The sequence below is a fragment of the Leptodactylus fuscus genome, unplaced genomic scaffold (genome assembly GCF_031893055.1).
Source record: "Leptodactylus fuscus isolate aLepFus1 unplaced genomic scaffold, aLepFus1.hap2 HAP2_SCAFFOLD_257, whole genome shotgun sequence".
NCBI lineage: Eukaryota > Metazoa > Chordata > Amphibia > Anura > Leptodactylidae > Leptodactylus > Leptodactylus fuscus.
Window position 1 is genome coordinate 85,871 of NW_027440280.1, and position 72,089 is coordinate 157,959.

A 72,089-nucleotide genomic window follows, 5' to 3' on the forward strand; every position below is an offset into this window, starting at 1 on the left:
GCCGGCCCTGCCCATAACCATCCAGCAATATATGTCACTCACTGTACAATATATAATGTTATCCAAACTGTCTTTCCTGTATTCCCAGTTTACTACGCATACTACAGTACTCATATCTGACATCGGCAAAAGCCCCGAACCTCACTATGACCTGCATCATACACGAGAAGTTACAGCATACATTACTGAAAGATCTGCTCCATGTGCCACCTAGTGGGCAACTATGAAAATACATGAAACACACCGTACCAAAAAACCTTCAAAAAAGCACAACATCCGTTGCAAAACCTGTGACAAGAGGCGTTTCCTATTGACGTCCGCTCAGCACAAAAGATTCCGGGTAGCCACATACAGTATATAAGGAGCAGAGGCCACAACATCCTCCGCTTTGAGCTGCAGTGCACTAGGCCACGTGAGGGCGGTAATAAGGTCGACAACTTTTGCTCCGCACGCCTCAGCAAATTTAGCTCCACCCACTTGTATGTTGACTCCGCCCATTCTCATTCATTTTTCATGTGCTCCCACACAGTATAACACTGTCAGGGCCCCCTAGGAACCTATCTATAAAACATAGTGTAGAATACTCTTAGGACTCCTAGGAACCTATCTATAAAACATAGTGTAGAATACTCTTAGGACTCCTAGGAACCTATCTATAAAACATAGTGTAGAATACTGTCAGGGCTCCTAGGAACCTATCTATAAAACATAGTGTAGAATACTGTCAGGACTCCTAGGAACCTATCTATAAAACATAGTGTAGAATACTCTTAGGACTCCTAGGAACCTATCTATAAAACATAGTGTAGCATACTCTTAGGACTCCCAGGAACCTATCTGTAAAACATAGTGTATAACACTGTCAGGGCCCCCTTGGAACCTATCTATAAAACATAGTGTAGAATACTCTTAGGGCTCCTAGGAACCTATCTATAAAACATAGTGTAGAACACTCTTAGGACTCCTAGGAACCTATCTATAAAACATAGTGTAGAATACTCTTAGGGCTCCTAGGAACCTATCTATAATACATAGTGTAGAATACTCTTAGGGCTCCTAGGAACCTATCTATAAAACATAGTGTAGAATACTCTTAGGACTCCTAGGAACCTATCTATAATACATAGTGTAGAATACTCTTAGGACTCCTAGGAACCTATCTATAAAACATAGTGTAGAATACTCTTAGGGCTCCTAGGAACCTATCTATAATACATAGTGTAGAAAGAAGTTTAAAAAGGGTAACCTGGCGCCCGTCTGGTGGAAATAGTAGACTCCAGTCAGGAGCCCACCAGGCCAATTGCCCAACAGGCCAATTGCAGCTCTAACCTGGACACCGTCCCACAAAGTGGGTGGTGAAAAAATTGAAAAGATATATAGAAAAACCGGGAACTGGCAGAGCGCTAAAGGCAGCAAAATCCGTAATAGACTTGAAAAATAAAAATGACGATATGCAAGATTAAGATGAATTGGTTCCGTTTTATTGCCCCAAGGACATGAACAACAGCTTAAAACGGCTACGCGTTTCGACACCGGGCGGGTGTCTTCTTCAGGCCACTAAAATATACAGTAACAGACAAATACTAGAATTAAAATCAATAATCAAAACATGATAAAACGTAATCATAAATAAATGAATAAATACATAGATAAATAGATAGAAAAAAACAGTGGTAGTAATCATAATAAAAAAAAAGTAACATAATAAAAATAATAGAATAGAATACTGTCAGGACTCCTAGGAACCTATCTATAAAACATAGTGTAGAATACTCTTAGGACTCCTAGGAACCTATCTATAAAACATAGTGTAGAACACTCTTAGGGCTCCTAGGAACCTATCTATAAAACATAGTGTACAATACTCTTAGGACTCCTAGGAACCTATCTATAAAACATAGTGTAGAACACTCTTAGAGCTCCTAGGAACCTATCTATAAAACATAGTGTAGAATACTCTTAGGACTCCTAGGAACCTATCTATAAAACATAGTGTAGAACACTCTTAGGACTCCTAGGAACCTATCTATAAAACATAGTGTAGAATACTCTTAGGACTCCTAGGAACCTATCTATAAAACATAGTGTAGAACACTCTTAGGGCTCCTAGGAACCTATCTATAAAACATAGTGTAGAATACTCTTAGGGCTCCTAGGAACCTATCTATAAAACATAGTGTAGAACACTCTTAGGACTCCTAGGAACCTATCTATAAAACATAGTGTAGAATACTCTTAGGGCTCCTAGGAACCTATCTATAATACATAGTGTAGAATACTCTTAGGGCTCCTAGGAACCTATCTATAAAACATAGTGTAGAATACTCTTAGGACTCCTAGGAACCTATCTATAATACATAGTGTAGAATACTCTTAGGACTCCTAGGAACCTATCTATAAAACATAGTGTAGAATACTCTTAGGGCTCCTAGGAACCTATCTATAATACATAGTGTAGAAAGAAGTTTAAAAAGGGTAACCTGGCGCCCGTCTGGTGGAAATAGTAGACTCCAGTCAGGAGCCCACCAGGCCAATTGCCCAACAGGCCAATTGCAGCTCTAACCTGGACACCGTCCCACAAAGTGGGTGGTGAAAAAATTGAAAAGATATATAGAAAAACCGGGAACTGGCAGAGCGCTAAAGGCAGCAAAATCCGTAATAGACTTGAAAAATAAAAATGACGATATGCAAGATTAAGATGAATTGGTTCCGTTTTATTGCCCCAAGGACATGAACAACAGCTTAAAACGGCTACGCGTTTCGACACCGGGCGGGTGTCTTCTTCAGGCCACTAAAATATACAGTAACAGACAAATACTAGAATTAAAATCAATAATCAAAACATGATAAAACGTAATCATAAATAAATGAATAAATACATAGATAAATAGATAGAAAAAAACAGTGGTAGTAATCATAATAAAAAAAAAGTAACATAATAAAAATAATAGAATAGAATACTGTCAGGACTCCTAGGAACCTATCTATAAAACATAGTGTAGAATACTCTTAGGACTCCTAGGAACCTATCTATAAAACATAGTGTAGAACACTCTTAGGGCTCCTAGGAACCTATCTATAAAACATAGTGTACAATACTCTTAGGACTCCTAGGAACCTATCTATAAAACATAGTGTAGAACACTCTTAGAGCTCCTAGGAACCTATCTATAAAACATAGTGTAGAATACTCTTAGGACTCCTAGGAACCTATCTATAAAACATAGTGTAGAACACTCTTAGGACTCCTAGGAACCTATCTATAAAACATAGTGTAGAATACTCTTAGGACTCCTAGGAACCTATCTATAAAACATAGTGTAGAACACTCTTAGGGCTCCTAGGAACCTATCTATAAAACATAGTGTAGAATACTCTTAGGGCTCCTAGGAACCTATCTATAAAACATAGTGTAGAACACTCTTAGGACTCCTAGGAACCTATCTATAAAACATAGTGTAGAATACTCTTAGGGCTCCTAGGAACCTATCTATAATACATAGTGTAGAATACTCTTAGGGCTCCTAGGAACCTATCTATAAAACATAGTGTAGAATACTCTTAGGACTCCTAGGAACCTATCTATAATACATAGTGTAGAATACTCTTAGGACTCCTAGGAACCTATCTATAAAACATAGTGTAGAATACTCTTAGGGCTCCTAGGAACCTATCTATAATACATAGTGTAGAAAGAAGTTTAAAAAGGGTAACCTGGCGCCCGTCTGGTGGAAATAGTAGACTCCAGTCAGGAGCCCACCAGGCCAATTGCCCAACAGGCCAATTGCAGCTCTAACCTGGACACCGTCCCACAAAGTGGGTGGTGAAAAAATTGAAAAGATATATAGAAAAACCGGGAACTGGCAGAGCGCTAAAGGCAGCAAAATCCGTAATAGACTTGAAAAATAAAAATGACGATATGCAAGATTAAGATGAATTGGTTCCGTTTTATTGCCCCAAGGACATGAACAACAGCTTAAAACGGCTACGCGTTTCGACACCGGGCGGGTGTCTTCTTCAGGCCACTAAAATATACAGTAACAGACAAATACTAGAATTAAAATCAATAATCAAAACATGATAAAACGTAATCATAAATAAATGAATAAATACATAGATAAATAGATAGAAAAAAACAGTGGTAGTAATCATAATAAAAAAAAGGTAACATAATAAAAATAATAGAATAGAATACTGTCAGGACTCCTAGGAACCTATCTATAAAACATAGTGTAGAATACTCTTAGGACTCCTAGGAACCTATCTATAAAACATAGTGTAGAACACTCTTAGGGCTCCTAGGAACCTATCTATAAAACATAGTGTACAATACTCTTAGGACTCCTAGGAACCTATCTATAAAACATAGTGTAGAACACTCTTAGAGCTCCTAGGAACCTATCTATAAAACATAGTGTAGAATACTCTTAGGACTCCTAGGAACCTATCTATAAAACATAGTGTAGAACACTCTTAGGGCTCCTAGGAACCTATCTATAAAACATAGTGTAGAATACTCTTAGGACTCCTAGGAACCTATCTATAAAACATAGTGTAGAACACTCTTAGGGCTCCTAGGAACCTATCTATAAAACATAGTGTAGAATACTCTTAGGACTCCTAGGAACCTATCTATAAAACATAGTATAGAATACTCTCAGGACTCCTAGGAACCTATCTATAAAACATAGTGTAGAATACTCTTAGGGCTCCTAGGAACCTATCTATAAAACATAGTGTAGAATACTCTTAGAGCTCCTAGGAACCTATCTATAAAACATAGTGTAGAACACTGTCAGGGCTCCTAGGAAACTATCTATAAAACATAGTGTAGAATACTCTTAGGGCTCCTAGGAACCTATCTATAATACATAGTGTAGAACACTGTCAGGGCCCCCTAGGAACCTATCTATAAAACATAGTGTAGAACACTCTTAGGACCCCTGGGAACCTATCTATAAAACATAGTGTAGAATACTCTTAGGGCTCCTAGGAACCTATCTATAAAGCATAGTGTAGAATACTCTTAGGGCTCCTAGGAACCTATCTATAAAACATAGTGTAGAACACTCTTAGGACTCCTAGGAACCTATCTATAAAACATAGTGTAGAACACTCTTAGGACTCCTAGGAACCTATCTATAAAACATAGTGTATAACACTGTCAGGGCCCCCTAGAAACCTATCTATAAAACATAGTGTAGAACACTCTGAGGACTCCTAGGAACCTATCTATAAAACATAGTGTAGAACACTCTTAGGGCTCCTAGGAACCTATCTATAAAACATAGTGTAGAACACTCTTAGGACCCCTGGGAACCTATCTATAAAACATAGTGTAGAATACTCTCAGGGCTCCTAGGAACCTATCTATAAAACATAGTGTAGAATACTCTTAGGACTCCTAGGAACCTATCTATAAAACATAGTGTAGAATACTCTCAGGGCTCCTAGGAACCTATCTATAAAACATAGTGTAGAACACTCTTAGGACTCCTAGGAACCTATCTATAAAACATAGTGTATAACACTGTCAGGGCCCCCTAGGAACCTATCTATAATACATAGTGTATAACACTGTCAGGGCCCCCTAGGAATCTATCTATAAAACATAGTGTAGAATACTCTTAGGACTCCTAGGAACCTATCTATAAAACATAGTGTAGAATACTCTTAGGACTCCTAGGAACCTATCTATAAAACATAGTGTAGAATACTCTTAGGGCTCCTAGGAACCTATCTATAACACACAGTGTAGAATACTCTTAGGGCTCCTAGGAACCTATCTATAATACATAGTGTAGAACACTGTCAGGGATCCTAGGAACCTATCTATAATACATAGTGTAGAATACTCTTAGGACTCCTAGGAACCTATCTATAAAACTATAAAACATAGTGTAGAATACTCTTAGAGCTCCTAGGAACCTATCTATAAAACATAGTGTAGAACACTCTTAGGACTCCTAGGAACCTATCTATAAAACATAGTGTAGAACACTGTCAGGACTCCTAGGAATCTGGAAGAGTTGAAAAACTTTGCGTAGAAAAACAGGAGTCAAAATTACTGGAGTTTCCCCAAGTACCAAGTGAATTTGTAGCACACAGAACTTTTCTAGACTCGGAGTAACAAATCCAGCAGAAAGTCCAGTGCCACATCACACAGGCAAAACACCAGGTCTAAATGGAATACACCCCCGAGTTCTACAGGAATTTTCTACCGTGATAGACAGACCCCTATTTCTATTGCTTAAAGGGATTTTGCAGGACTACGATATTGTTGGCCTATGTTTAGGATAGGAGTCCGCTGCCTGCCATCCCACTCATCAGCTGTTTAAAGGGGAGCTTTTTACTGTTTGCCAAGAACAGCGCCATACATTGTATAGTGGCTGTGCTGGGTATTGCAGCTCAGACTCATTCATCTGAATGGAAGGTAATGTGACCAACTGACAAGACGCCAGTGGTCAATGAAAAGGTAGCCTTTTCAATGGGCTGATCAGTGGGGGTGCCAGGTGTTAGATCTTTGCCGATCTGATATTGATGATCTATCCTAACCATAGATCTGTATTAAGGGATACTCAGCTCGGTCACATAGCTATAGCAGGTGTAACAGATGAACTGCAGGATCCACGATTATTTAGGACTAGCTTTCTCTTCTAGCCAAACAACCTTGAAGATGAGGATTTCATGCTTTAGGCAAAGACATTTGGAACATCCAGATTGTAATTACATATATTACACTAAACATAGCTTGAGGGTAACTTGGCACCTCCATGCACAGCAGCTTACTGACACTGTGCAGACACATAGTCCTGCTGTTCTACAGTTAATGTTAATGAGGATTATCTGATTTATTATGTTTTTTAATTTTGGGCCTTTAGTTATGGCCTACACTGTCTAATCCACATCTCTGCTACCATTAAAGTCAATTAGAGATGAGCTGCAGTAACTGCACCCGGCCACTATGTGGTGTACAGAGACAACTTTTTCTGGTTCCGTGCACTGTAAAGTACAAAAACTGGATATGTACAGGGGATGGCTGGAGCCCTGACCAAACAGAAGGGGGAAGGGGAGGAATATGCAGATTTGGTTATTTTACACCTCTGCAGTAAGCGTATTGGACTGACGAGGGTATCAGAGGATCCTCCTGGGGGCTCAGGCTCCATCACAATAATGGTCCAACAGAAGACGCCCAATGGTCTATTTCCTAGGGGTTGTTGGAGGATGGCCCCCAGAATGACTTTAGCGGCTGGACCCAAGGAACCTCAGTCAAACTTGCCTGCAGGGGTTAAAAAAAAGGATTTAGAATACCCCTTTAAGGGGACACTTAAGGCAACCTTATGCGAGCAATATTGCTTCAGAAGTTGAAGACAATATTACTTAGATAAGTCGTTGAACAGAATACTGACATACCGTACGCCAGTCTTTATAAAGGCCCTGACTGGTGCATTGAACCAGAGATTTATGGAGAGGCGCCGGCTCCTCTTCTCATTGTATTGATTTTATTCAGTCCCACCTCACGTTATACTGAGGGTCTCAAGCAGCCAGGTTCGGCCGCTTTTTCGTCCTCAGTCTTCTATGTTTCTGATTTTACAGTACAGTAGACAAAGCATCTAAGATGTGCTACCACGTTCTACCACTAGATGTCACCACCTGACAGTGACATTATCCACAGCCTGTGCTGGCAGCTTATCTATATGTGATATCAGGTTGTATAGTTACCTCCATACTATACAATACCCCTCTATACCAGGGGCGTAACTACCATACAGGCAGCGGAGGCGGCTGCCACAGGGCCCGGGACATTAGGGGGCCCGGCGACAGCCGCTACCGCTGCGGGGTTTTTTTTAATACGCCGTTACAGGCCCTATTTACTTACCCATCATAGCTGGGCCGGGATTGGTAACTGACACCGCGGTATACTATCATTATACTCGGGGGTCCCGGGAGAGGGAAGGGAACGTAAAAATCACTGTTACTTACCTCTCCACGATCCTGCCAGGCCTCCGTCCTACTTGTGTGACGTCTCTAACGTCACATGAACCCGGCCTGCTTCCCGGTTCATGTGACGTCCGACGTCATAGAAGAAGGCCGACAGCGGACAAGACAGCGTAGGAGCCGGGGACAGGTAAGTAACAGTAATTTTTTATGTTTTTATTCCCCCAGGTCTCCAATTATTATACTCTGGGGTCTGAAAAGATATATAGAGTATAATAATTGTTTTTGGGTGTCCACTATGGGGTATAATACTGTGTGCAGGGGCCACTATGGGGGATAATACTGTGTGTAGGGGCCACTATGGGGTATAATACTGTGTGCAGGGGCCACTATGGGACATAATACTGTGTGCAGGGGCCACTAATGGACATAATACTGTGTGCAGGGGCCACTATGGGACATAATACTGTGTGCAGGGGCCACTATGGGACATAATACTGTGTGCAGGGACCACTATGGGACATAATACTGTGTGCAGGGGCCACTATGGGGTATAACACTGTGTGCAGGGGCCACTATGGGACATAATACTGTGTGCAGGGGCCACTATGGGACATAATACTGTGTGCAGGGGCCACTATGGGACATAATACTGTGTGCAGGGGCCACTATGGGACATAATACTGTGTGCAGTTGCCACTATGGGGTATAATACTGTGTGCAGGGGCCACTATGGGGGATAATACTGTATGCAGGGGCCACTATGGGGCATAATACTGTGTGCAGTTGCCACTATGGGGGATAATACTGTGTGCAGGGGCCACTATGGGACATAATACTGTGTGCAGGGGCCAATATGGGACATAATACTGTGTGCAGGGGCCACTATGGGACATAATACTGTGTGCAGGGGCCACTATGGGACATAATACTGTGTGCAGTTGCCACTATGGGGTATAATACTGTGTCCAGGGGCCGCTATGGGGGATAATACTGTGTGCAGGGGCCAATATGGGACATAATACTGTGTGCAGGGGCCAATATGGGACATAATACTGTGTGCAGGGGCCACTATGGGACATAATACTGTGTGCAGGGGCCAATATGGGACATAATACTGTGTGCAGGGGCCACTATGGGACATAATACTGTGTGCAGGGGCCACTATGGGACATAATACTGTGTGCAGGTGCCACTATGGGGGATAATACTGTGTGCAGGGGCCACTATGGGGTATAATGCTGTGTGCAGGGGCCACTATGGGGCATAATACTGTGTGCAGGGGCCACTATGGGGGATAATACTGTGTGCAGGGGCCACTATGGGGGATAATACTGTGTGCAGGGGCCACTATGGGGTATAATACTGTGTGCAGGGGCCACTATGGGGAATTATCCTGTGTGCAGGGGCCACTATGGGGCATAAAACTGTGTGCAGGGGCCACTATGGGGCATAATACTGTGTGCAGGGGCCACTATGGGACATAATACTGTGTGCAGGGGCCACTATGGGACATAATACTGTGTGCAGGGGCCACTATGGGACATAATACTGTGTGCAGGGGCCACTATGGGGGATAATACTGTGTGCAGGGGCCACTATGGGGGATAATACTGTGTGCAGGGGCCACTATGGGGCATAATACTGTGTGCAGGGGCTACTATGGGGGATAATACTGTGTGCAGGGGCCACTATAGGACATAATACTGTGTGCAGGGGCCACTATGGGGCATAATAGTGTGTGCAGGGGCCACTATGGGATATAATACTGTGTACAGGGGCCACTATGGGGTATAATACTGTGTGCAGGGGCCACTATGGGGCATAATACTGTGTGCAGGAGCCACTATAGAACATAATACTGTGTGCAGGGGCCACTATGGGGCATAATACTGTGTGCAGGGGTCACTATGGGACATAATACTGTGTGCAGAGGCCACTATGGGACATAATACTGTGTGCAGGGGCCACTATGGGGCATAATACTGTGTGCAGGGGCCACTATGGGACATAATACTGTGTGCAGGGGCCACTATGGGACATAATACTGTGTGCAGGGGCCACTATGGGACATAATACTGTGTGCAGGGGCCACTATGGGGGATAATACTGTGTGCAGGGGCCACTATGGGGCATAATACTGTGTGCAGGGGCTACTATGGGGGATAATACTGTGTGCAGGGGCCACTATGGGGAATTATCCTGTGTGCAGGGGCCACTATGGGGCATAAAACTGTGTGCAGGGGCCACTATGGGGCATAATACTGTGTGCAGGGGCCACTATGGGGCATAATACTGTGTGCAGGGGCCACTATGGGACATAATACTGTGTGCAGGGGCCACTATGGGACATAATACTGTGTGCAGGGGCCACTATGGGGGATAATACTGTGTGCAGGGGCCACTATAGGACATAATACTGTGTGCAGGGGCCACTATGGGGGATAATACTGTGTGCAGGGGCCACTATAGGACATAATACTGTGTGCAGGGGCCACTATAGGACATAATACTGTGTGCAGGGGCCACTATGGGGGATAATACTGTGTGCAGGGGCCACTATAGGACATAATACTGTGTGCAGGGGCCACTATGGGGTATAATACTGTGTGCAGGGGCCACTATGGGGTATAATACTGTGTGCAGGGGCCACTATGGGGAATTATACTGTGTGCAGGGGCCACTATGGGGTATAATACTGTGTGCAGGGGCCACTATGGGGCATAATACTGTGTCCAGGGGCCACTATGGGGCATAATACTGTGTGCAGGGGCCACTATGGGGCATAATACTGTGTGCAGGGGCCACTATGGGGGATAATACTGTGTGCAGGGGCCACTATGGGACATAATACTGTGTCCAGGGGCCACTATGGGGCATAATAGTGTGTGCAGGGGCCACTATGGGATATAATACTGTGTACAGGGGCCACTATGGGGTATAATACTGTGTGCAGGGGCCACTATGGGGCATAATACTGTGTGCAGGAGCCACTATAGAACATAATACTGTGTGCAGGGGTCACTATGGGACATAATACTGTGTGCAGAGGCCACTATGGGACATAATACTGTGTGCAGGGGCCACTATGGGGCATAATACTGTGTGCAGGGGCCACTATGGGACATAATACTTTGTGCAGGGGTCACTATGGGACATAATACTGTGTGCAGGGGCCACTATGGGACATAATACTGTGTGCAGGGGTCACTATGAGACATAATACTGTGTGCAGGGGCCACTATGGGACATAATACTGTGTGCAAGGGACACTATGGAGCATAATACTGTGTGCAAGGGACACTATGGAGCATAATACTGTGTGCAGGGGCCACTATGGGGCATAATACTGTGTGCAGGGGCCACTATGGGGCATAATATTGTGTGCAGGGGTCACTATGGGACATAATACTGTGTGCAGGGACCACTATGGGGCATAATACTGTGTGCAGGGGTCACTATGGGACATAATACTGTGTGCAGGGGCCACTATGGGGGATAATACTGTGTGCAGGGGCCACTATGGGGGATAACACTGTGTGCAGGGGCCACTTTGGGGCATAATACTGAGTGCAGGGGCCACTATGGGGGATAATACTGTGTGCAGGGGTCACTATGGGGCATAATACTGTGTGCAGGGGCCACTATGGGACATAATACTGTGTGCAGGGGCCACTATGGGACATAATACTGTGTGCAGGGGCCACTATGGGACATAATACTGTGTGCAGGGGCCACTATGGGACATAATACTGTGTGCAGTTGCCACTATGGGGTATAATACTGTGTGCAGGGGCCACTATGGAGGATAATACTGTGTGCAGTTGCCACTATGGGGTATAATACTGTGTGCAGGGGCCACTATGGAGTATAATACTGTGTGCAGGGGCCACTATGGGGCATAATACTGTGTGCAGGGGCCACTATGGGGCATAATACTGTGTGCAGGGGCCACTATGGGACATAATACTGTGTGCAGGGGCCAATATGGGACATAATACTGTGTGCAGGGGCCACTATGGGACATAATACTGTGTGCAGGGGCCACTATGGGACATAATACTGTGTGCAGTTGCCACTATGGGGTATAATACTGTGTGCAGGGGCCACTATGGGGGATAATACTGTGTGCAGTTGCCACTATGGGGTATAATACTGTGTGCAGGGGCCACTATGGGACATAATACTGTGTGCAGGGGCCACTATGGGGTATAATACTGTGTGTAGGGGCCACTATTGGGGATAATACTGTGTGCAGGGGCTACTATGGGACATAATACTGTGTGCAGGGGCCACTATAGGACATAATACTGTGTGCAGGGGCCACTATGGGGGATAATACTGTGTGCAGGGGCCACTATGGGGCATAATACTGTGTGCAGGGGCCACTATGGGGCATAATACTGTGTGCAGGGGCCACTATGGGGGATAATACTGTGTGCAGGGGCCACTATGGGGGATAATACTGTGTGCAGGGGCCACTATGGGACATAATACTGTGTGCAGGGGCCACTATGGGACATAATACTGTGTGCAGGGGCCACTATGGGGGATAATACTGTGTGCAGGGGCCACTATGGGGGATAATACTGTGTGCAGGGGCCACTATGGGGCATAATACTGTGTGCAGGGGCCACTATGGGGGATAATACTGTGTGCAGGGGCCACTATGGGACATAATACTGTGTGCAGGGGCCACTATGGGGTATAATACTGTGTGCAGGGGCCACTATGGGGCATAATACTGTGTGGAGGGGCCACTATGGGGCATAATACTGTGTGCAGGGGCCACTATGGGGCATAATACTGTGTGCAGGGGCCACTATGGGGGATAATACTGTGTGCAGGGGCCACTATGGGACATAATACTGTGTCCAGGGGCCACTATGGGGCATAATAGTGTGTGCAGGGGCCACTATAGGATATAATACTGTGTACAGGGGCCACTATGGGGCATAATACTGTGTGCAGGGGCCACTATGGGGCATAATAGTGTGTGCAGGGGCCACTATAGGATATAATACTGTGTACAGGGGCCACTATGGGACATAATACTGTGTGCAGGGGTCACTATGGGACATAATACTGTGTGCAGAGGCCACTATGGGACATAATACTGTGTGCAGGGGTCACTATGGGACATAATACTGTGTGCAGGGGTCACTATGGGACATAATACTGTGTGCAGGGGCCACTATGGGACATAATACTGTGTGCAGGGGCCACTATGGGACATAATACTGTGTGCAGGGGCCACTATGGGACATAATACTGTGTGCAGGGGACACTATGGATCATAATACTGTGTGCAGGGGCCACTATGGGGCATAATACTGTGTGCAGGGGCCACTATGGGGCATAATATTGTGTGCAGGGGTCACTATGGGACATAATACTGTGTGCAGGGACCACTATGGGGCATAATACTGTGTGCAGGGGTCACTATGGGACATAATACTGTGTGCAGGGGCCACTATGGGGGATAACACTGTGTGCAGGGGCCACTTTGGGGCATAATACTGAGTGCAGGGGCCACTATGGGGGATAATACTGTGTGCAGGGGTCACTATGGGGCATAATACTGTATGCAGGGGTCACTATGGGACATAATACTGTGTGCAGGGGCCACTATGGGGGATAATACTGTGTGTAGGGGCCACTATGGGGCATAATACTGAGTGCAGGGGCCACTATGGGGGATAATACTGTGTGCAGGGGTCACTATGGGGCATAATACTGTATGCAGGGGTCACTATGGGACATAATACTGTGTGCAGGGGCCACTATGGGGGATAATACTGTGTGTAGGGGCCACTATGGGGACATAATACTGTGTGCAGGGGTCACTATGAGACATAATACTGTGTGCAGGGGTCACTATGGGACATAATACTGTGTGCAGGGGCCAATATGGGGCATAATACTGTGTGCAGGGGCCACTATGGGGCATAATACTGTGTGCAGGGGCCACTATGGGGCATAATACTGTGTGCAGGGGTCACTATGGGACATAATACTGTGTGCAGGGGCCACTATGGGGGATAATACTGTGTGCAGGGGCCACTATGGGGGATAATACTGTGTGCAGGGGCCACTATGGGGCATAATACTGAGTGCAGGGGCCAGTATGGGGGATAATACTGTGTGCAGAGGCCACTATGGAGCATAATACTGTGTGCAGGGGCCACTATGGGGCATAATACTGTGTGCAGGGGCCACTATGGGGCATAATACTGTGTGCAGGGGCCACTGAGGGATATAATACTGTGTGCAGGGGCCACTATGGGGGATAATACTGTGTGCAGGGGCCACTATGGGGCATAATAGTGTGTGCAGGGGCCACTATGGGGCATAATATTGTGTGCAGGGGTTACTATGGGACATAATACTGTGTGCAGGGGCCACTATGGGGCATAATACTGTGTGCAGGGGCCACTATGGGGGATAATACTGTGTGTAATGGCCACTATGGGGCATAATACTGTGTGCAGGGGCCACTGAGGGATATAATACTGTGTGCAGGGGCCACTATGGGGGATAATACTGTGTGCAGGGGCCACTATGGGGGATAATACTGTGTGCAGGGGCCACTATGGGACATAATACCGTGTGCAGGGGCCACTATGGGGCATAATACTGTGTGCAGGGGCCACTATAGGGCATAATACTGTGTGCAGGGGCCACTATGGGGCATAATACTGTGTGCAGGGGCCACTATGGGGCATAATACTGTGTGCAGGGGCCACTATGGGGGATAATACTGTGTGCAGGGGCCACTATGGGGCATAATAGTGTGTGCAGGGGCCACTATGGGGCATAATAGTGTGTGCAGGGGCCACTATGGGGCATAATATTGTGTGCAGGGGTCACTATGGGGGATAATACTGTGTGGAGGAGGGGGTCTATCTATCTATCTATCTATCTATCTATCTATCTCCTATCTATCTATCTATCTATCTATCTATCTATCTATCTATCTATCTATTATCTATCTATCTATCTATCACAGATTCTACGTCATCTCCCCCTGCTTCCAGTATCTGCCCCTCTGTATCTTCCCCCCTGTATCTACCCCCCTGTATCTGCCCTTTGTATCTGTTCCAGTATCTGCCCCCAGTATCTGCCCCCAGTATCTGCCCCCCCCCCCCCTTGTATATCTGCCCCCCTGGCTCTTGCTTCCACATGATTACCAGACACCTGGGGCCGCTGCCAGTGGAAACATGTCATCAGACGTATGTGTGTGGACTCCGCCTGAGCACGTGGCCAGGCATGCGGCTCCGACCAGAGGAAGCTGGCAGTGGGTGTGCGGTTTCCATTTTCATCCACAAGTCCATAAAAAGCTGCAACTTCTCTGCCAGCTATAGATCTAGTGTGTACACAACTGTACTATAAAATCACAGCATAACCTCCAACTGGTGTATCTAAGCCTGCCATGTGTGATACTGTCTGCTGAGCTGTGTATCTAATCCTATCCTGTGTGATACTGTATACTGAGCTGTGTATCTAATCCTATCCTGTGTGATACTGTATACTGAGCTGTGTATCTAATCCTATCCTGTGTGATACTGTATACTGAGCTGTGTATCTAATCCTATCCTGTGTGATACTGTATACTGAGCTGTGTATCTAATCGTATCCTGTGTGATACTGTATACTGAGCTGTGTATCTAATCCTATCCTGTGTGATACTGTATACTGAGCTGTGTATCTAATCCTATCCTGTGTGATACTGTATACTGAGCTGTGTATCTAATCCTATCCTGTGTGATACTGTATACTGAGCTGTGTATCTAATCCTATCCTGTGTGATACTGTATACTGAGCTGTGTATCTAATCCTATCCTGTGTGATACTGTATACTGAGCTGTGTATCTAATCCTATCCTGTGTGATTATGCCTGATGTTTCTAACCCATTCATACATGATACTGTCCTATGTATCTAAACCTACCATGTGTGATTCTGTCTGATATATGTAAGCCTATCATGTGTGACTCAGGTGTATCTAAGCCGCCCTTGTCTCCTCCTGTAGACGCTCCTCAGTATCTCCTCCTGCCCGGCTGATACTATCACAGGGCTATCCTGCTATGGACAATGCTGCCATTGACTATTGAGAGGACACAGCCTGGCACCTCGCTGGGCACACATCTCCAGTTACAACCTGTGCCCGTCCCTTGGGGGGTCCGGCTTGGGTAAAGTGTCTGTAAGTCTGGAACAAGTTTCCACAGATGTCTTAAAGACAAGGAGTGCACAATCTTAGAAGGAATGGAGACCGAGAGGGCGACAACAAGGTAGAAAATGCAAAGAGCTCTGTGCATGAGGTGATACACTGCGACAAATCCTCAGCTGTGTGGAAGGGTCAGGTATTTAGCCTTTCATTGTGAGCAATTCCAGCAAAGCACGATGTGCATGACCGGACCAGTAGAGGGCAGACGAGAGCCCTAACCTGGAAACCTTTAAATGCAGCTTTGGCTGTGACTGGAGTATACTCCATTCTGATTCAGTGCAGAAGTAAAGCAGAGTTGTTCTGTATTATGTGTGGATGTGCACAGTGAGCTCTGCTATACCAGGGCTTTGATATCAATCAGCTGTGGCCTGAGTTGGCAGGAGTTCGGCCATTACTGTGCGTAGATCTGCCCCCCCTGACTGAGATGAAAGGGGCAGTTTCCTCCGGATGGTTATGACCCGCCATGGGATAATTCTTTTTCCCTCAGGGTCCTCGCTGTGCATAGAGCTGCATGGAATTCCCTCCTGCTATACCAGAATAGTGCGGGAAGCCAACGGCAAGCAGATAATGAGAGTCACATGAGATACAGATCAGGGAATGGAACGTTATGGAGGTGCAACACTGTCACCAATGCCTGCCAGGGCCATACAAAAATCTGGTACAATGTATCAGTGTCAGCAAAAGGTTTCAGGCTGTAACTCGGGTCAAGAGAATTGATTTATGGTCCAGTTGTGTTAGAGGGTTGCCTGTACTGACACGCTGTAACAAATTCTAAGATGTGTGAGCAGGATTGGGTCAGGAAGGGATATTTATCACCCTCCAAAAGCCATATTAAATTTTACTAATACATCTGTGTGTCTGTGAAGCTGCATGCTGTGAGAGGGGAGGAGGGGGTGTAGTTGTAGTAGATTTGTGTGCCATGAAGACTGCATCCTGTGGCAAGGAAGGATGGGGTATAGTGGTTTAGTCATATTATTTCTGTGTGTCTGTGAGACTGCATGGTGTGATAAGGGAGGAGGAGTATAGTTGTAGCAGATCTGTGTGTCAGTGAGACTGCATGCTGTGAGAGGGGAGAAGGAGGTGTAGTTGTATGTGATAGGTGAGAAATGGATCTAGACATAGTAGATCTCTTTGTGAGACTGCATTCTGTGATAGGGGAGTAGTGAGTGTAGTTATACTAAATCTATGTGTCTGTGAGACTGCATGCTGTGATAGGGGATGAGGGAGTATAGCGGTGTAGTTAATCTCTCTTCTGTGAGACCTCATGCTGTACTTAAAGAGGAGGAAGGGTAGTTGTTGTAGATCTGACTATATGCTGTGATAGGGGAAAAGGCAGAGGTAGTGGCATTATAACTCTGTGTCTACATTGATGTGAGGGAGTAGGAGGGAGATGGAGCTGCAGTTATTCTTTATGAAACTAAATAAGGAAGGAGATGCAGCTGCAGTTTTTCTATCTTTGTTAGAGAGGCTCATGCTGTGAGAAGGGAGGAGGAGTAGCAGAGAGAGACGTTCTATTGGCTTATAACCCCCATCACAGCTCTGATATCACAGCGGGAACATCCAGCTCACTCAGCAGGCAACGGAAGAGAAAATACCCTAAAAATGTGGGTTAAATATTCTGTAATGTACAGACAGTATATAACGTTATCGGTAACATGAACATATCCCCATGAATGAAGTATGTCACCATGACTTGTGCACACTGGTGGCCCCCAGAGGAACATAGCCATAGGTCCTTAGTACTCTACTTAAAGGGATGTGCATAGTGTCTAGGACCTTCCTGTGACTGTTCCTTGATCCTGCTACGATGTTTATCATCATTATCGCTGTGTTCCACATTCTTTGAGGCCCGTATTATCTACTATCATCATGGTGTTGGGAAGAACAGGGTTAATGCAAGATACGAACAGTCATGTCTTGAAGAATCTGGAGAAATCTTCCTAAACCAGGGTCAATTTTCACCAACAATGACATAAATAGCACGTGATACTAGTCATGGGGGCGGGGCTGTGACAACCAATCATGAAACCGATTGTTGTTTTCTAATAGATTCAAATGTAAAGGGGTTTTCTGGGACTTGTATCTTTATATATCTTATATCAATATCAGATTGGCAGGAGTTCAACACAGACCAGATGTCATTACATCTATGCAGGAAGTCGCCTTCGAGGGTGAGGTTGTAGACACGTCAGGAATTCTTCATAGCTGACCGTAGCGCAGGACGTTACGGGAGCAGGGAGGCCGATTAATACTCACAACCGTCATCCATCCCAGCGGGAGAAACTCCTGTAAACTAGATTACAGACTTGTGAAATCTTTCCATAAAAATCAAGTCTTAAAACCAGCCATGTACAGTATAACGGTATTATTCACTAACTTAGTTAATAATACCTTATGGCGGTATTATCTGCATTACTGCTTTGTAGTAACATTGAGTCATGTTCTGGTGCTATCATTCAGTCACTGTATAGAGGTGACTCCTGGTTATGTCACGTTGGTACTTTTTGGTCACCATATGGCGGTATGTTTTAGTCGCTAGTTGGTGGTTATATTTGGCTATGCTATAGAGGTTATGTTTGCTCATGTTACCGAGGTACATAATCAGGGACCGTATGATTATATTCTTACAAATTGGGGCCATGTTATGGTGATTTTATTTGGAAAGTATATAGCGGTATTATTCAGTCACTATATAATGTAGATTAAGATTCCCTTAATAACATGTAATATACCGTAATGAGCAGAAACCTATCAGACTAGGGAAGGTTAATTTGGTGGTATATTTTGGAAATTATTTGGATACGGTGCAGTAGCATTTTTCAGCTAATATTTGGTGGTGACATTTATCCATGTTACAGTGGTTTTAGACTGTCACCGTTTGGCAGAACTATTCAATTACTATCTTGTAGAAATATTTAGTTATGTTGTTATGGAGGTATTATTTATGTGGTTACTGTATGGTGGTGGTTACCCTATGACTGTATTATTCCATTATGATTTGGTAGTAATATCTTTTAGTGTTATGGAGTTATGTTTTAGCTATTATATGACTGTATTACTCAGTTACTATTTGGTGGTATTATTTTATGGCGGTTATATTTAGTCATGTTATGGCAGTGGTATTATTTGATCACTGAATGAATGTATTGCTGGTTAGTATTTGGTTATGTTATGGGGATTACATTTAGTGATGTTATGGCAGTGGTATTATTTGGTTCTTGTATGGTGGTATTATATACTATTTGATGGTGATATTTGGTTATGTGATGAGGGTTACATTTAGTCATGTAATGGCAGTGGTAGTGTTTGGTTCCTATATGGCAGTATTATTTACTTTTTGATAGTTATATTTGGTTATGTTATGGGCATTACATTTAGTGATGTTATGGCAGTGGTATTATTTGGTTCCTATATGGCAGTATTATTTACTATTTGATGGTGATATTTGGTTATGTTATGGGGATTAAATTTAGTCAGGTTATGGCAGTGGTATTATTTGGTTTTTGTATGATGGTATTATTTACTATTTGATTATTATATTTGGTTATGTGATGGGGATTACATTTAGTCAGGTTATGACAGTGGTATTATTTGGTTCTTGTATGGTGGTATCATTTACTATTTGATTATTATATTTGGTTATGTGATGGGGAATACATTTAGTCATGTAATGGCAGTGGTATTGTTTGGTACCTGTCTGGTGGTATCATTTACTATTTGGTGCTAATATTTTCTGGTATTATGCTGGTAATATTTAATATTATAACAATATGTGACAATATATAACGGTGGTATCTTTTAGCTGAGATAGAGCAGTACTTTTCTGACACTATATAGCGGTCATAGGTCTTAATATGGAGGTAATATTCGCACATGTGTAACGGTGTTATCTGGTCACTAAAACAGTAACAAGTTGGTGGTAATATTTGGTGGTTTTGAGGCGGTATCTTTCGCTGTTATATTGGTGGCATTAATTGGATACTGTATGACAGTATTATATGTAGGGTTGGTGTATCTTCTGGAGGAGTTGCTGGTACTATTAGTTGGTCCTGATAGTTTCCATCAGGACATTTTCTCTGCTAGAGCGCCCTATAATAAACCACGTACGGTATGTACAGATATATGGCCACTGAGTCTTTGATGTTAATATCCGCCTCAGGCCGTGTGTCAGACATCATTGTTACAGACTCACTTAATAACATGCAATATACCGTAATCTGCAGAAACTTATCAGGCCGGGGCAGGTTAATGTAAGGCTGGATGGCTGCGGCATACAATAGGTCTAGTAGAACCAGATTATTAAGTAAATAGGTATAGCAGTCATTATAACCAACCAGAGGGCGGTGAGGTTGTAGGATGATCATTACCTGACTGTCTGGAATAACACACTGTCTACACATACAGACAAGAGTGCTGCTTTATACACTATGTGATCAAAAGTATCCAGACACCCCCAAAACATACGTTTTTCCTATTAGGTGCATTGTGCTGCCCCCTACTGCCAGGTCCTCCATATCAGCGACCTCAGTAGACATTAGACATGGTGAGAGAGCAGAATGGGGCGCTCTGCGGAACTCACGGACTTCGAACATGGTCAGGTGATTGGGTGCCACACATCGCGCAGGTCAATGCCAAACGACGCCTCGCTTGGTGTAAGGAGCGTAAACATTGGACGATTGAACAGTGGAAAAAACGTTTTGTGGAGTGACGAATCACGGTACACAATGTGGTGATCCGATGCCAGGGTGTGGGTATGGCGAATGCCCGGTGAACGTCATCTGCCATCGTGTGTAGAGCCAACAGTAATATTCAGAGGCGGTGGTGTTATGGTGTGGTGTGTTTTTCATGGAGGGGGCTTGCACCCCTTGTTGTTTTGCATGGCACTATCACAGCACAGGCCTACATTGATGTATTAAACACCTTCTTGCTTCCCACTGTTGGAGAGCAATTCGGGGATGGCGATTGCATCTTACAACACGATGGAGCACCTGTTCATACTGCGCGGCCTGTGGCGGAGTGGTTACACCACAATAACATCTCTGTAATGGACTGGCCTGCACACAGTCCTGACCTGAATCCTATAGAACACCTTTGTTATGTTTTGGAACGCCGACTTGGTGCCGGGCTCACCGATCTACATCGATACCTCTCCTCAGTGCAGCACTCCGTGAAGAATGGGCTGCCATTCCCCAAGAAACCTTCCAGCACCTGATTGAACGTATGGCTGCGAGAGTGGAAGCGTCATCAAGGCTAAGGGTGGGCCAACACCATATTGTATCCAGCATTACCGATGGAGGGGCTACCAACTTGTAAGTCATTTTCAGCCAGGTGTCCGGATACTTTTGATCACATATGTGTACTACCGCTAAACAGGGTCACTCGTCTATAGGTTCTGTGTAGTGCGCAAGTCTACTAAAAGTCATTCCCATCATAAATCAGATTGTAGGACATTTCTTGTCCTCGCCAACCACAGGAGAACAAAATCTAGACAAAATGTTAAGAAGAGGTGAATTCGCAACACTCCGAAGTGTAAAAATCTTCAATCTTTTATTTCAGCATTTCTTTAAAAATAGATAGTCCACAATACATCCAGTGTAAGACAGAAAAAACACACGTGATTTAAATAGATCGCTTACTCGTTTCGGGGGGTAGCTCCCCCTTAATCATAACATCTCAAACTGTACATGTAAGTGTATAGGCTAGGACTTTGAGTACCCACGCCCACCATTAGGGCGTGGAGAACAGTGGGTTTTACCACCATTATCTTTCACTTTGCGACGTCCTTGCCCCTGTGAGCAGTATGGGCTGGGTTAGGTAGAATATCGATCCTGACAGCAAAGGATGAGCCATGCATATCTGCATTAAGTCTCCTGAGGAACGTCCTGCAAAGGGTGTGAAACGCGTATGTACAGGAATATAACTACTATAATACTCCCTCCTATGTACAAGAATATAACTGCTATAATACTACCTCCTATGTACAAGAATATAACTACTATAATACTCCCTCCTATGTACAAGAATATAACTGCTATAATACTACCTCCTATGTACAAGAATATAACTACTATAATACTGGGCCTATGTACAAGAATATAACTACTATAATACTGCTCCTATGTGCAAGAATATAACTACTGTAATACTGCTCCTATGTACAAAAATATAACTACTATGATACTACCTCCTATGTACAAGAATATAACTACTATAATACTACTCCTATGTACAAGAATATAACTACTATAATACTACTCCTATGTACTAGAATATAACTACTATAATACTACCTCCTATATACAAGAATATAACTACTATAATACTGCATCCTATGTACAAGAATATAACTACTATAATACTACTCCTATGTACAAGAATATAACTACTATAATACTACCTCCTATGTACAAGAATATAACTACTATAATACTACCTCCTATGTACAAGAATATAACTACTATAATACTGCTCCTATGTACAAGAATATAACTACTATAATACTGCCTCCTATGTACAAGAATATAACTACTATAATACTGCCCCTATGTACAAGAATATAACTACTATAATACTACCTCCTATGTACAAGAATATAACTACTATAATACTACCTCCTATGTACAAAAATATAACTACTATAATACTGCTCCTATGTACAAGAATATAACTACTATAATACTACCTCCTATGTACAAGAATATAACTACTATAATACTGCTCCTATGTACAAGAATATAACTACTATAATACTGCCCCTATGTACAAGAATATAACTACTATAATACTACCTCCTATGTACAAGAATATAACTACTATAATACTACCTCCTATGTACAAGAATATAACTACTATAATACTGCTCCTATGTACAAGAATATAACTACTATAATACTACCTCCTATGTACAAGAATATAACTACTATAATTCTTCTCCTATGTACAAGAATATAACTACTATAATACTACCTCCTATGTACAAGAATATAACTACTATAATACTGCATCCTATGTACAAGAATATAACTACTATAATACTACTCCTATGTACAAGAATATAACTACTATAATACTACCTCCTATGTACAAGAATATAACTACTATAATACTACCTCCTATGTACAAGAATATAACTACTATAATACTGCTCCTATGTACAAGAATATAACTACTATAATACTGCCTCCTATGTACAAGAATATAACTACTATAATACTGCCCCTATGTACAAGAATATAACTACTATAATACTACCTCCTATGTACAAGAATATAACTACTATAATACTACCTCCTATGTACAAAAATATAACTACTATAATACTGCTCCTATGTACAAGAATATAACTACTATAATACTACCTCCTATGTACAAGAATATAACTACTATAATACTGCTCCTATGTACAAGAATATAACTACTATAATACTGCCCCTATGTACAAGAATATAACTACTATAATACTACCTCCTATGTACAAGAATATAACTACTATAATACTACCTCCTATGTACAAGAATATAACTACTATAATACTGCTCCTATGTACAAGAATATAACTACTATAATACTGCTCCTATGTACAAGAATATAACTACTATAATACTGCTCCTATGTATAAGAATATAACTACTATAATACTGCCTCTATATACAAGAATATAACTACTATAATACTGCTCCTATGTACAAGAATATAACTACTATAATACTACCTCCTATGTACAAGAATATAACTACTATAATACTGCTCCTATGTGCAAGAATATAACTACTATAATACTGCTCCTATGTACAAGAATATAACTACTATAATACTACTCCTATGTACAAGAATATAACTGCTATAATACTGCTCCTATGTACAAGAATATAACTACTATAATTCTGCTCCTATGTACATGAATATAACTACTATAATACTGCCTCTATATACAAGAATATAACTACTATAATACTACTCCTATGTACAAGAATATAACTACTATAATACTGCCCCTATGTACAAGAATATAACTACTATAATACTACCTCCTATGTACAAGAATATAACTACTATAATACTACTCCTATGTACAAGAATATAACTACTATAATACTACCTCCTATGTACAAGAATATAACTACTATAATACTACTCCTATGTACAAGACTATAACTACTATAATACTACTCCTATGTACAGGAATATAACTACTATAATACTGCCTCTATATACAAGAATATAACTACTATAATACTACTCCTATGTACAAGAATATAACTACTATAATACTGCTCCTATGTACAAGAATATAACTACTATAATACTGCCTCTATATACAAGAATATAACGACTATAATACTACCTCCTATGTACAAGAATATAACTACTATAATACTACTCCTATGTACAAGACTATAACTACTATAATACTACTCCTATGTACAGGAATATAACTACTATAATACTGCCTCTATATACAAGAATATAACTACTATAATACTACTCCTATGTACAAGAATATAACTACTATAATACTGCTCCTATGTATAAGAATATAACTACTATAATACTACTCCTATGTACAAGAATATAACTACTATAACACTACTCCTATGTACAAGAATATAACTACTATAATACTACTCCTATGTACAAGAATATAACTACTATAATACTACTCCTATGTACAAGAATATAACTACTGTAATACTACTCCTATGTACAAGAATATAACTACTATAATACTACTCCTATGTACAAGAATATAACTACTATAATACTGCTCCTATGTACAAGAATATAACTACTATAATACTGCCTCTATATACAAGAATATAACGACTATAATACTACTCCTATGTACAAGAATATAACTACTATAATACTACTCCTATGTACAAGAATATAACTACTATAATACTACTCCTATGTACAAGAATATAACTACTATAATACTACTCCTATGTACAAGAATATAACTACTATAATACTACTCCTATGTACAAGAATATAACTACTATAATACTGCTCCTATGTACAAGAATATAACTACTATAATACTACTCCTATGTACAAGAATATAACTACTATAATACTGCTCCTATGTATAAGAATATAACTACTATAATACTGCTCCTATGTACAAGAATATAACTACTATAATACTGCTCCTATGTACAAGAATATAACTACTATAATACTACTACTATGTACAAGAATATAACTACTATAATACTGCTCCTATGTACTAGAATATAACTACTATAATACTGCACTCTATGTACAAGAATATAACTACTATAATACTGCTCCTATGTATAAGAATATAACTACTATAATACTGCTCCTATGTACTAGAATATAACTACTATAATACTGCTCCTATGTACAAGAATATAACTACTATAATACTGCTCCTATGTACAAGAATATAACTACTATAATACTGCTCCTATGTATAAGAATATAACTACTATAATACTGCTCCTATGTACTAGAATATAACTACTATAATACTGCTCCTATGTACTAGAATATAACTACTATAATACTGCTCCTATGTACAAGAATATAACTACTATAATACCGCCACTGTGATATAAATAGTACTTCTATCTTAGGAGCATACAGCCTATATATCAGGTTATTATTACACGGCAGTGGTTATTGCTCTTCCATGTGATGTATTATGCAGTATTATGACTTATTCTGTCTTTCTATTACTGATCGGTCATAAATCTGACATAAACCTTTGATGTTCATAGAAAGCTTCCTCTGGTAAGTAATACCGCACTGTGGTTGGTCACATGCTCCGTCCTCCTCAGCCTGTCACACATCATGCCCACTAATCCCGTCACTCTTCCCTCTCCGGCCGCTTGGCATCTCCTGTACAGATGGCAGCTTCAGGTAAAGCTTCTAATCTGATCTTCAGCAAAGTGTCTTATGGCCGGAGGTGAGTAATTACATTGGAGCTGTCAGTGGACGCCTCTATAGTCATATGTACAGTGTGAACATTGCTCAAAAACTGCATTGAAAAAGTAAGAACAGCTCGGGAAAGTACAGGAAGAAGAAAACCTTCTTTAGTCCTGCTGTTGGGTTTGTTACAGTGTATCAGTAGCGCAGTATACAAGTCTCCGGGTCTGGACTACAGAAGAAGTTTTCATTTACATTGTTACATTGTAGCACGCGATTAGTCAGAGTTGTCAGTCTGTGTCAGTCTTCACTGTGGCTCCCGCATTGGATTCATTAACCAGGAAGGGTAAACAATTGAATCTCCTTAAAGAGAGTGTTTGAAACCTTAAGTTTGATCCATTGAGTTGCGGTCGCAGTGTTCCCTTTCTGGACATACTGTCCTGTGATATCCAATTTGGGGGTCTATGAATGTTCCTGACAGGGAGGTGTTAAGAGATTGTCATGGTAAGAAGGTGCCACTCTTGTCCATAGGTTGTGTCAAGTACTGCAGCTGAAATGATGTCTATGCTGCAATACCAGACACAGCCTATAAGCAAGGATGGCGCTGTTACTGGATAATAGCAGCCCCATATGATCTGACTACACTGCGGTGTATGAGGCTGCACTTCTAGTACATGCCAGCTCAGCACTCGGCCTCCGTCTGGTGTGCGCAGCTCCACCGCTGACATCTGAGCACCAGGCCTGGCCTCATAATCTCACATATCCAGCAGATGTTAATCTTCTCATCTTCTCTAGGCCACTTGTACTCGTGAGATGGGGGGGGGGGGGGCAATTACAGACTGATTACATAGTGTAAATGGCAAGACTGGGGCAAATTTTATAGAATGCACCGGAGGGGGCTAAACCTTGGGCTCAGCCCTCCTGGAGGAAGAAGATGTAAGATACACAATAATATATAGCAAGGATATCTCCAGGGTATAAGAGGAGACTGCATAACGGTCAGTCCGCTGTAGCTCCACCTACAGTTCAGCTGCTCACATTGTAAATATTTGGGACAACCTAGAAAATTGCAATATATCATGGGAATCCATTGTTGTATAGCCCCTTAAAGGGGAACTCTCACCAACTCCAACCCTTTGCATCATTCAATAGGCGCCACTCCGCTGATTATGGAGCAGTTGGATATTGTTCTCTATCTCTCACCAGTCCTGAGCAATTGATGCTGGAATTTGTATAAATATAAATACGACAAATAATCTTCCGTGTATAGAATTAATGTCCAGGGCCAGACTAATGTACAGGGCCAGACTAATGTACAGGGCCAGACTAATGTACAGGACCAGACTAATGTACAGGGCCAGACTAATGTACAGGGACAGACTAATGTACAGGGCCAGACTAATGTACAGGGCCAGACTAATGTACAGGGCCAGACTAATGTACAGGACCAGACTAATGTACAGGGCCAGACTAATGTACAGGGACAGACTAATGTACAGGGCCAGACTAATGTACAGGGCCAGACTAATGTACAGGGCCAGACTAATGTACAGGGCCAGACTAATGTACAGGACCAGACTAATGTACAGGGCCAGACTAATGTACAGGGACAGACTAATGTACAGGGCCAGACTAATGTACAGGGCCAGACTAATGTACAGGGCCAGACTAATGTGCAGGGCCAGACTAATGTACAGGGCCATACTAATGTACAGGGACAGACTAATGTACAGGGCCATACTAATGTACAGGGCCAGACTAATGTACAGGGACAGACTAATGTACAGGGCCAGACTAATGTACAGGGCCAGACTAATGTACAGGGCCAGACTAATGTACAGGGCCAGACTAATGTACAGGGCCAGACTAATGTACAGGGCCAGACTAATGTACAGGGCCAGACTAATGTACAGGACCAGACTAATGTACAGGGCCAGACTAATGTACAGGGCCATACTAATGTACAGGGACAGACTAATGTACAGGACCAGACTAATGTACAGGGCCAGACTAATGTACAGGGACAGACTAATGTACAGGGCCAGACTAATGTACAGGGCCAGACTAATGTACAGGGCCAGACTAATGTACAGGACCAGACTAATGTACAGGGCCAGACTAATGTACAGGGACAGACTAATGTACAGGGCCAGACTAATGTACAGGGCCAGACTAATGTACAGGGCCAGACTAATGTACAGGGCCAGACTAATGTACAGGACCAGACTAATGTACAGGGCCAGACTAATGTACAGGGACAGACTAATGTACAGGGCCAGACTAATGTACAGGGCCAGACTAATGTACAGGGCCAGACTAATGTGCAGGGCCAGACTAATGTACAGGGCCATACTAATGTACAGGGACAGACTAATGTACAGGGCCATACTAATGTACAGGACCAGACTAATGTACAGGGCCAGACTAATGTACAGGGACAGACTAATGTACAGGGCCAGACTAATGTACAGGGCCAGACTAATGTACAGGGCCAGACTAATGTACAGGACCAGACTAATGTACAGGGCCAGACTAATGTACAGGGCCATACTAATGTACAGGGACAGACTAATGTACAGGGCCATACTAATGTACAGGGACAGACTAATGTACAGGGCCAGACTAATGTACAGGGCCAGACTAATGTACAGGGCCAGACTAATGTGCAGGGCCAGACTAATGTGCAGGGCCAGACTAATGTGCAGGGCCAGACTAATGTGCAGGGCCAGACTAATGTGCAGGGCCAGACTAATGTACAGGGCCAGACTAATGTACAGGGCCAGACTAATGTACAGGGACAGACTAATGTACAGGGCCAGACTAATGTACAGGGCCAGACTAATGTACAGGGCCAGACTAATGTACAGGGACAGACTAATGTACAGGGACAGACTAATGTACAGGGCCAGACTAATGTACAGGACCAGACTAATGTACAGGGCCAGACTAATGTACAGGGCCATACTAATGTACAGGGCCAGACTAATGTACAGGGCCATACTAATGTACAGGGACAGACTAATGTACAGGGCCAGACTAATGTACAGGGCCAGACTAATGTACAGGGCCAGACTAATGTACAGGGCCAGACTAATGTACAGGGCCAGACTAATGTGCAGGGCCAGACTAATGTGCAGGGCCAGACTAATGTGCAGGGCCAGACTAATGTACAGGGCCAGACTAATGTACAGGGCCAGACTAATGTACAGGGCCAGACTAATGTACAGGAACAGACTAATGTACAGGACCAGACTAATGTACAGGGCCAGACTAATGTACAGGGACAGACTAATGTACAGGGCCAGACTAATGTACAGGGACAGACTAATGTACAGGGCCAAACTAATGTACAGGGACAGACTAATGTACAGGACCAGACTAATGTGCAGGGCCAGACTAATGTACAGGGCCAGACTAATGTACAGGGCCAGACTAATGTACAGGGCCAGACTAATGTACAGAGCCAGACTAATGTACAGGACCAGACTAATGTACAGGACCAGACTAATGTACAGGGACAGACTAATGTACAGGGCCAGACTAATGTACAGGGACAGACTAATGTACAGGACCAGACTAATGTACAGGGCCAGACTAATGTACAGGGCCAGACTAATGTACAGGGACAGACTAATGTATCGCCTACAAGTTGGGATTTGTAGTTCAGTAACTGCTGAATTTCCCCTAAACGACAGAACTTGTTCTGCCTACTGGCAAAGCAGCAATGGACGTGTCCACATGTAATGTTTTCTTTGCGGTGTTCTTGTTTAGCTGAGTGTCCTCTCTTTTTATACAAGCCGACTCTGAAATAAAACATCTTTAACTTGTTGTGCTGTGTGGTCCCTAAAGTAAAAAAAAAAAAAGCCCCCCCCCCCACCTTCCTGGCTTGCAACCTTTAACATTGCAGGTTGACTCCCACGCATCGAACTTGCTGGAGCCAACCTGTTCCTATGACAGCTGGGAGTCTTCTGAAGTCTGCAAGGCCTGTCATAGCAATGTTACTATAGTAGTCAATGGGACGTACAATCAGAATATTGAAGGTTCAAGCCCTCTGGGGAAGGAGGGGTTAAAATGTAAATAACACTATATCATTTTGGGATCCCCAGCATCGTATCAAAACATAGAATACAGATGACATGCCAGTTTGGCTGCATAGTGAACGCCGTAAAAACGAAGCCTGTAAGAAAGTCGCACAAATACAGTTTTTCTCCAATTCCACCCCATTCTGATTTTTATCTCCAGCTTTCCAGGACATTGTACAGAATATTTGATGGTATCACTATGAACAATTTGTCTCAAACCTTAAGCCCTCAGATGGCTCTGTGACTGGAAAAAAAGAAGTTATAGGGTTTGCAAATGAAAAAAACGAAAATTGAAGAATGCTACCAGAGGGAAGAGGTTAAACGATTTACTATGTTTCTACCCTATTCGCTTTTTACCAAGACTTATCTATCAAACTACCATTAAAAACAGATTGCTCAAAAATGGAGGGGGAAAGAAAAAACGTTCCAACTGCGTTGGAGTTAGCGCAGCGGCATCTACTAAAGAATGGAGAGTTGGAATCGATGGAGGAAGTGAAAGGTCCTTCCAAACAAACAAGTGGTAAGCAGAGTTTGTATCCTCTGCTTACCATCCATTCTTCCTTTGGTATACATTCACTTTGACAAAGATTCAGCAGTGTTCGCCTTAGCAAGAAATTGGATAGATAGGTTCCCTTAGAGTGTTCTACACTATGTTTTATAGATAGGCTCCTAGGAGCCCTAAGAGTATTCCACACTATGTTTTATAGATAGGTTCCTAGGAGCCCTAAGAGTATTCTACACTATGTTTAATAGATAGGTTCCTAGGATCCCTGACAGTGTTCTACACTATGTATTATAGATAGGTTCCTAGGATCCCTGACAGTGTTCTACACTATATATTATAGATAGGTTCCTAGGATCCCTGACAGTGTTCTACACTATGTTTTATAGATAGGTTCCTAGGAGCTCTAAGAGTATTCTACACTATATTTTATAGATAGGTTCCTAGGGGCCCTAAGAGTATTCTACACTATGTTTTACAGATAGGTTCCTAGGAGTCCTAAGAGTGTTCTACACTGTGTTTTATAGATAGGTTCCTAGGAGTCCTAAGAGTGTTCTACACTGTGTTTTATAGATAGGTTCCTAGGAGCCCTAAGAGTATTCTACACTATGTTTTATAGATAGGTTCCTAGGAGTCCTAAGAGTGTTCTACACTACGTTTTATAGATAGGTTCCTAGGAGTCCTAAGAGTGTTCTACACTATGTTTTATAGATAGGTTCCTAGGAGCCCTAAGAGTGTTCTACACTATGTTTTATAGATAGGTTCCTAGGAGTCCTAAGAGTGTTCTACACTGTGTTTTATAGATAGGTTCCTAGGAGCCCTAAGAGTATTCTACACTATGTTTTATAGATAGGTTCCTAGGAGTCCTAAGAGTGTTCTACACTATGTTTTATAGATAGGTTCCTAGGAGTCCTAAGAGTATTCTACACTATGTTTTATAGATAGGTTCCTAGGAGCCCTAAGAGTGTTCTATACTGTGTATTATAGATAGGTTCCTAGGAGTCCTGACAGTATTCTACACTATGTTTTATAGATAGGTTCCTAGGAGCCCTAAGAGTATTCTACACTATGTTTTATAGATAGGTTCCTAGGAGCCCTAAGAGTGTTCTACAATATGTTTTATAGATAGGTTCCTAGGAGCCCTAAGAGTGTTCTACACTATGTTTTATAGATAGGTTCCTAGGAGCCCTAAGAGTATTCTACACTATGTTTTATAGATAGGTTCCTAGGAGCCCTAAGAGTGTTCTACACTATGTATTATAGATAGGTTCCTAGGAGCCCTAAGAGTATTCTACACTATGTTTTATAGATAGGTTCCTAGGAGCCCTAAGAGTATTCTACACTATGTTTTATAGATAGGTTCCTAGGAGCCCTAAGAGTATTCTACACTATGTTTTATAGATAGGTTCCTAGGAGCCCTAAGAGTATTCTACACTATGTTTTATAGATAGGTTCCTGGGAGTCCTAAGAGTGTTCTATACTATGTTTTATAGATAGGTTCCTAGGAGCCCTAAGAGTATTCTACACTATGTTTAATAGATAGGTTCCTAGGAGCCCTGACAGTGTTATACACTATGTTTTATAGATAAGTTCCTAGGAGCTCTAAGAGTATTCTACACTATATTTTATAGATAGGCTCCTAGGGGCCCTAAGAGTGTTCTACACTATGTTTTATAGATAGGTTCCTAGGAGCCCTAAGAGTATTCTACACTATGTTTTATAGATAGGTTCCTAGGAGCCCTAAGAGTGTTCTACACTATGTTTTATAGATAGGTTCCTAGGAGCCCTAAGAGTGTTCTACACTATGTTTTATAGATAGGTTCCTAGGAGCCCTAAGAGTGTTCTACACTATGTATTATAGATAGGTTCCTAGGAGCCCTAAGAGTGTTCTACACTATGTTTTATAGATAGGTTCCTAGGAGCCCTAAGAGTGTTCTACACTATGTATTATAGATAGGTTCCTAGGAGCCCTGACAGTATTCTACACTATGTTTTATAGATAGGTTCCTGGGAGCCCTAAGAGTATTCTACACTATGTTTTATAGATAGGTTCCTGGGAGTCCTAAGAGTGTTCTATACTATGTTTTATAGATAGGTTCCTAGGAGCCCTGACAGTATTCTACACTATGTTTTATAGATAGGTTCCTAGGAACCCTAAGAGTATTCTACACTATGTATTATAGATAGGTTCCTAGGAGCCCTAAGAGTATTCTACACTATGTTTTATAGACTGTAGGTCTTGTATAGTAAGATGTGGATCCCTACAATCCTTATATTGTTATTTTACAAAAAGCAGTGGTTTTGTAGAAAAATGAGCCAGTTTTGATGACTTGTAAATTCTCCATTGTTATTTAGGAGGCATACTGTATTTGTGAGTCAATTTGAAAAGTGATGAAGAAGAATCTTACTGACAATAAAGGGTTACCTGTCCTTGGTCGGTCTATGTTACTGATACAGTCAGTCTTACACAGATATTTTCCCTCACTGAGATCTATGACTTCTATCACTAATCTGTCTGTAATTGATGAACTCTGACTAAACTGTGTTCTAATTCTCCTACTCCTAGATCTATTGCACGTTTTGCAGCACCCGATGCTCTGGATCCTGCAGCGCTGTATAACACATCCATCCCCTACTTCCACCATCACTATAAGGGGGGAGCTTTGTTGCTTACTGAATCTATATGTCATGCGCTCCCCCTAGTAGGCAGAATTTTATTATTTACATCTACCTTTATGACTTTGTAACAGAAAATACAGAGAATCTAGTGAATAAATTGCATAATGTACAACCTATTTCTTTTTAGAGGTCAAGTTTTACAATGGGGATCCCACTGAATCTACCAGATCACATGGTAGGCGATCCACTGTCGTAAGTACTCAGGAGGTGCAGTATAAAGAATGTATATAGTCAAGACCTGTATAATACCGCATAAGAGCACCTCTTACTATAAGACCCAATCATGTATGACATGGTCAACCATTCATTTAAATGGCCAGCTTGTAATACTATGTTCCGACCACTAGGGAGGAAATTAGTGGGCAGTCAAAGGTCTTCATTAAGAAGTGGTTGACCTGGAGCCAAACCTTTCATTGAATCTCTATGGAGGCCTGCAATTCTTCATTGAAAGGGGGTGTTGCCAAATGTACTTAAGTCGGAGAAGTCACCACTTTTTGGGGCGAGCCTTCTGTAGCTTCCGGGAGAGTTGGCAAGTATGGCTATTAGCTTATTGTTGAAGGATCCCTTTAAAAAAAAATCTATGGATTGTCTAAGGTGGAGATCTGTACGTCAATTAAAACAGTGCAAAAGTTTCTGGCAAGTGGAGAGCGGGTGCGTCTCCCATGATGTGCAACTTTTTGCCAAAATGTGACTACAGTGGTTGAGGAGTTAAAATGACGAGAGTTTGCAAGTTATTTGCAAGCGGAGAGTTAAACACATGGCATACGTCCAAGCAGAGGCGTAGCTGGCGCCCCCGAGACCTCTGCACAAACACTACACTATAGAACCGCTACATACGTGAAAGTTATGAGGTCATGCTCAGGAGGTCTGAACTATTCACTAGCTTTATTGTCACCGTGATTAGGACATGACATCATACCCCTGTCCTACCCTCGGTGGGATACATTGGACCCACCAGAAGAAGTGATTCTGAGACTTATATTACTTGTAGTAACCTCATACATTCGCCCTGATAACTTCTCTTGTTGCTATGTCATTGTCTTCAAAAAAGTAAGAACCCCTCAGAACTTTTTGGTCTCTGAAGAGTTAAGATGTGTGTACAGACTACATGCCGAAGAAGGGTTAAGACATAGTCGATGGCTCTACCTTTGTACCTTACACTTCACCACATGGTGGATGCCTCCTCTGACCTATACCTATATGCCTAAGGGTCGGGGTTACAATTTCTAAAACTCTCCGGACACATGAAGAACACTGGAAAACATAGTACAAAAGAAGCCTAACAAAAGATCAAAATCTAGTAGCTCCATGTTGTCGAAATTGGTGGGATCTAATGTTTAGGGTCATCTTTAGATGTTCTTCAAGTTTCAGATCTATGAGCAGATTCCATACTGACCAATATTGGAGATCATCCACCACCAAGGAATTGATGTAGAAGAAGATCTCCTTGATGATCAAAAATTTTCTTTGAGGTTCAAAACTCTTTGAGGGTTGACGTAGAAGAAGACCTCCTTGATGGTTGAAAATATTTTTGAGGGTTGACCTAGAAGATCTCCTTGATGGTTTTGAATGTTCTCTGAGGGTCACAGATACCGCCAGGAACTCTGGCAGACATTACAGAAGTGTCTATGACTACTCCCGATTTCGCCCTACCCTCTTGTCTCCACTTTTGTCTCCGTCTTCTTTGCCTCAGGTTGAATAAGAAGTCAGGAAGTTTCCTGTGTCCAGGGTATGAGATTCCCCCCATACAGACAGCACACTCTCCTCTTTCTCTGTCCCTGGACCTCCCTCCTCTTCCTCCTCCTCCTCCTCCTCCTGTCTCCTGGTGAATAACAGCAGGATCGCTAAATAGCACTTTTGTTAGGAAAGAATTCGGAGGACAGATGGAGAAGTAAGAAGAGATGAAGAAAGAAGAAGGGGAGAGAAAGGAGGGGGAGACAAAATGAGAGGGCGAGGGGAGGCTCCAAAAGGAGAGAGACAGACAGGAACAGAGTTAGGAGAAAAGTAGAGAGAGGATAAGGGGAGAACAGATGGAAGAAGGAGGGATAGAAGGATAAAGAAGCAAAGAAGACGAGAGAAGGCTGGAAAATCAGAGGCGCAGGGTGGAGAGGAGGAAAGAGGGACAGAGACAGCAGGGGAGGGAGAGAGAGTGAAGTCAACTATGAAGAGAAGGGGCTAGGGGGGAGCAGGCAGAAAGTTCTGAGGCAGAGTCTATGAATGAAAGGCGAGAGGACACAGGGCCCGTCCCATTGTCAAGGGTGAGTGAGGGGGACAAAGAGCAGAGATAAATGAGGAACAAAAGAAAGACACATTGTAAGAGAAGAAGAGGTAGAGGAAGGGGGACGCCGGCCATCACTCAATAATCTGAGGACAGCTGAGGACACCTCCAGACTACACCCAGACAGGTGAGTGCGACCTGAGAGGTGACAGATGATTCATAGATAGATAGATAGATAGATAGATAGATAGATAGATAGATAGATAGATCGATAGATAGGAGATAGATAGATAAGATCGATAGATAGATAGATAGATAGATAGATAGATAGGAGATAGATAGATAGATAGATAGATAGATAGATAGATAGATAGGAGATAGAGAGAGAGAGATAGATAGATAGATAGATAGATAGATAGATAGATAGATAGATAGATAGATAGATAGGAGATAGATAGATAGATAGATAGATAGGAGATAGATAGATAGATAGATAGATAGATAGATAGATAGAAGATAGATAGATAGATAGATAGATAGATAGGAGATAGATAGATAGATAGGAGATAGATAGATAGATAGATAGATAGATAGATAGATAAGAGATAGAGAGAGAGAGAGATAGATAGATAGATGATAGATAGATAGATAGATAGATAGATAGATAGATAGATAGGAGATAGATAGATAGATAGATAGATAGATAGATAGATAGGAGATAGATAGATAGATAGATAGATAGATAGATAGATAGAAGATAGATAGATAGATAGATAGATAGATAGATAGATAGATAGATAGGAGATAGATAGATAGGAGATGGATGGATGGATAGATAGATAGATAGATAGATAGATAGATAGATAGATAGGAGATAGAGAGATAGATAGATAGATAGATAGATAGATAGATAGGAGATAGATAGATAGATAGATAGATAGGAGATAGATAGATAGATAGATAGATAGATAGATAGATAGGAGATAGAAAGATAGATAGATAGATAGATAGATAGATAGATAGATAGGAGATAGATAGATAGATAGATAGATAGATAGATAGGAGATAGATAGATAGATAGATAGGAGATAGATAGATAGATAGATAGATAGATAGATAGATAGATAGATAGATAGATAGGAGATAGATAGATAGATAGATAGATAGATAGATAGATAGATAGGAGATAGATAGATGGATAGTAGATAGATCGATAGATAGATAAATAGATATGTTATAGATAAATAAATAGATAGATAGATAGATAGATAGATAGATAGATGATAGATATGTTATAGATAAATAGAAGTACCATGTAATGGCTCTTGGCTCTCCTAGTGTCTACATGACTAGCTGTACAAGTATTGTGTAACCAGTGTTTATTCTACACATTGTGAGCTATCAGATGTGTATTATTACATGTCACCCGCACACATGTGTATAATATACAGCTCACGGTCTCTGAACCACATGTGCACTTTCTGTTTCTACATCTGGAAACCATCTTGGCTTATACATCTATGTAATTACTATGGGATCGTTAGCACAGAGGCGCGGACCGGGGGCCACATGCCCTGAGGGCCACTACATACTTGTAGACTATATACCACATGGGCCATGTACTTGTGTCTTATGGGTATAGATCTGTGTCTCCAGACATACATACAGTATAGTACTAAGGACAAGATAAAATTGGACTTTTCTAGGGTGAAGGACATTTCTGGACATCACAATAGGGTTCTATAAATAGGAATCCGTGGTTTGTAGGGTCACAGGCATCTCTTGACACCACATTATGGCGCCATGACTAGTAGAGTACATTTGTATAAGATGGGACACATATGGTTCTATGAAAGGAGATGATCATGATTTATAGGGTGAGGAACACATCTGGATACCACTATATGGTTCTAAGATGAGAAGAGCAAGGTTGTGTAAGGTGAAGGACACATCTGAACACCACACTATGGCTCCCATACTAGGAGCGCATGGTTATGTACACCTATAATCCTATGACTAGGAGTCCATGATTGTATAAGATGAAGGACACCTATGGACACTACTATATGGTCCCAAAACCTGAAGAGCATAGTTGTTTAGGGTGAAGGAATCATCTGTACGGTATAATATGGTGCCATGTCTAGGAGTGTATGGTTATGTTGGTTGATGGTACCTCTAGACATGGTTGTATAAGGTGAGGGACACTTATGGAGACCACAGCATGAACACCATGGTTGGTTAGGTTGAGGGACAGATCTGGACAATACAATATGGTACCTGGAGGAGGAATATATGTGTATGTAGGGTGAAGAACACCCCAGGCCACCATAATATAGCCCCAAGACTGGGAGTGGATGGTTGTATAAGGTGAGGGACACGTCACAACACTTCTGTCTAGGGTAAGGGACACATCTGGATAATACAATATGGCGGCGCCGTGTCTTGAAGTGCATGGTTGTGTAGAGTCTAGTGTGAAATTTCTTTACACCACAGTATGTCCCCATAACTAGAAGTACATGGTTGTGTAAGGTGAGGGTTGGGGTTAAACCAAAATTACGACGAAGTAGCTACTATTACCACATACGACACTATTGGCTATTTTTACCTTGTCATACCAGCCTGATCCATGTGATCCAGATTTGGAGTCCTATCCCTGGTGACCCTGCTAAGTAGTGATCCATGAGGCTCCCCGATGTGCGTTTTCTTGTCCACCTGTGGTGATACATTTTGCTATTTTTCACAGTGTACCCCTGGTGGTCCAGTGTCTCTATGGCCAAAATGTCCAACTGGGTTCATAAATAATACCCCTGGAATCTGGTGGGATAATGAATAGTATATATATATATATAATATAGTGACTTATAATGATAATATCCCCATTATTCAGTGGTTTCATGAATATCTCTGGTGGCCTAGTGGTTAATAATAACATAAGATGTCTAAAGGTCTTTCCTTCGTTGTCCTTCTCAAAGTTTAGCAATACAGATTTAGTGATACTAAGATTCTTCGGGCCCACCAGATATTATTATTATAGGCATCTACCCTCTAACAACTCCTATACACCAGAGAACCCTTTAGATCTGGGTGCCTTTTGCTGAACCATTACTATAGTACAGCCTGGGTCCACCAAAGGAGCTTCTGGTTCTCTGGTGGGGCAGTCCAACACTAATACAATCCAAATCCCAATATCAGTCTCGATCCTCGCAGTCATTAGTAGATCCTCCAACTCGCAGTGCTGAATGTCCAGTCTACTAACTGCGGTCTTCCTCAGGCCAGTGGTGTTCAACCCTACTTGCATAAAGAAGAAGGCGCTTAGTTTTGGTAACGTCACCCAATAACTTCCAGCATCTTTCTCCAGGCAACGTGTTTTGGATATAATTAACTTCCTTCATCGAGGATATATGGATTGATATGAGGAGATAACTGCCAGATAACTGGGGATCCAAATTTTGGGTCCCCCAACTATCAGTAGAATGAATGACCAAAACTCCTCCTAAAGCCTTGTATGTCCTTATCACTGGTAGACCAGGTGGTCGGACCCCCAGTAATCTGACGCTTATCCCCTATACTATGGACTATTTATGGGCTATTAAGATAAGTGATGGGCTGACACCTTTCTCCAGTATGGATCAGCTCTTTTGGGTTGGTTCTGATCCCCATACTATACAGTGGACAGATCTAGAAGTAGAAAGCTTCATACTTGTATAGTGGCCAGCCATTGAGGTCAATGGGAGCTGAGCTGCAGTAATGGTGCCTGGCCACTATACAGTATACTGAGGTATCTGATTCCAGCTCTGTGCACTGTATAAGATGGGCATTGGATGCCACCCTAAAGAGCTCATCCACGCGAGAGCCAGCAGCCCACAGATCAGATAAAGATAGGCTATAAAAAAATTGTGGACATCCCCTTTAAATAGACTGCAATGTTACCAGGGGGAACAAATTTCTCTTAGTATTCCAAGGATGGAGGGAGCCATTTTGGCTGAGCCCAGTATAATACAGCCCTTATAACAGAGTATGAGGCTCCACTTTTTGCTCACATAACAAATGCCATATTAGCTGAGCCTGATGTCTATCGGAGGCAGATATAAGAAGCGCTATATCTTCCACCATGTCCAGTGTTTCGTATCCAGAGTCTCATGAATTAGAATGCAAAAATACTAAATATATTCAAAAAATTATAGCATTTTTTGTGGTATCTATAGCATAGTTACATTATTTCTAATATTGACTTTTATCTCCATGTGCGGGGAACCGCCATGGGCTCAACATTCACCCCAAGCAAGGCTAACCTGTTCATACGAAGATAGGAAGAGTTGGGCACTTTTCAGGGAGTGAGGCCTTGGTTGAGCCAGGTCGTCTGGTATCATTTCATCGATGGCATTGTTTTTGTGTGGGTGGCGATTGTCCTTTTCAGGATTTTTTAAAGAAAAAATTAACCATTTTTATTCAAAAAACAACAAATCCCATTTAAGAGTCAACCTCTTGACTAAACAGCTAGACTTTGAGAACTTACCCAGGTGTCTTAGCAATATACCTAAAAGTCAATTCATGAGACAAAGAAGGAATTGTGCATGACCGGAGTCTACTGTAGAGGAATAGTGTGCAACAATAGGACAAGCACAACAAACACATATGGAAATGCCAAATAACCTGAGGAGAATATTGCAGGAAAATCAAAATATAAAACACCTACAGGGTGAGAACAAAACTTACCTTACAATGACCAAATGTATTTAATAATACCACAATATTACAATAGCCAAAGCCACTGATTCAGGAGAACTCCACAAAAACATTGGCCCATTCTTAGCTAAGACCCAACTATAGGGTCAGGTACATAGCAAAAACATTAGGAAATAAATCAACTTATGGATACACAAGGGAAATTATCCTGCACAGGCCATGTGACATGTGTAACAAGAGGGGTAATGTATGCCCAAAATACGTGCCCATGAAAAATTTCTCTATGGGTAGCACTAAAAGAGCATTAAAGATAAGATTGGGTCAACATCTTAGAAATATCAAAAATATGGCCTGGTTCACATCTGGGAAGCCCCCGAACGGAAACGTAATCCGCATAAAAAAGTGGTTACCTTAAGAAACCCACGGATTCCATAGACTAAAGTGGTCTGTGTGGTTTCCAAAAAATGCGGAGAGAAAAGTGGTGCTTGCAGGAATGACCTGAGAGGGGAACGGAATGACCCAAAGGCAGATGTGACCCGGGCCTAAATATGAAGGACATCCTCTTTCTCGCCCAGGACTGTAATGAGGGTAAAGTAACAGGAATAACATTTCCAGTTGATAAAAGGGGCGCCGCAGCCACCACAGATATTATCATCCACACCTGCACTGCTCTAGACCACCAGGGATATTATTGTCAATCTTTTCACTGCCGTGAAGCCTTCGTTTACTATGATAGACCAGAAGGGATGTCATCATTTATCCCTTCCATGCCCTAGTCCACCAGGGATGATATCATTAACTGTACTTCCCTAGACCACCAGGGATGCTATTGTCAATCTTTTCACTGCTCTGTCCATTGGCCTCATGCTATCTTTAATCCTTTCTCTAGTGTGATAGTCCAGTTGGAGTGGTATCACTTACCCCTTCCAAGTCTTAGCCAACTGGGGATGCTATCATTAAAACTATACTGCTCTAGACCACCAGGGATAGCATTGTTAACGTTTTCACTGCCTAGCCCACCAGAGATGCTTTCTTTAACCCTTTCATTTATTACCCTATCATTTACCCCTTCCATGCTGTATCCCTCTAGGAATGTTATAATTAACAGCTGTACTGCCCTAGACCACCAGGGATACTATTATCAATCTTTTCCCTGGGATCGTTTACCCCTTCCATGCTGTATTCCTCTAGGGATGTTATAATTAACACCTGTACTGCCCTAGACCACTAGGGATACTATTATCAATTTTTTCACCGGGATCGTTTACCCCTTCCATGCTGTATTCCTCTAGGGATGTTATAATTAACACCTGTACTGCCCTAGACCACTAGGGATACTATTATCAATTTTTTCACCGGGATCATTTACCCCTTCCATGCTGTATCCCTCTAGGGATGTTATAATTAACACCTGTACTGCCCTAGACCACCAGGGATGCTATTATCAATCTTTTCCCTGGGATCGTTTACCCCTTCCATGCTGTATTCCTCTAGGGATGTTATAATTAACACCTGTACTGCCCTAGACCACTAGGGATACTATTATCAATCTTTTCACTGGGATCGTTTACCCCTTCCATGCTGTATCCCTCTAGGGATGTTATAATTAACACCTGTACTGCCCTAGACCACCAGGGATACTATTATCAATCTTTTCACCGGGATCGTTTACCCCTTCCATGCTGTATCCCTCTAGGGATGTTATAATTATCACCTGTACTGTCCTAGACCACCAGGGATACTATTATCAATCTTTTCACTGGGATCGTTTACCCCTTCCATGCTGTATTCCTCTAGGGATGTTATAATTAACACCTGTACTGCCCTAGACCACCAGGGATACTATTATCAATCTTTTCACTGGGATCGTTTACCCCTTCCATGCTGTATCCCTCTAGGGATGTTATAATTATCACCTGTACTGTCCTAGACCACCAGGGATACTATTATCAATCTTTTCACTTGGATCGTTTACCCCTTCCATGCTGTATTCCTCTAGGGATGTTATAATTAACACCTGTACTGCCCTAGACCACTAGGGATACTATTATCAATCTTTTCACTGGGATCGTTTACCCCTTCCATGCTGTATCCCTCTAGGGATGTTATAATTAACACCTGTACTGCCCTAGACCACCAGGGATACTATTATCAATCTTTTCACCGGGATCGTTTACCCCTTCCATGCTGTATCCCTCTAGGGATGTTATAATTATCACCTGTACTGTCCTAGACCACCAGGGATACTATTATCAATCTTTTCACTGGGATCGTTTACCCCTTCCATGCTGTATTCCTCTAGGGATGTTATAATTAACACCTGTACTGCCCTAGACCACCAGGGATACTATTATCAATCTTTTCACTGGGATCGTTTACCCCTTCCATGCTGTATCCCTCTAGGGATGTTATAATTATCACCTGTACTGTCCTAGACCACCAGGGATACTATTATCAATCTTTTCACTTGGATCGTTTACCCCTTCCATGCTGTATTCCTCTAGGGATGTTATAATTAACACCTGTACTGCCCTAGACCACTAGGGATACTATTATCAATCTTTTCACTGGGATCGTTTACCCCTTCCATGCTGTATCCCTCTAGGGATGTTATAATTAACACCTGTACTGCCCTAGACCACCAGGGATACTATTATCAATCTTTTCACCGGGATCGTTTACCCCTTCCATGCTGTATCCCTCTAGGGATGTTATAATTATCACCTGTACTGTCCTAGACCACCAGGGATACTATTATCAATCTTTTCACTGGGATCGTTTACCCCTTCCATGCTGTATTCCTCTAGGGATGTTATAATTAACACCTGTACTGCCCTAGACCACCAGGGATACTATTATCAATCTTTTCACTGGGATCGTTTACCCCTTCCATGCTGTATCCCTCTAGGGATGTTATAATTATCACCTGTACTGTCCTAGACCACCAGGGATACTATTATCAATCTTTTCACTTGGATCGTTTACCCCTTCCATGCTTTAGATCACCAGGAGTGTTACTTATCAAGAAGATATTAACACAAAGGATATTATTTTTACAGTCATTATTGGATTGAAATGTGAGCAGATACCTGAGGTTGCAAGTACGTTGTGCCAGTGCTACTGCTGTTCTCACACAAGTGCCGTCAGTTGTATGTTTTTACCCCAAGGCAGTTTTTACATTGTGAATTGCACTTTGGTGCGACTCTCACTTATAAGAACAAGATTTTCAATTATCCCCGTGTTAGGCAACCTCATTAAAATGTCTACACAAGCCGCTCTTATAAAGGGTGTCCGCACTACAAAGAGGCTCATTTTCCGGGGAAAGCACTTTCTTAAAAGTCTTCCTCAATCTAGGTCCTTGTGACAAAAGGCCCGGGCTATAAAAAGAATACTTGAGAATGGGACAAGAGGTTGTTCTTGAGTAAGATTGATGTCCTACATAAAGGGGGGGTTATATAAAATGTCACAACCCGGCGAGCATAGTCCGCATACTGTATGTCACTTCGCAATTAAACTTGTCAATGAGTAACTGGCTCCATCCTCGGTCACCTCATTAAAAGTAGTGGCCGCCCTTCCCCTACGCTCTGGAATCCCAGCCATCAGTCTGAGTGCTGTGTCATCTTATGGTCCCGTCCCACCTCCTCACAGATGGTCACTCACAGCCTGTCTCTCCTTCTTCCAAAAATTATCTCATTTTGGAGGAACATTTACTAAAAAAAAAAAAAAAATTCAAAAATTTGCTGCTGGCTAATCCTATGTGATAGGAGGAGGTGAGAGGAGACGCAGCATGGACACTGAAGAAGAGACGGAAGAAGAGGTAGGAGAGATTGGGGCGAGATTTGCTCAGCTCCATGAGTATCTAGTATAGCTTTGCTTTCCACCAGATCTCTGCTGTCAGTGGATATGAACAATCAGATTTAGATCTAGACTAAAGGGTAGAGGGTTTGTTACAATCACAGGCACTTTAGACTCTGGCACCCCTTAGGGTTCAGGGCTTGGTATTGATTGCTACCACTATACTCCCTATAGATATGCCCCAGACTAAAGATCCCGGTGAGGAACTGAAGCACAGATAGTGCTGGTTACCCAAATTGGGTCAATGGCTGTAATACACAGTCAAAATCCAACAGCAGAGATCAAGGAGCAGATTTAAGGTGATCCATCTACCAAATCCTCAGGGTCCATACCATGTGGTGTCATACCTGGCCACATACATATGGCGCTGCTGCCAAGTGGTTAGTGCAATCTGCCATGTATGTACTGAGTCCTCGCCCTCTGATATCTAATATCATCCTCACTTATGTTCCCTACAGGAGAATGAGGTTAAGTCAAGTCTGCAGGATACAATTCCTGGGTTTTGGCCTTGTAGCCCTTATGGCCATCGGATTTACTATACAGATTTTGGGGATCCACTTCCCGAAGAGGTGAGTGAATGACGAATTAGTATCGGACCTGTGGTTAATGTCAATGAACTGCTTTAGAGATGATCTTTCACCAACTCTAGCTTTTTTAAAAAATGTTATTGCTCCACTGATTCTAGCTCAGCTGAAATATTTTCTCTAGCCCCCAGCATTCCTGAGCAATCAATGCTGGTAGTTTTGGTTCCTGAGATGTTAACTAGCCTCTCTAATGACAAGTGGGTGATGTCAGGTGACTACAGACAAGGGGTGTCTGTAGCTCTGACTGTGGCTGCCTCTGATTGGATCTCGGAGTCACGCCCTCTTTCCTGCTCCTCCCTGACACCACCCACTATTCACTAGAGAGTCTAGTTAGCATATCAGGAACCAAAACCATCTGCACCGATTGCTCAGGAATGGTGGGTGCTAGAGAAAAAAATGCAACTGCGCCAGAATCAGTGGTGGGGTGACTATTAAAGGATGCAAAGAACTGGAGCTGGTGAAAGGACCTCTTTATGTAGATGCATGAGATAAGATGTTTTTATTTTTGGCGGCCACTCTTCTCCATGGGCACAATGTTGATGCAGAATACGTTATCGATATATAAGTAAGAGAAATAAAATATGAGCAGCCTCTGGTATTGCAGCTAAACCTCATTTACCCCAGACTACATTATTGGTATCTTTGACCACCAAATGAGGATATTTTACCAGCTGCAGCTCACTGGCTCCCACGAGCATCTCTGAGGAGACAACCCCATGGGACCAAGTCTTCACATACTTCCCAGGATTAAAATATTTCCTACATATTTGCTATTCATACCATCTGGGAGCAATGTTCCTAAACAGACATGAGTGAGCGAAACATTTACTGTATATGATCAGTGGGAATAGTCCATTATTTCTAGACTCTGTGGTTGTAGCTTGCATGTCCCTGATTTATAAGGCAGGAGTATGTATTATACCCCACCACATTCTCTAGTAGAAGATATAGTCCTAGAAGACATGGAAACAAAGGAGGAATGAGACGCGTATTAAGCAGAAGAGACTCAAGGTAAGAGAGATGTAGGACATATAAGAACCATAGAAGGTAGGGAAGACACAGGAGATGGGAAAACACAGGAGGCAGGGAAGACACGGGAGAAAGGGAAGACACAGGAGGCAGGGAAGACACAGGAGGCAGGGGAGAGACAGGAGGCAGGGAAGACACAGGAGGCAGGAAAGACACAGGAGGCAGGGAAGACACAGGAGGCAGGGAAGACACAGGAGATGGGAAGACACAGAAGGTAGGGAAGACACAGGAGATGGGAAGACACAGGAGGCAAGGAAGACACAGGAGGTAGGGAAGACACAGGAGGCAGGGAAGACATGGGAGGCAGGGAAGACACAGGAGGCAGAGGAGAGACAGGAGGCAGGGAAGACACAGGAGGCAGGGAAGACACAGGAGGCAGGGAAGACACAGGAGGCAGGGAAGACACAGGAGATGGGAAGACACAGAAGGTAGGGAAGACACAGGAGATGGGAAGACACAGGAGGCAAGGAAGACACAGGAGGTAGGGAAGACACAGGAGGCAGGGAAGACACGGGAGGCAGGGAAGACACAGGAGGCAGGGAAGACACAGGAGATGGGAAGACACAGGAGGCAGGGAAGACACATTAGGCAGAGAAGACATAGGAGACGAGAAGACATAAAAGGCAAGGAAGACATAAGAGACGCAAAGACACCAAAGGCAAGGAAAATATAGGAGATGGAAAGACACAAGGGTTAGGGGAAACATAGGAGGCAGAGAAGACAAAGGAGGTGGGAAGACCAAGAAGGCAGGGGAGACATAAGAGATGGGAAGACACAGGAGACAAGAGAGACATAGGAGACAGGGAAAACAGCAGATAGGAAGACACAGGAGGCAGAAGAAACATAGAAGACAAGGAAAACACAGGAGATGGGAAGACACAGGAGACGGGAAGACACAGGAGGCAAGAGAGACATAGAAGGCATAGGAAACAAAGGAGACGGGGAGAGACAGAAGGCAGGGAGACATAAGAGATGTGAAGGCCCAGGAGGCAGGGAAAACATAGGAGGCAGGGAAGACACGGGAGTCGAGAGAGACATAGGAGGTACATCAAACACAGGAGATGGAAAGACCCAGGAGGAAGAAGAAACATAGGAGGTAGGGGAGACACAGGAGACAGGGAAGACACAGGAGGCAAGAGAGACATAGGAGGCAAGGGAGACACAGGAGGCAAGAGAGACATAGGAGGCAGAAGAGACATAGGTGGCAGAGGAGATACAGAAAGCAGGGGAGACATAAGAGGCAGGAAGACACAGGAGGCAAGAAAGACATAGAAGGCAAGAGGGACATAGGGGACATGGGTCACATAAAAGGTAGAAGTGACCAAGGAGGTAGGGACAACAGGAAAGACACATGATATATAGGAGACAGTGGAGACATAGGAGAAATACAAGGCAAAAGTAACAGGAGATAAGGGAGATATAGGCATAAGAGAGGAGACAGGGAGGATATAGACAGAAGGGGGGGGGATATAGGAGGAAGAGAAAACATAGAAGGCAGGGGAGATATAGAACACATAAAAAACATAGGAGAGAGGAGACACACAGAAGATGGAGGAGATTCATATAAGGCATAAGAGACAAAAGCAGAGGGGAAGACAAAGGAGACATGAGACACACAGAATGTAAGAATGTAAAACAGTGGAACCGCACACTCATATATTGGATTGAGGTACAAGCAGAAAATGGGTCTTCCGACCCTGTCACTATCCAAAAAAGAAATGATCTGCTGCACAGTCTTGATTCAGCGATGAATAAACAAATACAATTATTGTGAAGGTAACAGAGGTCGATGCGCCATGGAAAAAACGGTATTTAGGTATACATGAGAAATGGATCCAATGTTAAGCAGGGACGTTTCGGTCCAATGACCATGGCGTGGAGGCTCCTTGTACTTCACACATAGGAGACAGTAGATTCATACATGATTGATATACTTGGACAAGTACTTGTGTCACCTTTGCAAGCTCTTCTGGTTGACAAGCTATACCGACATGTAAAGTAGACTTTATGTGTCCTCAGGTCTTCCCAGATTCCTCCACTACACCTGGTAACTGAGGAGCCTCCACCTTCTTACCGGACATGCCAACCTAAACAGCATATCATGTTTCTGAAGACGCACAAGACAGCCGGGAGCACCATACTGAACCTTCTGCATCGATACGGTGACCGGAATGGTTTGGTTTTCGCTCTGCCTTACAGATATCAATTCAACTATCCAAATTCCTTCCAATCTCATCGAGTGAAGGGATACAATGCGTCCTTTCGGCAGCACTACGACATCATGTGCCATCATATGCGCTTCAATTATCAGGAGGTAATAGCTCAGTCTTGTGGTGAACCGTCATTTCCAGAATTCTTGTAATTCCAGGGAAAACCAAGCTTACCATTTTGGATATTGTGTATTCTAGTAATATAGATCAAGCTTTGTACAAAACTAACTTTTGCCTATTTTTTTTCTACTGTTGCATTTGTTTTTATGCATTTGGTGGTTGCTTATGGAAGCTAAGGGGAATAGCAAGAGGCCATTATAGCTGTGGAACCCAACAAGATATTGTGAACTTGTGTAAAGGTAGGATGGACTTGGATGCTCGGGATCCAGGTCGTGACCCCGTAACAATGTGTCAGGAAATAGGTGCACTTGCAGAGTAAGGACCAAGCTAGAAAACCTATGGAGGGCAAAAACTAGAAGACTGCGAGAATAGTGAAAAGAAATCAGAGGAATATCAGAAGCCCAGGCCATGGTTGAGTCAGAGAAGGCACAGAAAAAGCCATAATGGCAAGATGAGAGGTAACTATAAGAGTAAAACAAAACCAGTAAACCAGGTAGTCAGTAGAAAACAGACTGGGTACAGGGAGTGAGTTCTGAGAACATAGAGCCTAGAAAACTAATGTAATCACAGGCACTTGAGTAATGGAACTGTCAGGTTAAAATACCCCGCCTCAGCCCATGACTGGTTGCTGTTCTAGAGCCCAGGTTGATTCTGCATCTCTAACCTCTGACTGGTTGACAAAGTTTGGCTAGTAGACATGGCAACATTAAATCAACAGCTGTCAGTTCTGAGAACATAGAGCATAGAAAACCAATGTAATCACAGGCACCTGAGAAAGGGTTAAACCTTTGAACCTAAAAGCAACAGCCAAATGATAAATGCAGATGCAACACAGAGTCTTCCCCAGTGCAGAATGAGGCAATACAATTACTAACTAGCAGCAGCTTCATCCCCTCTCCGTAGACTTCTGTGTTTCAAGCTGGATAAAGTTATTGGTGCTATTAAAGGGATTCTATCTTTAAAATGACATTTTTTCTCACAAACATGTAGGAATAGCCTTAAGAAAGGCTATTCTTCTCCTACCTTTAGATGTCTTCTCCGCGCCGCTGTTCAGTAGAAATCCCGGTTTTCTTCTGTATGCAAATGAGTTCTCTCACAGCACTGGGGGTGGTCCCCAGCACTCAAACAGCACTGGGGGCGTCCACAATGCTGCGAGAGATTTCTAAGGCCGCCTCCATCTTCGTCTGGAACGGCCTCTCTCCGCGTCTTCCGGCGCTGAGTTCAAACTTCTATGCATGCGCAGTCTGCTCTGCCATCGGGCCTCGGGCAGAGCCGACTTCACATGCCCGCGGCAATTTTTTCATGGCCACGAGCGTAAGTCTTGGTGCTGGTTCCCAATCCGGAACTTCTGGGTTTGTCACAAACAAAACTTCAGAGGAATTAAGTGATGGTAACTTCCCTAGTGAACTCCTTTAATCTTGAATCTCATCTGTTGATGTGTTGGCTTTACAAGCAGCAGACTGGCATTAGGAGTACTGCTAAATCTTTGATCTTCAGCTACCCTTATATATGTGTTCATCACATTACAAGGGTAACAATCATTTCAGAAATAACAGAACCATACATTGGGCTATAGTGTCAGTCAGTACCACCTATCAGTTGACTTCATAGCACAATGGCGGCACATCAGAAGTTTACATGGTCAGACCACAAGTTCATCCAGTGTTGGACGTAGGATCCAAGAGGTAATTAGTATAATGATTCTGGGGGCTCAACCTCCAACAATCCTTAATAAATAGACCATAACACCCTTAAAATGTTCTGGTGGACCACTATTGTGTTGGAGAATCTTCTGGCCGGCCAGTCCACTTCTAGATCCATCTATGTTAGTACAGAACAAGAATCATCTCACTACTTGATAGAAGCCCCTCCACCCTAATACCAAGACGTCCACTCATCCTTGTTTCTAGCCTAATAAGATAAGACTTAATCTTAAAAGAATTCCATCTGCTGATACGTTGGCTTTACAAGCAGCAGACTGGCATTACAAGTATGGCAAGGTCTTTGATCTTCAGCTACCCCTACATATGTGTTCACGGCATTATGAGTGTAGCAAGTATTTTCGAAATACAGAACATTATTTACGCCGAGTAGACTGTAGTATCAGTCAGTTCCAGGACTACAGTTACCGACCGGATAACTCCAAGTGAAAAACACAGCACTAAGGAATTTACTTAAGGTCGAGGTTCTCCATGGAAGGTCGTGTGTATCTAAGAATGTGCATCACTTCTGTACAATCTCCTCTTTTACCTGAGATGTTACATACTTGATATATCTGCATATACTATAATGCAGCCCCCCTTTCTGCACATTCCCTAACTTTAACCCCTTCCCAACATCCACCGTATGAGTACAGCAGATTTTGGATCTTTAATCAAACCTGATCAGGTGCCAAGAACACTAGGTCACCCCTGGTTAATACGGAAGAAATCCACCAAGTCCTGAGTCCTTTCTGATAGTCGGCATCTCCATGTATCTGGAGAGCGGCAGAGTGTGGGCTCCACCATGTAGGAGACAATGGCTGTCCCTGGAGGATGGTGATCCATCCATGCCATACCATTATGGCCTACCATAACTAAACTTCTACTGTAGGCTGCCTATAGAAGTGAATGGATTCTACAATACACTGCAATACATGTTGTGTTGCAGTATATTGTACTGATGATCACAAACCATAGTGTTCAAGTCCCGTAAGAGGTGGAAAATAAAAGCAAACAAAATAAAATTATAAAAAAAAGTTTTCCATAAAATCCCAAATCAATTTCCAAATCAATTTGAAAAAAGTTCCATTGAAATCAAAATAAATTGGGCAAACTGATGATCCACCTACGGTATAAGTTGTGATGATATTTTGCACACCAGCACTAACCAGAAATGAAATGGGCCCAAGAATTACTGTTAAAATCTCCCAAATCTCCCTTAATTTCTAAATTGCGACATATTCCGGTAATGTGCTCTATCACTATCCCCGAGCCAAGCCATTGAAGTGTAACACAAGTTCAGAACATGCCCCTTGACCACAGGATGCCATCATGTTGATTCAACCATCACATGTTCTTTGATGCTAGAACTTTACAAAATACACAAAACTTAGGATTGTTTTGTAGTTAGTCATCTAGTGTTCACACACACAAAGGATTCCATTCTCCGCAGGGCCGTAACTACCACTATGGGGCCTGTGGAGTCATAAAGGTCCGGAGTCAGTAATTATCTATTGGCTTTGACCAGTGTCGGACTCAGGTTCTTTAGGTCCACCAGATAAAACTATTTTGGGGGTCTACTGTCCAACAACCCTAGAAAATAGACCAAGGTTCCCTTCAAATTTGGTGATCATCTACTGGACCATTGTTGTGTTAGAGCCTTCACCTTCTAGAGTATCCTTTAGTCCAGAGTTTCAATTTGGGGGTTTGGTCTGGGATCAAAATTTATTTTGGTGTCTGTTGAATGGCCTACTGTCTGGATTAATTCTGGAGTTTAGTCTGAGGTCTACATTTTTAGGGGGGGTTGTCCTAGGGTCTTCATTTATTTTGAGTAAATCTGGATTAATTTTGGAGTCTTGTCTGTACAGCGTATTGGCCACACATTGGTGCAACACAGTATATCTCTAGTGGTACAATATATCTAGAGGGCAGACTGTGCTTCGGTAAGTTTTTGTTACCCCAATTTTTTTCGGTTTTGTTTAACACTATCCATTAAATTGACAGGTTCGGAAGGTGATGCCTCCAGACACGTTCTTCTTCACCATTCTTCGGGACCCAGCCAAAGTGACCGAATCATCTTTTTCATATTATCGTGCAGTGTCATTAGCATTCAAGAAGGCACCGAATCTCAAAGCCTTTATTTCTCACCCATCACGTTACTATCGACCGGGTGAGAGATCCAACCACTATGCCCGTAACTCAATATGGTTTGATCTTGGATTTAACTCTGATGCTCCATTTACGGAAACCTATGTAAAATCTGGAATCCGAGCCGTGGAGAACATATTTAACTTGGTTCTTCTAGCAGAATACTTTGATGAATCAATGATTCTCCTAAAAGAGGAGTTGTGTTGGGACCTCAACGATGTAGTGACTTTTAAACTGAACAGTCGGGGGACCTCAAAAGCATTAGACAATGAGGACATCGAAAAACTGAGGGAATGGAATAAACTAGACTGGAACCTCTACTCCTACTTTAACCGCACGTTCTGGGATAAGGTAGAAGGTTTTGGGAGGGCAAGAATGGACTACGAAGTCAAAAAGTTGAAGGAAAAAACACAACAATTGGCTAAACTTTGCCTTGAGGGTTCGGGACCAGTAGTGGCAGAACAAATTAAAGAAGACGCTATTAAACCCTTCCAACCTGGAAAGGAGAAGATCCTAGGTTGGGCAGTTCGGAAAGATCTTCCTCACGAGGTTCGGACACGTTGTATTCGGATGGTAACTCCAGAGCTTCAGTACAAAGATCTCCTTGATGCTCACCAGTTTCCAGTGGTGGCATCTAACAGCTCCGCACCCATTCCTGCAAGGATCCTAGGCAGATGAGTCCAGCACAGGTGATTTGTGTGGTTAGCAAAAATTTTAATGCACAAGTTGAAGATGTTTTTGCTTTAAACTAATGTGCCTGAATAATATATGGGAGCCGTGTCCTCATTGTTAACACCATTAGGCTTGACAAGCACTTTATAGCCCTTGCACTTCCGACATGCCTTCTCTAGCCTTGAGACTTGATGTTGGAGGAGATACTAAGCGTCTAGCTACGTAGTGCGATCGATATGCCGTTAATCATGACTAGAGTACTGACTCTTTAATACTGCCCCGACTGACTCAGCGCTACCTCTAAAACCATAAGAGTCTGATGGGAATTGGCAATCATCAACCATCTAAGAATATCCTAAATATGACAAGGAAATGTAATGATTGCCTGCACGCAAATGTGAATCTTCAGCAAGAATCATCAAGGACTTCAACCGCAGTTTCCATAGACTGGTTTAGCTTGAATATAGGTAATACACTGCCCGCGACTGCTACATTGTATCAGTAATAGTACCAAGACTAGGCCTACAATCTATAGGCTGCACTACTGGTAACGGTACATCATAATGAAAAATTATCTGTGGCGGCCCATTAGTGGCCATACTGGAAGATAAGGTTGTCTATAGAACATAAGGCATCAATATCATGAAATTCTATAACAGGATACAACCAGCATTATAAAGTATTTTTAAGGGGTTATTCCCATCTCGGCCAAACGCCCCCTAGGGCGGGACTTATGGGTATAGCCGAGAAGGTAGGTAGGTCAGCTGTTCTCGTAAATTCCATCTGTAGTCGTCAAGATGGTGGACAGTTATTCCATCTCTACAGTGATTTGCCAACGTGGTTAGACTCCTTCCATGACCACCATCATCACCATCTTTTTGAGTTGTGTTTTTGAGTCCGTCACTTACACAATATTCTCTTTCATCACTGTAAACATGGCACTCGAGATGGATACCGTAGTCTCCCAACTTTTTGAAAGTTGGGAGTCCTCCCTTATTGCGTGGCGAGGAGGGCCAGATTACATAGTAGAATGGAATGGGAATGGAACCGTTGATTTGATGGGCACTCTACAAAAAACACTTCATAGTTTGCCCACTTTTGTAAACAATTTTTTAATTGTTTTCCCCCATGATGCATCTACTATAAAAAAAACAAAGCACATTGAGAACAGACTGCAAATGAATCTCTTGTAGTCAGATCCTACACGCCACCCCCTCTGATTCCTCTTTTATGTGCCCTATAGATAGTCATAGAAGACATAGATGGAAGAGTGGGCCACCTGACGACAGGGTTTGTTTGTAGTCTGTAACTCTGGAGACATTGGTCTGAATAGGAGTTGTATACACAAAGCCATATGAGTTTCTTTTGGTCAAGACGAAATTTGAAATTTGATATCAAGAGTGTTTATAACTAGAGATGAGTGAGTAGTGTTCGATGGAGTAGGTGTTTGATCGAATACTACGGTATTCGAAATACTCGTATTCGATCGAGTACCACTCACTATTCGAATGTAAAAGTTCGATGCAGAACCAACATTGATTGGCCGAATGATATACAGTCGGCCAATCAACGCTGGTTCTTCTCCTACCTTTAGAAGTCTTCTCTGTGCAGCTTCCCCGTGGCGTCTTCCGGCTCTGAATTCACTCTGCCAGGCATCGGGCCTGGGCAGAGCCGACTGCACATGTCCGCTTGTAGTGTGGGCATGCGCAGTCGGCTCTGCCCAGGCCCGATGCCTGGCAGAGTGAATTCAGAGCCGGAAGATGCCGCGGGGACGCTGCAAGGAGAAGACTTCTCGGAGAATCCAGCCCGACCCTCACTGGTGGATTTGGTAAGTATAATTTGATCAAACGTTGCCTACCCCTGAAACGAGCATTTTCCCCCCATAGACTATAATAGGGTTCGATATTCAATTCGAGTAGTTGAATATTGAGGGGCTACTCGAAACGAATATCGAACCTCGAACATTTTACTGTTCGCTCATCTCTATTTATAACCTTTTGGTGTGACGGGAAGGCCAAAACCCTCCTGCGAAACAATAGGCGATATTTATTTGGAAAGTCAGTACAAGTAAAATTTTTGGATTGTCCCACATTCTCTCCATTGTTTCTACTGAAAGTGTCAAACGTAGAGACTTGTCCGATGGAATAACTTCTGGTCTGAAGACATATAGTGTCAGCAGCTTTAAGGCATCTGTGTATTGTGTAATTTATGGAGGCCTCTATGGACAGCCCAAAGGCTCACAGATAGGCATGCAACACCTGAGACTTCTAGCCACTCGATACACGAAACTGTCTTCCAATACTCTTCCATGGGTGAGACTGGTCTCGAGAGTACGTGAGTCTCCTCCAACCAGCCCCATCACCCCACAAGGGCTTTTCTTCAGAGTATATTTTCTAGTTTTATAATTTTTTGCCCTATAATTTAAGAACTATTTATAGATCCAGTATTTGTAGAGGATGCCGATATTTTGTATGTTTTATATGTTTTTTTATGGAAAACTGGAAATTATTGCTGTATAGGGTTCGATGGAGAAAGTCTACAAATAAATGCTCATGTTTTATCACGAGTGGAGTCCTGTGGTGGATCCATGGTCTTGTTTCTTCTAAATGTCTTTCTTACCATGCCATAGATTCCATATCTTCTCTAACCTGGGAGAAGACATCTCCTGATCTTCTTGCATCCACTGTTGAAGAACTTCCATTACGTGAGTTGCCATCTGAAGTGACAACTTCAGTTGATGGACATTATCAAAATCTACACAACCGTTGCTCCCCTCGCTGTTCGGGATCTGATCTTTCCTGATCCCGATCGTTCAACCCTACCCCTAAGGGTGCAGAACATTAAAAATACTTATGTCGTGGAGTTTGTTGGCTGTTTTTGCTCTCAATCGTTTCCAAAAAGTCTCATACATATCCGGCAATCTCCTGACCCACAGGAACAGGTGAAAATCCGACCTAGAGAGGTCAAGAACTGTCCAGCTTTAGATTGTCTTGGGATCCTGTTGAAAAAATATTTTACATAGACGACAAAATCCAGTTCTGGTACACAAAGGAGCTAAATATATCACCAGGAAATACTGAGGTAGAGGATTTGGAACTTTGTTCAAATTCTTGAGGTTTCGGGGGCGCTGAGTAGACGTCTTGTCCACAAGCCAATAGTAAAGCACAGCAGGACGCTCCTCAAATGATCCAAAATTTCCAAGCTCAGCAGAAACCCGGACGTCTCATGTTTTATAAATAAGAGGAGCTGAACTCAGGGCAGGGTTCAAAAATTTAATGGTGGGAAGGTGGGGGCTCTAGATTTTCCATTATGTATTTCATTCTATCGTCTCAATCTCTGTACCGTACGTAGTCACCCACCTAGGGGAGATTTCGAGAATACTTTGGAGAGTACGCCATAAATAGAGTCTGCTAGACAGAGTCCCCACAGATAGGCGATTACGAAAAGTGAAGGCATATGTATGGTCGTCATATGTACTACACCAGCCTCAGTGATGTGTAGTACAGTCACATATATGGCCCTCGCTCCTATAGTAGAAGATGTGTGATGGTGATTGGAGAGTGCACCTACTAGTGTCTTATTGGAAGTGAGCCGTATGGTAAAATCTGATGTATGGCCTCCAAGGAAACAGTAAGGTGATAATGTTCCACCTGGAGTCTGCATACCATAAAACATCTGCAATAACCAACGTCTGACTGGTCGGAACAAGCACAAAAAAGGCTCAGCACCAATTCCTGCTGAGCAATGGGATGTAATGTAACTTGTAATGAAAGATTTCATCACAACGTGGCACATGCCCAAAGCACTGCCTGGCAAGTATACCATGGGTGTGACGTCTGGTGATCAGAGAAGAGTCAGAAAGACAACCTGGCACATATAATGTAGTACATAAAGCATACCTACGTACAGTACCATAGGTGTAGTATTATAGTAATTATATTCTTGTACATAGGAGTAGTATTATAGTAATTATATTCTTGTACATAGGAGCAATATTATAGTAGTTATATTCTTGTACATAGGAGTAGTATTATAGTAGTTATATTCTTGTACATAGGAGTAGTATTATAGTAATTACATTCTTGTACATAGGAGCAATATTATAGTAGTTATATTCTTGTACATAGGAGGTAGTATTATAGTAGTTATATTCTTGTACATAGGAGGTAGTATTATAGTAGTTATATTCTTGTACATAGGAGTAGTATTATAGTAGTTATATTCTTGTATATAGGAATAGTATTATAGTAGTTATATTCTTGTACAAAGGAATAGTATTATAGTAGTTATATTCTTGTACATAGGAGCAGAATTATAGTAGTTATATTCTTGTACATAAGAGGTAGTATTATAGTAGTTATATTCTTGTACATAGGAGCAGTATTATAGTAGTTACATTCTTGTACATAGGAGCAGTATTATAGTAGTTATATTCTTGTACATAGGAGGCAGTATTATAGTAGTTATATTCTTGTACATAGGAGCAGTATTATAGTAGTTATATTCTTGTACATAGAGCAGTATTATAGTAGTTATATTCTTGTACATAGGAGTAGTATTATAGTAGTTATATTCTTGTACATAGGAGCAGTATTATAGTAGTTATATTCTTGTACATAGGAGTACTATTATAGTAGTTATATTCTTGTACATAGGAGGTAGTATTATAGTAGTTATATTCTTGTACATAGGAGCAGTATTATAGTAGTTATATTCTTGTACATAGAGCAGTATTATAGTAGTTATATTCTTGTACATAGGAGCAGTATTATAGTAGTTATATTCTTGTACATAGGAGGTAGTATTATAGTAGTTATATTCTTGTACATAGGAGCAGTATTATAGTAGTTATAATCTTGTACATAGAGCAGTATTATAGTAGTTATATTCTTGTACATAGGAGTAGTATTATAGTAGTTATATTCTTGTACATAGGAGTAGTATTATAGTAGTTATATTCTTGTACATAGGAGTAGTATTATAGTAGTTATATTCTTGTACATAGGAGCAGTATTATAGTAGTTATATTCTTGTACATAGGAGTAGTATTATAGTAGTTATATTCTTGTACATAGGAGTAGTATTATAGTAGTTATATTCTTGTACATAGGAGTAGTATTATAGTAGTTATATTCTTGTACATAGAGCAGTATTATAGTAGTTATATTCTTGTACATAGGAGGTAGTATTATAGTAGTTATATTCTTGTACATAGGGGCAGTATTATAGTAGTTATATTCTTGTACATAGGAGTAGTATTATAGTAGTTATATTCTTGTACATAGGAGCAGTATTATCGTAGTTATATTCTTGTACATAGAGCAGTATTATAGTAGTTATATTCTTGTACATAGGAGTAGTATTATAGTAGTTATATTCTTGTATATAGAGCAGTATTATAGTAGTTATATTCTTGTACATAGGAGTAGTATTATAGTAGTTATATTCTTGTACATAGGAGTAGTATTATAGTAGTTATATTCTTGTACATAGGAGTAGTATTATAGTAGTTATATTCTTGTACATAGGAGGTAGTATTATAGTAGTTATATTCTTGTACATAGTAGGTAGTATTATAGTAGTTATATTCTTGTACATAGGAGGTAGTATTATAGTAGTTATATTCTTGTACATAGGAGGTAGTATTATAGTAGTTATATTCTTGTACATAGGAGCAGTATTGTAGTAGTTATATTCTTGTACATAGAGCAGTATTATAGTAGTTATATGCTTGTACATAGGAGCAGTATTATAGTAGTTATATTCTTGTACATAGGAGTAGTATTATAGTAGTTATATTCTTGTACATAGGAGTAGTATTATAGTAGTTATATTCTTGTACATAGGAGTAGTATTATAGTAGTTATATTCTTGTACATAGGAGGTAGTATTATAGTAGTTATATTCTTGTACATAGTAGGTAGTATTATAGTAGTTATATTCTTGTACATAGGAGTAGTATTATAGTAGTTATATTCTGGTACATAGGAGTAGTATTATAGTAGTTATATTCTTGTTCATAAGAGGTAGTATTATAGTAGTTATATTCTTGTACATAGGAGGTAGTATTATAGTAGTTATATTCTTGTACATAGGAGTAGTATTATAGTAGTTATATTCTTGTACATAGGAGTAGTATTATAGTAGTTATATTCTTGTACATAGGAGCAGTATTATAGTAGTTATATTCTTGTACATAGAGCAGTATTATAGTAGTTATATTCTTGTACATAGGAGTAGTATTATAGTAGTTATATTCTTGTACATAGGAGCAGTATTATAGTAGTTATATTCTTGTACATAGGAGGCAGTATTATAGTAGTTATATTCTTGTACATAGGAGCAGTATTATAGTAGTTATATTCTTGTACATAGAGCAGTATTATAGTAGTTATATTCTTGTACATAGGAGTAGTATTATAGTAGTTATATTCTTGTACATAGGAGCAGTATTATAGTAGTTATATTCTTGTACATAGGAGTACTATTATAGTAGTTATATTCTTGTACATAGGAGGTAGTATTATAGTATTTATATTCTTGTACATAGGAGCAGTATTATAGTAGTTATATTCTTGTACATAGAGCAGTATTATAGTAGTTATATTCTTGTACATAGGAGCAGTATTATAGTAGTTATATTCTTGTACATAGGAGGTAGTATTATAGTAGTTATATTCTTGTACATAGGAGCAGTATTATAGTAGTTATAATCTTGTACATAGAGCAGTATTATAGTAGTTATATTCTTGTACATAGGAGTAGTATTATAGTAGTTATATTCTTGTACATAGGAGTAGTATTATAGTAGTTATATTCTTGTACATAGGAGTAGTATTATAGTAGTTATATTCTTGTACATAGGAGCAGTATTATAGTAGTTATATTCTTGTACATAGGAGTAGTATTATAGTAGTTATATTCTTGTACATAGGAGTAGTATTATAGTAGTTATATTCTTGTACATAGGAGTAGTATTATAGTAGTTATATTCTTGTACATAGAGCAGTATTATAGTAGTTATATTCTTGTACATAGGAGGTAGTATTATAGTAGTTATATTCTTGTACATAGGGGCAGTATTATAGTAGTTATATTCTTGTACATAGGAGTAGTATTATAGTAGTTATATTCTTGTACATAGGAGCAGTATTATCGTAGTTATATTCTTGTACATAGAGCAGTATTATAGTAGTTATATTCTTGTACATAGGAGTAGTATTATAGTAGTTATATTCTTGTATATAGAGCAGTATTATAGTAGTTATATTCTTGTACATAGGAGTAGTATTATAGTAGTTATATTCTTGTACATAGGAGTAGTATTATAGTAGTTATATTCTTGTACATAGGAGTAGTATTATAGTAGTTATATTCTTGTACATAGGAGGTAGTATTATAGTAGTTATATTCTTGTACATAGTAGGTAGTATTATAGTAGTTATATTCTTGTACATAGGAGGTAGTATTATAGTAGTTATATTCTTGTACATAGGAGGTAGTATTATAGTAGTTATATTCTTGTACATAGGAGCAGTATTGTAGTAGTTATATTCTTGTACATAGAGCAGTATTATAGTAGTTATATGCTTGTACATAGGAGCAGTATTATAGTAGTTATATTCTTGTACATAGGAGTAGTATTATAGTAGTTATATTCTTGTACATAGGAGTAGTATTATAGTAGTTATATTCTTGTACATAGGAGTAGTATTATAGTAGTTATATTCTTGTACATAGGAGGTAGTATTATAGTAGTTATATTCTTGTACATAGTAGGTAGTATTATAGTAGTTATATTCTTGTACATAGGAGTAGTATTATAGTAGTTATATTCTGGTACATAGGAGTAGTATTATAGTAGTTATATTCTTGTTCATAAGAGGTAGTATTATAGTAGTTATATTCTTGTACATAGGAGGTAGTATTATAGTAGTTATATTCTTGTACATAGGAGTAGTATTATAGTAGTTATATTCTTGTACATAGGAGTAGTATTATAGTAGTTATATTCTTGTACATAGGAGCAGTATTATAGTAGTTATATTCTTGTACATAGAGCAGTATTATAGTAGTTATATTCTTGTACATAGGAGTAGTATTATAGTAGTTATATTCTTGTACATAGGAGTAGTATTATAGTAGTTATATTCTTGTACATAGGAGTAGTATTATAGTAGTTATATTCTTGTACATAGAGCAGTATTATAGTAGTTATATTCTTGTACATAGGAGTAGTATTATAGTAGTTATATTCTTGTACATAGGAGGTAGTATTATAGTAGTTATATTCTTGTGCATAGGAGCAGTATTATAGTAGTTATATTCTTGTACATAGAGCAGTATTATAGTAGTTATATTCTTGTACATAGGAGTAGTATAATAGTAGTTATATTCTTGTACATAGGAGTAGTATTATAGTAGTTATATTCTTGTACATAGGAGTAGTATTATAGTAGTTATATTCTTGTATATAGGAGCAGTATTATAGTAGTTATATTCTTGTACATAGGAGCAGTATTATAGTAGTTATATTCTTGTACATAGAGCAGTATTATAGTAGTTATATTCTTGTACATAGGAGTAGTATTATAGTAGTTATATTCTTGTACATAGGAGTAGTATTATAGTAGTTATATTCTTGTACATGGGAGTAGTATTATAGTAGTTATATTCTTGTACATAGAGCAGTATTATAGTAGTTATATTCTTGTACATAGAAGTAGTATTATAGTAGTTATATTCTTGTACATAGGAGTAGTATTATAGTAGTTATATTCTTGTACATAGGAGTAGTATTATAGTAGTTATATTCTTGTACATAGGAGTAGTATTATAGTAGTTATATTCTTGTACATAGGAGTAGTATTATAGTAGTTATATTGTTGTACATAGGAGTAGTATTATAGTAGTTATATTCTTGTACATAGGAGCAGTATTATAGTAGTTATATTCTTGTACATAGGAGTAGTATTATAGTAGTTATATTCTTGTACATAGGAGTAGTATTATAGTAGTTATATTCTTGTACATAGGAGTAGTATTATAGTAGTTATATTGTTGTACATAGGAGTAGTATTATAGTAGTTATATTCTTGTACATAGGAGCAGTATTATAGTAGTTATATTCTTGTACATAGGAGCAGTATTATAGTAGTTATATTCTTGAACATAGGAGTAGTATTATAGTAGTTATATTCTTGTACATAGGAGCAGTATTATAGTAGTTATATTCTTGTACATAGGAGTAGTATTATAGTAGTTATATTCTTGTACATAGAGCAGTATTATAGTAGTTATATTCTTGTACATAGGAGTAGTATTATAGTAGTTATATTCTTGTACATAGGAGCAGTATTATAGTAGTTATATTCTTGTACATAAGAGGTAGTATTATAGTAGTTATATTCTTGTACATAGGAGGTAGTATTATAGTAGTTATATTCTTGTACATAGGAGCAATATTATAGTAGTTATATTCATGTACATAAGAGGTAGTATTATAGTAGTTATATTCTTGTACATAGGAGGTAGTATTATAGTAGTTATATTCTTGTACATAGGAGCAATATTATAGTAGTTATATTCTTGTACATAGGAGTAGTATTATAGTAGTTATATTCTTGTACATAGGAGCAGTATTATAGTAGTTATATTCTTGTACATAGGAGTAGTATTATAGTAGTTATATTCTTGTACATAGGAAGTAGTATTATAGTAGTTATATTCTTGGATATAGGAGGAGTATTATAGTAGTTATATTCTTGTATATAGGAATAGTATTATAGTAGTTATATTCTTGTACATAGGAATAGTATTATAGTAGTTATATTCTTGTACATAGGAGCAGAATTATAGTAGTTATATTCTTGTACATAGGAGTAGTATTATAGTAGTTATATTCTTGTACATAAGAGGTAGTATTATAGTAGTTATATTCTTGTACATAGGAGCAGTATTATAGTAGTTATATTCTTGTACATAGAGCAGTATTATAGTAGTTATATTCTTGTACATAGGAGTAGTATTATAGTAGTTATATTATTGTACATAGGAGGAGTATTATAGTAATTATATTCTTGAACATAGGAGTAGTATTATAGTAGTTATATTCTTGTACATAAGAGCATTATTATAGTAGTTATATTCTTGTACATAGGAGTAATATTATAGTAGTTATATTCTTGTACATAGAGCAGTATTATAGTAGTTATATTCTTGTACATAGGAGTAGTATTATAGTAGTTATATTCTTGTACATAGGAGTAGTATTATAGTAGTTATATTCTTGTACATAGGAGGTAGTATTATAGTAGTTATATTCTTGTACATAGGAGCAATATTATAGTAGTTATATTCATGTACATAAGAGGTAGTATTATAGTAGTTATATTCTTGTACATAGGAGGTAGTATTATAGTAGTTATATTCTTGTACATAGGAGCAATATTATAGTAGTTATATTCTTGTACATAGGAGTAATATTATAGTAGTTATATTCTTGTACATAGGAGCAGTATTATAGTAGTTATATTCTTGTACATAGGAGTAGTATTATAGTAGTTATATTCTTGTACATAGGAGGTATTATTATAGTAGTTATATTCTTGTATATAGGAGGAGTATTATAGTAGTTATATTCTTGTATATAGGAATAGTATTATAGTAGTTATATTCTTGTACATAGGAATAGTATTATAGTAGTTATATTCTTGTACATAGGAGCAGAATTATAGTAGTTATATTCTTGTACATAGGAGTAGTATTATAGTAGTTATATTCTTGTACATAGGAGGTAGTATTATAGTAGTTATATTCTTGTACATAGGAGTAGTATTATAGTAGTTATATTCTTGTACATAGAGCAGTATTATAGTAGTTATATCCTTGTACACATGAGTAGTATAATAGTAGTTATATTCTTGTACATAGGAGTAGTATTATAGTAATTATATTCTTGTACATAGGAGTAGTATTATAGTAGTTATATTCTTGTACATAGGAGCAGTATTATAGTAGTTATATTCTTGTACATAGGAGGTAGTATTATAGTAGTTATATTCTTGTACATAGGAGGTAGTATTATAGTAGTTATATTCTTGTACATAGGAGTAGTATTATAGTAGTTATATTCTTGTACATAGGAGTAGTATTATAGTAGTTATATTCTTCTACATAGGAGCAGTATTATAGTAGTTATATTCTTGTACATAGAGCAGTATTATAGTAGTTATATTCTTGTACATAGGAGTAGTATTATAGTAGTTATATTCTTGTACATAGGAGCAGTATTATAGTAGTTATATTCTTGTACATAGAGCAGTATTATAGTAGTTATATTCTTGTACCTAGTAGTAGTATTATAGTAGTTATATTCTTGTACATAGGAGGTAGTATTATAGTAGTTATATTCTTGTACATAGGAGTAGTATTATAGTAGTTATATTCTTGTACATAGGAGTAGTATTATAGTAGTTATATTCTTGTACATAGAGCAGTATTATAGTAGTTATATTCTTGTACATAGGAGTAGTATTATAGTAGTTATATTCTTGTACATAGGAGGTAGTATTATAGTAGTTATATTCTTGTACATAGGAGTAGTATTATCGTAGTTATATTCTTGTACATAGGAGGTAGTATTATAGTAGTTATATTCTTGTATATAGGAGGAGTATTATAGTAGTTATATTCTTGTGCATAGGAGCAGTATTATAGTAGTTATATTCTTGTACATAGAGCAGTATTATAGTAGTTATATTCTTGTACATAGAGCAGTATTATAGTAGTTATATTCTTGTACATAGGAGTAGTATTATAGTAGTTATATTCTTGTACATAGGAGTAGTATTATAGTAGTTATATTCTTGTACATAGGAGGTAGTATTATAGTAGTAATATTCTTGTACATAGGGGTAGTATTATAGTAGTTATATTCTTGTACATAGGAGTAGTATTATCGTAGTTATATTCTTGTACATAGGAGGTAGTATTATAGTAGTTATATTCTTGTATATAGGAGGAGTATTATAGTAGTTATATTCTTGTGCATAGGAGCAGTATTATAGTAGTTATATTCTTGTACATAGAGCAGTATTATAGTAGTTATATTCTTGTACATAGGAGTAGTATTATAGTAGTTATATTCTTGTACATAGGAGTAGTATTATAGTAGTTATATTCTTGTACATAGGAGTAGTATTATAGTAGTTATATTCTTGTACATAGGAGCAGTATTATATTAGTTATATTCTTGTACATAGAGCAGTATTATAGTAGTTATATTCTTGTACATAGGAGTAGTATTATAGTAGTTATATTCTTGTACATAGGAGTAGTATTATAGTAGTTATATTCTTGTACATAGGAGTAGTATTATAGTAGTTATATTCTTGTACATAGAGCAGTATTATAGTAGTTATATTCTTGTACATAGGAGTAGTATTATAGTAGTTATATTCTTGTACATAGGAGTAATATTATAGTAGTTATATTCTTGTACATAGGAGTAGTATTATAGTAGTTATATTCTTGTACATAGGAGTAGTATTATAGTAGTTATATTCTTGTACATAGGAGTAGTATTATAGTAGTTATATTCTTGTACATAGAGCAGTATTATAGTAGTTATATTCTTGTACATAGGAGTAGTATTATAGTAGTTATATTCTTGTACATAGGAGTAGTATTATAGTAGTTATATTCTTGTACATAGGAGTAGTATTATAGTAGTTATATTCTTGTACATAGGAGTAGTATTATAGTAGTTGTATTCTAGTACATAGGAGCAGTATTATAGTAGTTATATTCTTGTACATATGTGCAGTATTATAGTAGTTATATTCTTGAACATAGGAGTAGTATTATAGTAGTTATATTCTTGTACATAGGAGCAGTATTATAGTAGTTATATTCTTGTACATAGGAGTAGTATTATAGTAGTTATATTCTTGTACATAGAGCAGTATTATAGTAGTTATATTCTTGTACATAGGAGTAGTATTATAGTAGTTATATTCTTGTACATAGGAGTAGTATTATAGTAGTTATATTCTTGTACATAGGAGTAGTATTATAGTAGTTATATTCTTGTACATAGGAGCAGTATTATAGTAGTTATATTCTTGTACATAGGAGTAGTATTATAGTAGTTATATTCTTGTACATAGGAGCAGTATTATAGTAGTTATATTCTTGTACATAGGAGTAGTATTATCGTAGTTATATTCTTGTACATAGGAGGTAGTATTATAGTAGTTATATTCTTGTATATAGGAGGAGTATTATAGTAGTTATATTCTTGTATATAGGAATAGTATTATAGTAGTTATATTCTTGTACATAGGAATAGTATTATAGTAGTTATATTCTTGTACATAGGAGTAGTATTATAGTAGTTATATTATTGTACATAGGAGGAGTATTATAGTAATTATATTCTTGAACATAGGAGTAGTATTATAGTAGTTATATTCTTGTACATAGGAGGTAGTATTATAGTAGTTATATTCTTGTACATAGGGGGCAGTATTATAGTAGTTATATTCTTGTACATAGGAGCAGTATTATAGTAGTTATATTCTTGTACATAGGAGCAGTATTATAGTAGTTATATTCTTGTACATAGGAGTAGTATTATAGTAGTTATATTCTTGTACATAGGAGGTAGTATTATAGTAGTTATATTCTTGTACATAGTAGTTAGTATTATAGTAGTTATATTCTTGTACATAGGGGCAGTATTATAGTAGTTATATTCTTGTACATAGGGGGCAGTATTATAGTAGTTATATTCTTGTACATAGGAGCAGTATTATAGTAGTTATATTCTTGTACATAGGAGCAGTATTATAGTAGTTATAATCTTGTACATAGGAGTAGTATTATAGTAGTTATATTATTGTACATAGGTGGAGTATTATATTAATTATATTCTTGTACATAGTAGTAGTATTATAGTAGTTATATTCTTGTACATAGGAGGTAGTATTATAGTAGTTATATTCTTGTACATAGTAGGTAGTATTATAGTAGTTATATTCTTGTACATAGGAGGTAGTATTATAGTAGTTATATTCTTGTACATAGGAGGTAGTATTATAGTAGTTATATTCTTGTACATAGAGCAGTATTATAGTAGTTATATTCTTGTACATAGGAGCAGTATTATAGTAGTTATATTCTTGTACATAGGACTAGTATTATAGTAGTTATATTCTTGTACATAGGAGCAGTATTATAGTAGTTATATTCTTGTACATAGAGCAGTATTATAGTAGTTATATTCTTGTACATAGGAGCAGTATTATAGTAGTTATATTCTTGTACATAGGAGTAGTATTATAGTAGTTATATTCTTGTACATAGGAGTAGTATTATAGTAGTTATATTCTTGTACATAGGAGTAGTATTATAGTAGTTATATTCTTCTACATAGGAGGTAGTATTATAGTAGTTATATTCTTGTACATAGTAGTTAGTATTATAGTAGTTATATTCTTGTACATAGGAGGTAGTATTTTAGTAGTTATATTCTTGTACAAAGGAGCAGTATTATAGTAGTTATATTCTTGTACATAGGAGTAGTATTATAGTAGTTATATTCTTGTACATAGAGCAGTATTATAGTAGTTATATTCTTGTACATAGGAGTAGTATTATAGTAGTTATATTCTTGTACATAGGAGTAGTATTATAGTAATTATATTCTTGTACTTAGGAGTAGTATTATAGTAGTTATATTCTTGTACATAGGAGCAGTATTATAGTAGTTATATTCTTGTACATAAGAGGTAGTATTATAGTAGTTATATTCTTGTACATAGGAGCAATATTATAGTAGTTATATTCTTGTACATAGGAGTAGTATTATAGTAGTTATATTCTTGTACATAGGAGCAGTATTATAGTAGTTATATTCTTGTACATAGGAGTAGTATTATAGTAGTTATATTCTTGTACATAGGAGGTAGTATTATAGTAGTTATATTCTTGTATATAGGAGGAGTATTATAGTAGTTATATTCTTGTATATAGGAATAGTATTATAGTAGTTATATTCTTGTACATAGGAATAGTATTATAGTAGTTATATTCTTGTACATAGGAGCAGAATTATAGTAGTTATATTCTTGTACATAGGAGTAGTATTATAGTAGTTATATTCTTGTACATAGGAGCAGTATTATAGTAGTTATATTCTTGTACATAGGAGCAGTATTATAGTAGTTATATTCTTGTACATAGTAGTAGTATTATAGTAGTTATATTCTTGTACATAGAAGTAGTATTATAGTAGTTATATTCTTGTACATAGGAGTAGTATTATAGTAGTTATATTCTTGTACATAGGAGTAGTATTATAGTAGTTATATTCTTGTACATAGAGCAGTATTATAGTAGTTATATTCTTGTACATAGAAGTAGTATTATAGTAGTTATATTCTTGTACATAGGAGTAGTATTATAGTAGTTATATTCTTGTACATGGGAGTAGTATTATAGTAGTTATATTCTTGTACATAGGAGTAGTATTATAGTAGTTATATTCTTGTACATAGGAGCAGTATTATAGTAGTTATATTCTTGTACATAGGAGTAGTATTAAAGTAGTTATATTCTTGTACATAGGAGTAGTATTATAGTAGTTATATTCTTGTACATAGGAGTAGTTTTATAGTAGTTATATTCTTGTACATAGAGCAGTATTATAGTAGTTATATTCTTGTACATAGGAGTAGTATTATAGTAGTTATATTCTTGTACATAGGAGTAGTATTATAGTAGTTATATTCTTGTACATAGGAGTAGTATTATAGTAGTTATATTGTTGTACATAGGAGTAGTATTATAGTAGTTATATTCTTGTACATAGGAGCAGTATTATAGTAGTTATATTCTTGTACATAGGAGCAGTATTATAGTAGTTATATTCTTGAACATAGGAGTAGTATTATAGTAGTTATATTCTTGTACATAGGAGCAGTATTATAGTAGTTATATTCTTGTACATAGGAGTAGTATTATAGTTGTTATATTCTTGTACATAGAGCAGTATTATAGTAGTTATATTCTTGTACATAGGAGTAGTATTATAGTAGTTATATTCTTGTACATAGGAGCAGTATTATATTAGTTATATTCTTGTACATAAGAGGTAGTATTATAGTAGTTATATTCTTGTACATAGGAGGTAGTATTATAGTAGTTATATTCTTGTACATAGGAGCAATATTATAGTAGTTATATTCTTGTACATAAGAGGTAGTATTATAGTAGTTATATTCTTGTACATAGGAGGTAGTATTATAGTAGTTATATTCTTGTACATAGGAGCAATATTATAGTAGTTATATTCTTGTACATAGGAGCAGTATTATAGTAGTTATATTCTTGTACATAGGAGTAGTATTATAGTAGTTATATTCTTGTACATAGGAAGTAGTATTATAGTAGTTATATTCTTGGATATAGGAGGAGTATTATAGTAGTTATATTCTTGTATATAGGAATAGTATTATAGTAGTTATATTCTTGTACATAGGAATAGTATTATAGTAGTTATATTCTTGTACATAGGAGCAGAATTATAGTAGTTATATTCTTGTACATAGGAGTAGTATTATAGTAGTTATATTCTTGTACATAAGAGGTAGTATTATAGTAGTTATATTCTTGTACATAGGAGCAGTATTATAGTAGTTATATTCTTGTACATAGAGCAGTATTATAGTAGTTATATTCTTGTATATAGGAGTAGTATTATAGTAGTTATATTATTGTACATAGGAGGAGTATTATAGTAATTATATTCTTGAACATAGGAGTAGTATTATAGTAGTTTTATTCTTGTACATAGGAGCAGTATTATAGTAGTTATATTCTTGTACATAGGAGCAGTATTATAGTAGTTATATTCTTGTACATAAGAGGTAGTATTATAGTAGTTATATTCTTGTACATAGGAGGTAGTATTATAGTAGTTATATTCTTGTACATAGGAGCAATATTATAGTAGTTATATTCTTGTACATAGGAGTAGTATTATAGTAGTTATATTCTTGTACATAGGAGCAGTATTATAGTAGTTATATTCTTGTACATAGGAGTAGTATTATAGTAGTTATATTCTTGTACATAGGAGGTATTATTATAGTAGTTATATTCTTGTATATAGGAGAAGTATTATAGTAGTTATATTCTTGTATATAGGAATAGTATTATAGTAGTTATATTCTTGTACATAGGAATAGTATTATAGTAGTTATATTCTTGTACATAGGAGTAGTATTATAGTAGTTATATTCTTGTACATAGGAGCAGAATTATAGTAGTTATATTCTTGTACATAGGAGTAGTATTATAGTAGTTATATTCTTGTACATAGGAGGTAGTATTATAGTACTTATATTCTTGTACATAGGAGTAGTATTATAGTAGTTATATTCTTGTACATAGGAGCAGAATTATAGTAGTTATATTCTTGTACATAGGAGTAGTATTATAGTAGTTATATTCTTGTACATAGGAGGTAGTATTATAGTACTTATATTCTTGTACATAGGAGTAGTATTATAGTAGTTATATTCTTGTACATAGAGCAGTATTATAGTAGTTATATTCTTGTACATATGAGTAGTATTATAGTAGTTATATTCTTGTACATAGGAGTAGTATTATAGTAATTATATTCTTGTACATAGGAGTAGTATTATAGTAGTTATATTCTTGTACATAGGAGCAGTATTATAGTAGTTATATTCTTGTTCATAAGAGGTAGTATTATAGTAGTTATATTCTTGTACATATGAGGTAGTATTATAGTAGTTATATTCTTGTACATAGGAGTAGTATTATAGTAGTTATATTCTTGTACATAGGAGTAGTATTATAGTAGTTATATTCTTGTACATAGGAGTAGTATTATAGTAGTTATATTCTTGTACATAGAGCAGTATTATAGTAGTTATATTCTTGTACATAGGAGTAGTATTATAGTAGTTATATTCTTGTACATAGGAGGTAGTATTATAGTAGTTATATTCTTGTGCATAGGAGCAGTATTATAGTAGTTATATTCTTGTACATAGAGCAGTATTATAGTAGTTATATTCTTGTACATAGGCGTAGTATTATAGTAGTTATATTCTTGTACATAGGAGTAGTATTATAGTAGTTATATTCTTGTACATAGGAGTAGTATTATAGTAGTTATATTCTTGTACATAGGAGCAGTATTATAGTAGTTATATTCTTGTACATAGAGCAGTATTATAGTAGTTATATTCTTGTACATAGGAGTAGTATTATAGTAGTTATATTCTTGTACATAGGAGTAGTATTATAGTAGTTATATTCTTGTACATAGGAGTAGTATTATAGTAGTTATATTCTTGTACATAGAGCAGTATTATAGTAGTTATATTCTTGTACATAGGAGTAGTATTATAGTAGTTATATTCTTGTACATAGGAGTAATATTATAGTAGTTATATTCTTGTACATAGGAGTAGTATTATAGTAGTTATATTCTTGTACATAGGAGTAGTATTATAGTAGTTATATTCTTGTACATAGGAGTAGTATTATAGTAGTTATATTCTTGTACATAGAGCAGTATTATAGTAGTTATATTCTTGTACATAGGAGTAGTATTATAGTAGTTATATTCTTGTACATAGGAGTAGTATTATAGTAGTTATATTCTTGTACATAGGAGTAGTATTATAGTAGTTATATTCTTGTACATAGGAGTAGTATTATAGTAGTTGTATTCTTGTACATAGGAGCAGTATTATAGTAGTTATATTCTTGTACATAGGAGCAGTATTATAGTAGTTATATTCTTGAACATAGGAGTAGTATTATAGTAGTTATATTCTTGTACATAGGAGCAGTATTATAGTAGTTATATTCTTGTACATAGGAGTAGTATTATAGTAGTTATATTCTTGTACATAGGAGCAGTATTATAGTAGTTATATTCTTGTACATAGGAGTAGTATTATAGTAGTTATATTCTTGTACATAGGAGGTAGTATTATAGTAGTTATATTCTTGTACATAGTAGTTAGTATTATAGTAGTTATATTCTTGTACATAGGGGCAGTATTATAGTAGTTATATTCTTGTACATAGGGGGCAGTATTATAGTAGTTATATTCTTGTACATAGGAGCAGTATTATAGTAGTTATATTCTTGTACATAGGAGCAGTATTATAGTAGTTATAATCTTGTACATAGGAGTAGTATTATAGTAGTTATATTATTGTACATAGGTGGAGTATTATATTAATTATATTCTTGTACATAGTAGTAGTATTATAGTAGTTAATATTCTTGTACATAGGAGGTAGTATTATAGTAGTTATATTCTTGTACATAGTAGGTAGTATTATAGTAGTTATATTCTTGTACATAGGAGGTAGTATTATAGTAGTTATATTCTTGTACATAGTAGTATTATAGTAGTTATATTCTTGTACATAGAGCAGTATTATAGTAGTTATATTCTTGTACATAGGAGCAGTATTATAGTAGTTATAT

The 72,089-nt window shown here is 39.1% G+C and overlaps 1 protein-coding gene across 1 annotated transcript; it reads left to right on the forward strand.

The window, feature by feature from the left end:
- Positions 1–35,058: 35,058 nt before the first annotated feature.
- On the forward strand, positions 35,059–53,995 carry LOC142187858 (galactose-3-O-sulfotransferase 4-like). The gene is made up of 4 exons (XM_075261667.1): positions 35,059–35,726; positions 44,539–44,649; positions 47,713–48,007; positions 51,728–53,995. The coding sequence occupies exons 2-4, from the start codon at positions 44,543–44,545 to the stop codon at positions 52,547–52,549; spliced, it is 1,224 nt and encodes a 407-aa protein (XP_075117768.1). The 5' UTR covers positions 35,059–35,726; positions 44,539–44,542; the 3' UTR covers positions 52,550–53,995.
- Positions 53,996–72,089: the final 18,094 nt, after the last annotated feature.

Bases quoted from the DNA above. Each gene is read 5' to 3' on its own strand.
- LOC142187858 (XM_075261667.1), top strand. From the start codon at position 44,543: ATGAGGTTAAGTCAAGTCTGCAGGATACAATTCCTGGGTTTTGGCCTT. The intron at 44,650-47,712 runs GTGAGTGAATGA...ATGTGTCCTCAG, and splicing joins GGGATCCACTTCCCGAAGAG to GTCTTCCCAGATTCCTCCAC. The intron at 48,008-51,727 runs GTAATAGCTCAG...TTAAATTGACAG, and splicing joins TGCGCTTCAATTATCAGGAG to GTTCGGAAGGTGATGCCTCC.